At 44.5% G+C, this 57,183-nt stretch overlaps 2 protein-coding genes across 3 annotated transcripts; one reads left to right on the top strand and one right to left on the bottom strand.

The window, feature by feature from the left end:
- Positions 1-3,698: 3,698 nt before the first annotated feature.
- On the top strand, positions 3,699-21,553 carry PCNX4 (pecanex 4). 2 transcript variants are annotated; one of them, XM_054027267.1, is made up of 12 exons: positions 3,699-3,836; positions 5,055-5,173; positions 9,548-10,274; positions 10,945-11,124; positions 11,217-11,725; positions 12,594-12,694; positions 12,838-12,960; positions 13,209-13,572; positions 17,328-17,431; positions 18,039-19,090; positions 19,431-19,617; positions 20,157-21,553. In XM_054027267.1, exons 3-12 carry the CDS (start codon positions 9,586-9,588, stop codon positions 20,406-20,408), a joined length of 3,561 nt encoding a protein of 1,186 aa, XP_053883242.1. In that variant the 5' UTR covers positions 3,699-3,836; positions 5,055-5,173; positions 9,548-9,585; the 3' UTR covers positions 20,409-21,553. The 2 variants fall into 2 exon arrangements, with proteins under 2 accessions (XP_053883242.1, XP_053883241.1); XM_054027266.1 differs by lacking the exon at positions 3,699-3,836 and adding an exon at positions 3,879-4,142.
- A 288-nt stretch (positions 21,554-21,841) lies between these two features.
- DHRS7 (dehydrogenase/reductase 7) lies at positions 21,842-56,277 on the bottom strand. Its single transcript, XM_054027268.1, has 7 exons — positions 56,101-56,277; positions 38,771-38,923; positions 33,651-33,757; positions 32,315-32,554; positions 24,602-24,724; positions 22,750-22,965; positions 21,842-22,075 (listed from the first exon to the last, which is right to left on the bottom strand). Exons 1-7 carry the CDS (start codon positions 56,228-56,230, stop codon positions 22,037-22,039), a joined length of 1,008 nt encoding a protein of 335 aa, XP_053883243.1. The 5' UTR covers positions 56,231-56,277; the 3' UTR covers positions 21,842-22,036.
- Positions 56,278-57,183: the final 906 nt, after the last annotated feature.

The raw sequence follows: 57,183 nt of genomic DNA, 5'->3' as shown, positions 1-57,183 counted from the left end.
ATAAATTATTATTTACGTATTTATCATTCCTTTACAAGGTGATCAGATATTAGGTTATGGGGGCCTAGAAAGAGCTTATTATGTTACATTATTGTTAATTTCTGGGTAAATAAAACCAAACTCCAGGAAGGGGATGGGTTTGGACTCCACTTTCTGTGTGAAGGGTGTCTGAGAGCAGGCTAGGAGAGGAAACAGAGCTTTCTCAGGGGCTGGCCCAAGACTGTGGATGAACTTCCACAGGAAATAAGGAGCACCACAAACCTCCCCACCTTTTGCTCCAAGTGCAAGGTGTATTTCTTTGACCTTGCCTTCTCTAACATAAACATATAGCAGTGGGTGTATATATATATATTTTTTTAAATCCACAAAACACTTCACTGCACACACTTCTCCTCCTGGGGAAGAGGATGAGAGAACAAACACCTGACAAATGTTAGTCACGTTGCTTAATGCTCTAGTGGGAAGCACTCGTCCTAGGGTCATGAGCACAGTACAAGAACCTAGAAAGAACAGAATAGAGGCATTTAAATACAAACTCCTTCCCATTACACAATATTACAACAACTGGCAACTCAGATATTCTCCTCTTTCACAAAAAGGACCCTCTGAATGTAAATCTCTGTTCTAGGACTACTTGTAGATTGATGTTGCTGATAACCCATTTTACCTGATGATGCTGTAGAATTATAATGTTAAGATGTTCCTCATATAATAATTAACAATATATTTGATATTATTATGCTTAGGTCTGTCTGGAATTAATTAGTAACGTTAAATACGTTTTTGTTTTTCTGTTTAATTGGTTAATTTACTGTGTTTAAAAATACATTTAAAAATATTTTAATAAAAAGATGGACCAACATTTACAAATGAAAATCACCTACTAAGGACAACTTGAAATGTGTAGTATACTATGTAAGGCTGACAATAGCTATATTCCTGTATATGTCTGAACACCCATTAACACACCCATACATTGAACATTTTTGTCTAGTCAATAGCAAAATAATCAACACTCCTCTTGTAGTGACACCAAACTCTCATCTTTGTTTCTTTCATACCAAAGCCTGATCCACCTAACCCTTACTCATGGGATAAAAGACAGGCAGGAATCAATTGCTTAAGAAGTCCTGACTATGGCTGTTGACAACTTACATTTAGAAAGGCCAATAACAACGTAAATTTAGAGTAGCCACTAGCCATCTTCTCTTCATCATTTAATTTCATAATGGGCTTAAGAAGTCTGCAGTATACATTTGCAGAATTCTTCAAATTTTAGGAAAACATTGTACCGATGTATGAAGCCAGTTACAAGTATATGATTTGTCAAATGGCTAAAACTGATTTTTTTTTATGTCAATGTTATAATTTCATGATGTGGGCCTAGGAGGTTTGCATACATAGATACATTAGCTCTGTATGTAAAGATACTTGAATTGTGGATGTCACATCAATTAGATTTGTGGTTAGACACTACACTGATAAGTGCCTTACAAAAACCTATGGAGAGATGAACACATGGAGTCTTAATGAAGAATGGAGAATGATGGTCTTTAGTATGCTGCTTGTCTACTAAGAATTTTATACAATATTTGTCATGCGGATGGTAGATAGGCATAAAGAACATTAGAGTCAGCATATCCACTTTGGAGCTGAAAGAAAAGCATTGACAGGTCAAATGAAATTGATTGTTATGGACGGATAACGTTGTTTCAAAGACCCATCTCCATTCCATCTCCCACGAAATTACTGTTAGGACAGAGTTAAAGTTGTTTTGGTGTTGCACAGCCAAAAATGCCCAGTGTATAGATGTGTATTAATCAACAGTGTGTTACAGTTGGGCAAGAGCTATATAATTAACCTTATCTGATGAATTCCAGAGTTTAATATTTGCAGTGATGAATAATATTTGAACTTACAAGTCACAACTTAACTGTTAGCTAACAAATGTTTTCTTTGGGAATGCCTATGTTTTTTGTAGTAGTAACTAATGTATCTGAAAATAGCAACAGTGATTTTTTAAAAATATAAATAACAGGATGGGGTAAGGAGACAGCAGGAGTATGTAGATCAGCAAGATGTCTCATTGGCCTCCCAATCTGTTTGTATCCATCTGTTGTCTTATTTTATTGTATGCACATTGTGGCAGTGACCAACTTTTGTTATGCGGTTTGTACAGTCTTTAATACAGGTCTGCTCAGGCCTAATTTTAAAGCCTGACCCAGCTCCAGAACAGACCTGAGCACAGCTGACCCAAATTTCACCCAAGAATATCAAGTTATTTTCAGATCTGACATGACCCTAACACTTCCCCCCAAACCTACCCCCCATACTCACGATATGTTTCTGGTCACCGCCTGCCCCTGGGGCTGGTGTGACAGCGCCTGCATGGCCCTTCCCTCCCCCCGTTGGCCATTGCTGTCACCTCACTGTGGAATGAGAGATGTTGTGACTCATTGGCAAGCTAACTCCGTAACGCACACAGCGCAGGGGGTGGCTAGCAAGAACAGGGCACGCAATTGCCACCACACCGACCTCCTGGGCAGAAAGAGAAGATCAGAGCCAACCTGAGCCTGAGAGGATTGGGTTGTTTTCAGAGCTGGCCCAATCCCTGTAGTCAGGTTGCAATGCTCTAGTGCAGTGGTTCTCAAACTGTGGGTCAGGACCCCAAAGTGGGTCGCGACCCTGTTTTAATGGGGTTGCCAGGGCTGACTTAGACCCGCTGGAGTCCAGGGCCAAAGCCCAAGCCCCACCACTGAGGTCAAAGCCCAAGGGCTTCAGCCCCAGGCAGCAGCGCTCAGGTTACAGCCCCCCTGACTGGGGCTAAAGCCCTTGGGCTTCAGCTTTGCTCCACCCAACCAGGGGCAGCGAGGCTCAGGCTTCCCCTCACCCCAGCGTAGCTTGGCTCGGGCAGGCTGAGGCTTCGGTCCCCCTTCCTGGGGTCATGCGGTAATTTTCGTTGTCTGAAGGGGGTCGCCGTGCAATGAAGTTTGAGAACCCCTGATATACAGCCTAGCACAATGTGACCCTAACTCATGAGCGGGGCCCCAAGATGCTACCAGTGGGTCTACCAGTGCCTTAAGTGTGAGGCGGGAACAAACGTATATTTTAACGACGTGTTAAGAGTGACCGGGGCTTGGTTGGGACGCCTACTCTGCGTCTGCAGTGAGCCTCAACGGACATTACGACTTAGGTCGATTTCTACCCGCCGATTCAGGCGGGTAGTGTAGACCCAGCCTCTCGGGGATCGATTTATCGCGGACGCGACAATCCATCCCCGAATCGACGCTCTTACTCCACCAGCGGAGGTGGGAGTAAGCGCCGTCGACGGGAAGCCGCAGAGGTCGATTTTGCCGCCGTCCCTACAGCGGGGTAAGTCGGCTGCGATACGTCGAATTCAGCTATGCTATTCAAGTAGCTGAATTTGCGTATCTTAAATCGACCCCCCCCCCCCGTAGTGTAGATATAGCCTAAATAAGGTGAGGAGAAGGAATGGCAAAGGCAGGGCAGCAGGCAATGCCCACCACCCCCATCAAACGCCCCTCTCAGCCCGCCGGTGTCCTTCGGGGGATCCATCCCCCCGCACGGGGCGAAGGCAGAGTCAGGCCCCTGCCCCTTGTGCCCAACATCAGCAGAGCAGCAGCAGAGCCCCGTGGCGGCCCCACAAACACCGCCCGCGCGCAGGAGCCGCTGTTTGTACAGACCCAGCCGGGAACTAACCCCCGCGGCCGCCAAGGTGCGGCGCGTGCAGCAGGCGGCCCTGGGCCGTTACCCGCGGCAGGCAGGGCCGGTTCCCGGGACCCAGGGCTGCGTCAGGCGGGAAAATGGCGGCGGCTGTGAGTGGTGGCGGCGGGGGGAGGGGGACGCAGCTCCCTCCGTCAGCGCGCGGGGCCGGGCGCCCGGGAGACCCGCAGCCAGCGCTGCCGCCGCCGCGGAGACAGGAGAGCGAGAGCGGCCCCTGCCGCCGCCGCGTCTGAACCCCGCGCCCCCGCTTCGCTGCAGCGGCCTAGGCGGAGTGGGGGGGATTCCCCCGCCGGGCGGTGCCCGCCTCCGTTAGGTTCCCTGTGGAAACCAACGGGGGGGATTTGGGCCCGCGAGCCGCTGCTGGGGCTGCGACGCCGGGCAGCCCGCGGTGCCCGCAGGTACGCGGCTTCCCAGGGGGCGCTGGTCGGGCTGCGCTGCCCCCAGCCTGCTGCCCTCAGGGCTAAGCCCCTGGTGGAGCGCTCCCCACGCCCGGGGACCCGCAAAGGAGCTGGGCGGGGAGTGAGGGAGGCTCTGAGCAGCTTGGGGTGTCAGGCTCGCCAGCCCCCCGAAGCCGAGCTGGGGTGTCCGGCCTCAATCTCCACTGGGGCCAAGCCCCAGGGCTGATTCCAGCGCCTGAAAGTGCCAGGGTTTGTGGGGGCTGTGTCCCTGGCTGGGTGGCTACTGCAGATCTTGGCAGGGCACCCACTCCTGGATGAGGAGCCTGTTGCGCTAGGTGCTGTACAAACGCAGAACAAAGAGACAGGGCCTTCCCCAAAGGACATTTGGGATGCTGCTGTGGGAGCTGAGAGGGGGGTGTGAACAGGGCCGGCTCCGGGTACCAGCGCAGCAAGCAGGTGCTTGGGGCGGCCAACGAAAGGGGCGGTACGTCCGGCTCTTCGGTGGCAATTCGGAGGCGGGTCCCTCAGTCCCTCTTGGAGAGAAGGACCTGCTGCCGAATTGCCACTGAAGAATGAAGCGGCGGCGGTAGGGCTGCTGCCGAAGTGCCACCTATTGCAGATTTCTTTTTTCCGCCGCTTGGGGTAGCAAAAGCACTGGAGCCGGCCCTGGATGTGAATGCTGGCCCTAGGACTAAGGTGTTGATGTACCCCAGGCCTTGCACTTCAACTAAAACAAACTTGTCCTTATCTTTCTTAGTTTTTAGTACAAAGGCTGTGTAATTTGTAGGTGACCCTTGATCTGACACGAGGTTTGTTTGTATGCAGATATGGAGCTGTAGTGTTAGATAACAGTCTTCCAAAATTGTCATGATCAGTTGCTAATCCAAGTACAAAATCTACTTCTGATTTTAGGGTTTTATATTGCCACCCCCTCATCATGATAGCTGAGCACCTTCTATGAACATTTCATAGCAGTAATTAAGTCCTTGGTGAACTTCATGAAGTCTCTCAGGATTAAAACTCTGCTTGGGGTAAGGGTGTGCTTATTTTTGAATTTATTTGTTTGTTTATGGTTGGTTGATCTTACTGACTAATAGTTTCATGTGATGAGAGGTGTTGAGTATTGTGGCCTGACTTGTACCAAGCAGATAACTTTTAAATAACCCCAAAGCCTTATATGACATAATTTAAAAAATTAAAATTATACAAATATAATCCTATGTTTTGCTGTGAAATATTAGAAGTAGGCATTCATCCACCTCACCCTTTCAGCCTCTCCAAGAAATTTAAAGCTGCACTTAACGATCTAAGCCCTGTAGAGGAAGGATGGTCTCATACATAGGGCACTAGCTTGGGAGAATAGGGTTCATGTCCTGACTCCACCAATAACTTCCTATGTGACTTTGGTCAAGTCTCTTTGTGCCTCTGTTCTCCATCGGTAAAATAACACAAGGATAACACATATCTACCTCAGGGGGATATTGTGAGGATAAACACGTTAAAAGATTTAATGGTGTTCAGATACTATTGGGTAATGGGGATGATATAAGCAACTGAGAAATATAGGTGAAGAACTACCCTGGTTATGTCCGATTGTTGTTGTTTGTATTGTAGTAGTACCTAGGAGCCCATTATGCTAGTACAAACTGAACAAAAAGCTGCAACCCCCCCCAAGATCTTACAATCAAAGTATAAGACAAGGGACAACAGATGGATATAGGTTGGGGGAGTACAAGGAAACATTGAGACAATATTGATGAGTATGATAGGCAGTGGTATTAGCACTTCAGTGGCCTACCTATTGTCAGTGTTTTTGTAGGCATCCCAGCAAAGGACACTAATGAGGTAGCTTTGCAGCTATTTTGTGGGATGCTTCTCCCAGATGAGGGACAGCATGGAAGAAAACACAATGGTGCTTGTTTGACAGTTTAACAAATTACATCATGGGCTGATCAGAGGTGGAAGTTGATGCTTCAATAATGAAAGAGAGAAAATAGGTAGGTTGGAGTTAGGCCATGAAGGGCTTTGAAAGTGAAGAAAGGTAGCTTATGTTTGATGTGACTGTTGTCACCCAGGCCAGCGGGGTAACCAGGCAATGTGGTCAGCCTAGAACTGTCCACATACTTTAGAAATGCAAACTAAGGGTAGATCCTGCGAACAGTTACTTTTGCTGGGACTTGTGCAGAGGTAACTATATGTACGTAACCTCCTGTTTGAAGATTTGGCACCAACATATTTATCAATTCAGAGGTGATAGATATTTAAGATTACATGGTTTCCCATATTTGTTGGGCTTAAGTCTCTGATTTCTCTTATAAATTTGTTTATTGTTTTTTTATAGTGCCTTACAATGTTTCTGTTTTGCATTGCACTCAGGTAGGAGGACTGTGTTGTTTATACACATAGATTTTAAATTTTATGCAAGTATGTCTATTATTTATGCAGACCTTGTAGTGGAAATAAGTTTATTTAACAAATAAAACACTGTTAAATATGTTTTATTGGTTAATATTTTGTTTATGTTTTAGCAAATATATACTTAGAAACAAGAATGCAGAATAAACTTGAAAAAAATAATAACACTGTGGGAAAATAGTAAAATCACAGCTGCCAGGGAAACTTTATTTAAAAAAAAAAAAAGTAAAACTTTACCTTTGATTTATGTTTCCTTTAAAACTGAATTTCTCTCCTTTACATGCCCCCACAATTTTTCAGATATCAAACTCTTTTTAACCTGGCACTGTTGACACACAGCTTTAAAACATGCTATTTAATTTTATTTATAAAGTTCCAGTGATTTCTGAGCAAGCTTAGGATGTCCTTTTTTTTTTAATGTACTTTTTGAACCTTTTTACTAGGGTGTGTCCATATTGCATTTACAAACTGTAGAACTGTTTGTAATGAATGCCCTATCCAATATCTGTATGATTGGCAGTATTTTCACATTACATTTTAGTTGCTTTCAGGCATGATTGCTGTTTTCACCTCAGTTGCAAGAGAATGCAAGTAACACCACAACATGCAAAGTTACAACAGAAGAAAGAAATGTACAGTACTATGTAGAGAGTGCTCTGTGTTATAAGGGCAGCAGATCAACAGTACCTCATGGCTCTACATTTTATTACTGAGTATTATGTCTTGATTTAGCCTAATATCTTTTAGAGAAAATGCCAATTATTGGCCAGTAACACCAATTTAGAGTATCTTGGTGCCTCTCATTTCCATTATTTCTGACGGAATGTTGTGATACCCAGTGTAGGCTTGCAGACCATGTGACTGTTTCCTTGGTGAATGTAAACTGTACATTGTTCACTAAAGCACTTACAAGTACTAAATATAGTAATGAGAGGATACATGTCAGTGGCCTTAGCACATTTGTTTCTCACTACACCTGTAGTGCTGTTAAAAATGGGGTGCAGTTTACTTGTCAGATAGAAGGTAACTAGTATAAAACGCTTTCTGCATTAAATCGTCTAGCTACATCCACAGGTACTTTATTTAAAACAAAACTAGTGAGTCGCTACACAGTAGTTTTTTCTGAGTCCTGTTCTCTATCCAGGCCCTCAGACTGAGTACTCCCATCTGTTGCCTCTAGATCCTTGCTTCTGTGATCAGAAAGAGAGCAAAACATACATTTATATCATTATGTTTGTAGAGTACAAAGATACTCTCCATTAAGTTTCCCTACCCCTTGAGTAATCATTCCTTTTGGAGGTCTACCTACATTCACAGTTGGCCCTGAAAAAATCCAAATGGAAGCAACAACCCTGTAAATGGTTTGCTGGACTTGCTCATTCATATAATTAACAAACATATGCTGAATACATGTTGTGCCTGTTACAATTAGGTCTTCAATTTTTTTCTCCCGCATTGCAGATGGGGACGTGGGTATGTCAGCCAATAGCATTCATTGTCTACTTATTAAATTTTCAAACAAGCACCTTGTGCATTCTCCCATGCTGTCCCTCTCTGTTGCATGGAGCGCCCCATAAACATCTACAAAGCTACCTCATTGTACTCCTTAAAACTCTTGTTGTCAGTGTTTTTGTAGGGATGGCAAACAATTAGGCTAGTGGTGTGCTGAGGCCACTGTCCATCATGCTGACCAATTTTGTCGCATTGTTTACTTGTACTTCCCCATCTGTCTCTTATCTTATACTTTGATTGCAGGCTCTTCGGGCAAGAGCCATCTTTTTGTTCTATGTTTATGAAGTGCTGAGCACAACTGGGTCCTGGTCAATGAGTAGGGCTCCTAAGTATCAGGGTAACTGAAAAGGGCTTTGATGTCTGTCTGTCTCTCTCTCTCTCTCTCTCTCTCTCTCATATATACATATACATATACATATATATATATATATATACACAGTTAAGATGTTATATGTTTGATCTAGACCAGGGGTCTCGGCAACCTGCGGCACGCGTGCCAAAGGCGGCACGCGGGCTGATTTTTAGTGGCACGCTGCTGGCAGCCAGGGTTCTGGCCGCCGGCCCCACTAAGCCCGCTACCGGCTTGGATTATGGAACCCCAGACCAGCAGCGGGATGAGCCTCTCAGCCCACTGCCCTCTGGGGTCCTGGCCACAAGCCCCTTGCCAGCTGGGGTCCCAGCCGCTGGCCCTCCTCAGCCCGCTGCTGGCCTGGATGGACAGAACCCGAGCTGGCAGCGGGTTGAGCAGAGCCGGCAGCCAGGACCCTGTGGCGGACAGAACCCCAGACCGGCAGCAGGATGAGCGGCCCAGCCCGCTGCCGGTCTGGGGTTCCATCTGCCGCCCGCGCTGCCGGTCTGGCATGCGAAACCTTAAACTGGCAAGCGAAACCTTAAATTAATGAAGACTTTGCACACCACTTCCCAAAGGTTGCCGACCCCTGATCTAGACAGCCCTAATTTTACAAGGAACTCGATGTGGAACCTCTGTACGCGTGTGGGTCCTCACTGAAATCGATGGGGTTCCTCCTGGACGTGGGTGGCCTCCAAGTTGGAAGTCCTTGGGGGATCGAGGCTTAAATCATAAGTTGGAATGGGGCTAGATGTAAATTTCAATTCTAGACAAGTGCTCTGTCGTGAGGGTAAACAATTCATTTTATTAACTCCAAAGAGTAGAGGCCATGTTAAATTAGCCCTATAATTCTTCACATAAGTTCTGCAATGGTCAGTATATTCTGTATTTTAAAATATGTTGTAAATTTTTTCCCATTTTAACAGTTTACTTATAGTCCTTAAAGTTCAGTGCATTCTGCAAGTAGGATAGAAGATGTCTACTGAAATTAACAACATGAGAATTCCATATGATTTTACAAATGAAAACAGGACAAAACAATTATCTTTATTGCCTACTTGTGAAGTTTTGAATGTGGCATTTAGTAACACTACCTTATTTTTCTTTATCTGCTGTTGTTGTGCTACAGGGAAGATGGGACTCATCCAAGTTTCCTGAGTAATAAGAATGGGTCCAGATGTACCTCTCCTGAATGATTACAAACAGGAGTTCTTCTTGAAGCGCTTTCCACAGACTGTTTTGGGTGGTCCCCGATTTAAATTGGGCTATTGTGCGCCTCCTTACATATATGTGAATCAGATCATTCTTTTCCTGACACCATGGGTTTTGGGAGGAGTAGGAACACTTTTGTATCAGTTAGACATTATGAAAGACTATTACACTGCAGCACTTTCAGGAGGACTGATGCTTGTTACAGCACTTATTCTCCAGATGACAAATCTGTATGCAAGACAGAAAACAGTGACAGTAGAAAGAATGCAAATTCAGAATACCCTAAGGGATGAAGATGAGTATGAATTTTCCAGCTGTGTGGGTTCAGAGACAGTTAAATTTATTATTCCAGGCAAGAAATATATAGTCAACACTGTTTTTCATTCCTTTCTTGCTGGGGTAATGTGTGGGTTGGGAACTTGGTATTTGCTGCCAAACAGAATAACCTTGCTGTATAGTAACATTGGAGGAACTGTTGTGATCTTTGTGTTTGGATGGGTAACTATTTGTATAGGAGAATATTCTTTAATCATAAACACAGCTACAGAGACAGCTACTTTTCAAGCACTGGATACTTATGAAATTACTGCTCTGATGAGACCGTTCTATATTTTTGTCTTTATTGCAGTGGATCTTGCACACAGGTAAACTTCTATAATGTTTATATAACTGTAATGTTGGCTTATGTATGCAGTTTGTTGGTAGATGCTATGAAATAACTTTCCTGAAAGATTTGTATTAGAGATGTCAGTCAGTTGGAAAAATATACAATAGAACTTAATGCTTTTATTTTGCCTTTATAGAAAATTAAGAACTTAATAGCTTTCAAGAAAAGTTAGGTGGGAGACTGAGAAGTTATAAGGTTAGCATAGTTGGTCACCCTCAGTCTTAAATTCAGTACTATTGGAAGTAACTGTTTGCCTCACTGTCCTTTTAAGGATCAGTTATCAAGCAATATATTTTTACAGCTTTTAAATGTCTTAAAATAATTTATACCAAATACAGTACTTTTAAATTAGAGATAGGCCTGATTTGAAATTATAGATCCGAACACTGAACTTCAGAAACATTTAGATCTGGATTCAATCTTTGGGCTTCTAGTTGTTGTCAGTCTGATAATGTCCAGGCATTAATTTAAGTATATTTAAAAAAACCAAACATACAAAAATAAAGTCTGACTATATTCTGACATTTGAATATGGGATACAGAACTTTTATACTTCTGGATTTATCGTGTGTGTTAAACTTGAACTGCATCTATACATACGGTATCTTCCTTTCATAGGAGTCAAATACATTTCCTTTTTCATCCAGGTTTACTGTTAACATACCAGTTTTAGAACAGACAAACCAGATTTTGCACATCATATTTCTGTTTTTGCCATTTTTATGGGCATTGGGGATTCTGCCCCCACTTGATGCACTTTTTCTATGGGGAATGGAACAAGTGTTGGAGTTTGGCCTAGGAGGTTCACCCATGTCAAGTAATACAAGGTAAATTTTATTGACATAATGATCAAATATAACATTGTAGTTTATAACCTATTTTCTTTTCATTCAAATCTTTTTTTTTTTTTCCTTTTCAGGTTGTTAGTAATGTTTCTCATTTCTGCTGGAACAGCTATAGCGTCATATTTCATTCCCAGCACTGTTGGTGTGGTCCTCTTCATGACTGGATTTGGGTTCATACTCAGTCTTAACCTAAGTGAGATTGGTCTAGCCTTCAAGCACACCATGATCAGCCATTTAGCTTCCAACAAGTCTAAGTCCAGTGGTCCTAGGATACACTTTGTGTGGAGGGAATTCTTTTTCTATTTGACTGTCTTGACATTGGCTCTCATAGAAGCTAGCTTGCTGCATCACTTTGCTGGTTTTTCAGCATTTTCCAAAGCCAGTCCCCAGGCTATCGTGAGTTACATTCTGATCATATTACTTATAGTTCTGTGGATTCTTAGAGAGATTCAGGGAGTGTACTTGTTTGGAATCTTCCGAAACCCTTTTTATCCAAAGGATGTCAGGACTGTGACGGTGTTCATGGAGACGCAAAGAAGGCTTATGAAAATTGGTGTTGTCAGAAGGATTTTACTAACACTAGGTAGGAATTCCTTCTATATACTATATGTAAGAGGATTAAAACATGGCAATAACATTTCTCTATGCAAGTTAAAATGTATGTGCTAAGAAGATTTAAATGGCTTAAAGTTTTCATTGAAGTTTTACTTTTAGCCTTGTATGCACAATTAATGGATTCAGATTTTCAGAAGTGACTAGTGATCTAGGGTGCATGAATTTTAGGATGCTCAATTTGAGGGACTGACTTTCAGAGTGTGGGTGCTCCATGCTTTCTGAAAACCAGCCCCTTTTAAGGAGTGTAGGTTTGGAACCCAAAAATCACTGGTCACTTTTTTGAAAATCTTTGCTGTAACTTTGATAAAATAGTTCTAAAAGAAAACTGTTTTGACCCTGGAAGTCAGTCAAAATATTTGTTACTTGCAACTTCCTAATTAAAGGTCTAATCCTACTTCCATTGAAGTCAATAGCACATTTTCCACTCTCTTCTATGGAACCAAAATTTGGCCCAGATTGAGTTTGTTTGTGTTGATCTACCAGTTTTGGGACATCATCCTGCAGTGTTTATTCACACGTTTCACTCATTTGAGTATTCCCATTAACTTCAGAGAGACTAATCACAAGTTAAGCATGGGCGTAAGTGCTTGCAGGAATGGGCCCTTTGTGTTAAAATGCCACCTAATTCTAACCTTTTTTTTTTTTTTTTGAGGGGGATAGGGAAGTTCACGAAAAAAATTACTGGTTTAGTAGTGGCAATTCCCAGTCACAAACTAAGATTTCCATTCTGCAGTGAGCTCACTGCAGGATCTGGAGCCAATTTATGGACTTTGGTAGACATTGCAAAGAAAAAACATTGATGTTTCTCTCGTGTTTTCTTTTTTTTTTAATTGCAGTGTCTCCATTTGCTATGATAGCATTTCTTTCATTAGACAGTTCCCTACAAAGTCTTCATTCAGTATCTATTTGCATTGGATTCACAAGAACCTTTAGAATGGTAATTTTTAATTTTTTCTAATTTATTACCTTGTAGAAATTTTTCCAAAAGAAATAAGAAGTGACTTGGAAGAAATACTCCAGGTCAAGAAGAGGGAGAAGGGGCAGATGCTTGGTACAACAAATAATCAGTCTCTGTTTTAGGTTTGGCAAAATACAGAGAATGCCCTGTTGGAGATGGTGATTGTATCGATAGTGCAGATGTTGCTATTTAATACAGATGTGTGGTGGAACAGAAGCCTTGATACAGGAATCAGACTCTTACTGGTAATCCTAATTTTAATTAAGCAGCTAGATATTGCATCCTATTCTTTTCTTGCCCACTTCTTCCAAAATTAGGGCTCAGGGCTTATGGCTATGGAGACGGAAACTCTGTAGACATGGATTTTCTCTTGGTTTAATAATTAATGTTAAGTGTACTAAATAAAACTATGTAAACCTGAAAGAGCTCTAGCAATGCTGAATGTGACCAGATACCTAAGAAAAATATTTGATTATTGTATGTATCTCAACAGGCTGGTGTCATTCGGGATCGATTACTTCAGTTGATCTCAAAACTGCAGTTTGCTGTAGCTGTTCTCGTGACATCATGGACAGAGAAAAAGCAACGTCGGAAATCTACTGCCACCTTAATAACACTCAACATTGTTTTCTTCCCAATTGTATTGGCCTTCATAGCTGTCTCTGCACTACTTTCTTCCCCCATGCTGCCGCTCTTCACTCTACCAATATTTTTGATTGGGTTTCCTAGACCTATCCGAAGCTGGCCTGGACCTGTGGGTGCAACAGCATGCGTTTGTTCAGATACCATGTACTACCAGCAGGTGGTTCCAAGTTTGGCTGCTGCACTGCAGTCTGCACTAGCATCTGGTAGTCTAGGTAGGTAAACTGTAGCTGTATAAAATAATTTGCAGCTAATATAGTTAAATTCTTTAATCTGTGTAGCCTCTATTGGAGAACATTGTGATTTGCAACCTCTACGTTAAATAAATGCGCTTACTACCTAGATTAAAACTTACAGTGCAGTGTTTCAGGGCTTATTCAGCTAAGAAAAAAATGGGTGGTTTCTGACCTTGCTGTATTCTCTTAATAGAGAATGCTATGATTTAATACAATGACACAGTGGTGGCAAAACTATGTTGCACTTGGCATTCCTTATATTGAACAAGAGAGGATGTCTTTCTAAAAGATCTACCTAGGCTTAACTGAAATCTGTGGGCTTAATATATGAACCACTAGGTAAAATTCTGTGGCCTATGTTATGTAGGAATGAGGCTAGAGGATCATAACGGTCCCTTCTGGCCTTACAATTTTACCAACGATTGTGGCATGTATTTATTTATACTAAAAGAAAACAAAAACCACGATTTTTTTCTCCGCCAAACGTAATTGCTGAAATTGCAAGAAATTTTGAGAAACACTTGGCACACATAACCAGAATAATCAAGAGCATGTTGCCCCACTGATAAGTTATTAGTATTTACTTTTGCTGTCTTACACTAATGGCTAGTAAGGGAGGCATCTTAACACTCAAAGGTAATTGAATCTAACTTCATTCACTCTTTCTCGGATGAAGAGATAAATGCAGAAACTTTTGTCAACGGCCCTATGCGATGGTTTTGGTACGAGGGCTGAAGAGACTTAAAGTAATTATCGGAAGCTTCCCCACAAAAGGAGAATCCCCTCTCGCAGTTCACTCAGCCAGTAAATAAGAGAACATCTTCCTTATTGCTACTACGAAAGTGCAGTGTTGTGGCACTCATGCCTCAGATTCAATATTTTTTTAAAAATAGAAAAAATTACATGCTTTTTAAAGGGATAATCTTTGAATGGACATCTCCAGGCAAGAGATCATGTCAGGATCTCAGATCATTTAAACATGAAGCGACAATGCTTCTATTGCCACTATTTTAATTTAAAATAAAAGTCTAAACTACAGAGAGGATTTTTAGTAGCTTTGACAGCCCAAATTTTAAAATAATCTTTGCAAAAATGGTAGCAAGAAAGTGCACTTTATTAGCACAGTAGAATATAAGGTTATTTTTAATTTTAACTATAACCTAATGGCTGGTTTTACTGATTTGTATTTTACAACATTCTGAAACTAAAATTCACTGTACGAGTCAAAGATGATTTGAACGGGAGTGAGGATGCAAATGAGCAATGTACTGGCAGCAAACAAGCATTGTCCAGTTTTGGAATATCACAGATGTGTTGGAGAAGTGACAGCTGACTGTAATCTAAGGCCTGAATTAAGGAAATCAGTTAGATAGCAAGTTTACCATCATCCTCTTAGATCTAAACAGAGAGTAGAGGAAAGCAATGTGATGTTTCTGTGGGAGGGAGAGCAATCTACTGGCTAAAGCAGTGAGCTTGACTTCAGGATTTTTAAGAGCTAGCATTGCCACTAACTTGACATGTGCAAGTCATTTATGCCTTAATTTTCAAATGCCTACTAATTTTGGTTGCCTCGGGTTTTTTTGAGGTACCCAGTTTGATATCTAGGGCCTGATTTTTCTTCCTAGTGGTGCTGAGGAACAGCAGATTCCATTGGAGCTGTGGGTGCTTAGTACCTCTGAAAATTAGTCTGTTAGAGTTTCATGTGGGACATCCAAAAATGGGTACACTTGCAAAATTTAGGCCTTAACATCTGCTTAAGCATCTGTAAAGCAGGCATGATAATACCTCACAGGTGGATTGAGGTTTAATTGATATTTATAAAGCATTTTGAGATCCTTAAATAAAAATGCCATAGAATCACAGCTTATTATTATTAAAACTATAATAAATCAGTGCTTGGGGACTGTGGTGACAGGCACTTTAGAAAAGTCTTAAATAGATAAAGGATGACTTAAGCATTCCCAAACTCTCTTACGAATCAGGTAATTTAGACAAAAATGCAATTGTCTTGCAGAAGTTTTTCCCTTCCAATTAGTAAGTAATGATCAGCTATGGAGGTGGTGTATTACAAAAGCATGTCTTAATGGTTCTTGGATGCACGTTTATTAATTTAGAAATTGGGAGCCCATGTATGAAGTCTTACTCGGTTATTGTTCTCTTCTTCACTCTCCGCTAACAAAAATATGATGTACGACAGTGATTAGAGACTCATAGCGATGAGGGCTAATATGGGGTCTGTTGGCTGGAAGACTGTTCTTTTTTAACATTTTAATTCCGCAGTCATACACGTGTGGAACTCCGGTTGATATCCGTGGGCGTGCTATGCAGGGAACGACTGCCAAAAAGAACTCTTTTAAATGTTTAGTTATTCTGTTGAACAGTGCTCCTTGAATTACACAATTTAGTTTCTTCCTCCTCCTCTTCCCTGCAGCCTGACCCTCTGCTGCTGGGGGAGTCTCTGAATTCCCTTTTGTGTACAAACTGATTTTTCACAAAAGCAAGAAATCATAGGAGCTTTCTATTGGCTGAGAAATGCTGGATATGACTCCTTCCAGAACTCATTGCTGCTGCAAAAAAACATTGTGAATTAATGAAAAAAGTTGCAAGGCATGCCTTCCTCTGTCTAATCTTCAGGATACAGGGAGTAATAGAAGAAACATGATCCTACATTTTAAGAAGTCTGCCCCCTTTCCTGTATTTCTCTCTCATCCCATTCCCACCTTCCTTTTGGAGTATTTTAAGTACCTTGCACTCCTTTGCTGTTTCTCACTTATTTTATCTGTGGCTCCCTCTGTCTTCATGCCCCACAGTTCTGTTTCTTGCTCTGCCCGAGACTCAACTGTGTGATCTTGGACCAAGCCACTTACTTCATTTGCCTGTTGTAAAGAGGTTAACATCTCATAAGGTTGTCATGACGCTGAATTAATGTTTGGAAAGCACTTTGAGATGCTCTGCTGAACGGTTCTATAGATGTGCATTGTAGTAGTATTATACAGCTTATGTATATAGGTAACCCTGTAGGCAAGAAAATTAACTTCGTTTCCACTAAGTTTTCCCAGCTTGCCCTTATCATTTCTGTTTACACTACCTAAGTGTTTCAGAATGTACTGTTGTCATTGTTCTGGACACAGTATTTGGATCCAGATTTGCACCTTACTTGCTTTGGTTTCTATTCTTGACCTGACACAAGGTAGTTTAATATAAGCAGCAGTCCATAATCTAAGTAAAGTTGTGGACGCTAATGCACAAAGGCTCAATCTATACCGAAGAAAGTATGGCAAAAAGCAGTGCTTGGCAAGCTCTCTGTGTACACAAATTCACCAAATATTTCAAGATGTTTTACAAGTTCTGGTTGTAACATCGAGGAATAGGTCTCCAGCTCAAACAGTGTAGTCTACAGTAGTTCCTTCATATTGCAAGAGGAAACCACAAGCATTGCAGCTGCCTTAGTTCTGCTGGCCATTCTAACCCCATTCACAAGGCAATGCCTCATACTGGCAAATTGCCCCCAAGCTCCAGCTAGTAACGGTTGCGGGCATTATGGGATATGTACATCAAGAAGCCAGGAATTCACTGAAGCAACACCTGTGCTGTGCTTGGCCAACCCAGACTGGTTCTGGCAGGATCATTGTTGCTGTGTAAATGTGCTTGGCTGTTGCAAGGACATCGCAGGCCACAAACTATTTCATACAGAATCCAACAGTAAAAGTTAACTTTTTCTGCATCTTTTTTAGGTCTGTCTTTACCTGGATCACACTACTTGTGCCGTTTTCAGGACAGACTGATGTGGATATTAGTACTAGAAAGAGGCTTCACATACTGCTGTGTTAATATTAAGGTGAATATTTACTGAAAACTTACCTAGTCATGTTTTGGGGAAACACACATTTGTTTTTGTGTAACTTCCTGTAATAGCACAAATAACACATTACATAAGGTTAATATATTCTGTGTGTGTAGCTAATTTAGTTTTGCAACTGATAGGATCTTTTGTGTTGCACCATTAAGTCCGTAATAATACATTTGAAACAATCTGAAGCACATAAGCAAGTTATGACTTAAAAGAAGTTGGGGGATGGGGGGGCTACTAGATTAGCAAGTACAGAAGTACTGTGTCACTCGTCCTGTGGCTCAAGACATTTTTTGTAAAAACAACCGTATACGGTTGATCTGTAAGGGGCAAAGGTAACATGGCAAATAAAATGCAAGGTTCTAAAGAAAGTTCAGATTTATCGTGTCTGTATTTAATGTCTGTAGTCCATCTTAGATTGTATGATGGGTGCTATATAAAAAAAAAACCCTTAGCTTCATTGATGCCAGAAATATTAGGAATGGAAGTGTGTCTTCAATTGCTGGGAATAATTTTTAATACAAGAAAATAGCATTTGTTAGCATTACTTATTCGGCCAAAGAGCAAAGATGACTTGTTTCCATTTGTGCTATAGGGGCTAGAATTGCAGGAAACTTCCTGCCACACTGCTGAAGCACACAGAGTGGATGAAGTTTTTGAAATGGCCTTTGAACACCAGGAGCATGCAGAGACTTTCTCTCTCAATCATCATTTTGGAAATATTTTAACCCCTTGTACTGCTCTACCTGTGAGACTGTATTCTGATGCCAGGAATGTCTTGTCTGGAATCATTGATTCACATGAGAACTTAAAGCAACTGAAAGATGATTTCCTTAAAGTGCTTGTATGGATACTTGTCCAGTATTGCTATAAAAAATCAAAAATGTGCGAGAAGCTGGACAAAACAACCAAGAACAAAGAAGGGTCATTTCCATTAACCCAGCCCAAAGCATTTGACAATGCAGTAGAAAAACCCAGGCCCATAAAGGATGAAGATAGCTTTAGTGTAGATACAATTGCGGATTGGACCGATGATAGTGATCTTTTTGATCTTGACCCCAGCAAAACAAGAGAAAGAAAAGAAACCAAGCCATTGGAAGCTGCACAAAGAACACTTTTGTCTGTTCCAGGGTCAGTAGAAATGGAGAGTGCAGTTGGTGCTCTGCAAGAGACCGCACCTGAAGATAAACTCTACAAAGCTGTTGTGCTTGGACTCCCTGCTGTAGACAAAGGAAAGAAGCAGGAAGTTGTACGCTTACCTTTAGTTGAATTTAGCTGCTCCTACTCTGAGTTGCTAAGCATACCTGAAGAGTGGAGAACTGCACCCATACCTACTTCCAAACTCAATGAGATGAGGCAGAGGTTTCCAGAAGACTGGTACCATTTTGTTTTGAGTCAACTGGATTTTTTTCATTTGAAAGAAAAACCTTCCAATTTACTTGAAGACATTACTAAAGACAAAGCTTTGAAAGAGTTGTACGTCCATGGTGTATTGTCTTGTTGCTTTGGTTTGTTTGGACTAGACAATACAGTTCCTGCTCCTAGTCATGTATTTAGAGCGTACACTGGTGGCATTCCCTGGTGTGTTGGTTTGGATTGGCTAACTGGAAAACCAGAGCTGTTCCAACTAGCACTGAAAGCATTCAGGTAAAAAGCCATGCGTATTATAAAACATAGCATAACGCTGTCGGAAGAGAGCATTTGTGCTTTCAGAGTTGGCTTTAAACTATATGTAGTGAAGAGATATTTGCTATCTAAATGACAGTAAGTCACCATATTCATTGCCAAATAGTATAGCAAATTAGTTCTGAAATTAAATATTTTGCATTTTCCATGATCAGTCCATAGTGCCAATGTTTGAGCTAACTGAAACAACTATATAACAACCTGTAAGTGGGTTATCATAGCTACATTGCTATTGATAAGTGCTTTGTCCCTCTCTCTGAAGTGTATACTTACTCTAGGCATTCTGTTATGCATCTTTCAGATATACGTTTAAGCTCATGGTTGACAAAGCAAGCCTGGGTCCAGTAGAGAACTTCAAAGAGCTGATTAACTATCTGGAAGAATATGAAAGTGACTGGTACATTGGTTTAGTATCAGATATTGAGTGGCAACAAGCAGTTTTACAGGAAAAGCCGTATCTTTTTTCTTTGGGACATGATCCTAACATGGTAAGGGGAGGAAAAAAAATGCAACATTAATGTATTTTTTTCCACTGCTCATTATTTTAATGTGTGTCTTACTTCCAAGACTTTACAGAGAACTTTACAAAGAACAAGTGAATGCTTGACAAAATTTGGCATTAGTACTGCTGGAAATTGCTAGACAGCTGTTCTGCAAATGCAGCAGCATTTGTTAACTATGACATGGGATATTCAAGCATTCAGCCATCAAAGATTCAACAGTTCTAGTTAATTATATGCAACAGCATAGTCTAGAGGCCTATACGCCTTTCATCTTACACTAAATATTGGGAAGGGACCAGTGCATGTGACATTATTTGGTTCAAGGAACTGCAGTGTTGAAAGTCTCACTTGTTAAATTGCAGTCTCCACAGTTTCACCTGTTGAAATTATGGAAGAGGCAGTTTTAAAAAGACAGTACCCAGAATGATGCTAACTATTCCCTTTCTGCTCTGTAACTGAAACATTTATATTTGTCTGATTCTATTAGATAGTGTACTGAAAATTAAATGTTTTTTCTTTCAAAGGGAGTTTACACTGGCAGAGTGCTTACCCTTCAGGAATTGTTAGTGCAGGTTGGGAAGCTCAACAACGAAGCTGTCCGAGGTCAATGGGCAAATCTTTCATGGGAGCTGCTGTATGCTACCAATGATGATGAAGAACGCTACAGTATACAAGCTCACCCAGTCCTTCTGAGAAACCTTACTGTTCAAGCAGCAGACCCACCGCTTGGCTACCCTGTTTATTCATCTGCATCTCTCCATGTGCCTTTGTTGTAAGGTGTTTCTTTTTGTATTTCCTATCTGTAAGTAGGAAACCAAGCACTAATGCTGCATTTGTCTAACTAGAAATATGAAGATCTCATTGAGTGGCATTGGATGGCAGTTGCCAAACCAAGGAAACCTAATTTGCACAGAAAGGGTGCTAGCTGGAGGCAAGAACTTTAGAATCTGTTTTTTCACTGCTGGAACTACCCAAACCCCTTTCCCTGTGTGGCTGCCACACATGTCTTGATCTCCACTTCAGAGAAGAGAGACTTAGCTCTGGCCACTAACTGTTGTTGGTGCTTTTTTTTTTTAAATAGCTTGACAGGTGACTTGCATTCGTGGGCAGGTCACAGCTCATTGTAGTATAGTGAACTGTAGAATTGGTAACCAAAGTGTACATATGAATATTTATATGAAATTTTTATTCTGATCATTTTATATATTGATGTATTTTGATTTTTTTAGAACTTGTTATAATGTATAACTTCAAATCATTTTATTTAATGTGTATTACCAGCTGCCCTTTCACAAAGGAAGCCTTGGAGTGTTTCTATAGAAGTGCACACTAGCTATTCCAGGCTTTCCCCTCCTCCAGTGTAAACAAACCATTATAGAGGCTGTATGTAGGCAGGGGGGTACTTCAGGATGCAGGTGGGCTCCCCCTTGCAGTCTTCCCGCAGCTCCCTCCCAATTCCACCCCCAGCTTTTGCCCCGTGGAGGGCAACAGGGCACTGGACTTCAGCTGGACAATCTAGGTGTGTAAAGCTATTACACTTGAACTTGTTTGACTGCCCAAGCCCTTCAGCAGGGCAGTCAGACTCCTCCACTTTCCTATGTACTAATAGGAAGGAGATCTTCTAGCAGGAGTTAGTCCTTGCTGACTTGGTGTCCAAGACAGCTGAGACATTTAGAACTATTGACCCTGACTACCTGAGCAGAACTCTACTAAAAAGAGAGAGGGCTCAGTTGACAACTACTTCTCCCCTATGTAGAGAGGGGAAGTGCCTTCCCCTAAACAATGCAGGGCTAACGGGAAAGCCACAAGCCTGCTGCATCCCCTCCCATCCAAACTGATTAGATGTGTGCACAAGTTATCCAGCCCCAGTGCTGCCCTTCTCGAGTAGCCCTCACAAGCAATAAACACTATTTTCCCCCTTCGTAGCTTGGTTGATATTGGTCCTGAATGTCAGCCCAGGGTGCAACCAGCTTATGGGGCATGGGGCTTTCAGGCTCCAGGAAGGGAAGAATCTGGGCTGGTGGGTGGGGTCTGTAAGGTGTGAGAATGGTGGAAATAGGATCAAGTAGTTTATGATTCGTAGCTACCCTCCAAATACAGGGTAAACTCATGGCAGCAGAAAGATCACGATAGGGTTCCTGTCCTCCTACCATTGTTTTTATAAACCTAAAGAATGAATTTATAGAAGGCCCTGCAACAGTAAAGCAGATCTGTTTAGAGACATGCTTTTATTCAAAAATGTTCTTACAATCACATTAAGTTGCATTTGTCCGGTTACATGATAGCAAAAAAGTAAGGAATTAAAAAAATAAAGGCCTTAACTTGCAAAGATTAACAGAGGACAGAACACGTCTCCTGCTACAGCTACTACTCTGCTTTAGTGGGGTTTTGTGCAGGTTTCTCTTCAAGCTTTCTTCTTTTGAGAGTAGGAGATATCAGCATCCTGTAATAATGAGAACACAACACCTTTTAAGCAATGTTTTCCTCCATTTTCTATTCATTTAGCTTTGGAAATCCTTCACACAAGATGGAGTTAAAAAAAAAATCTCATTCTACTTGTATTTGTATTGTCAGCATCTGATCCCATAGTGTTGTGCAGGAGGACAGCTTTAAGTGTGCACATGAAACTTTTGCTGCTTGATTTTAGAGTGCTTAACCTTTTGCATAATATAGGTTTTTCTACCTAAAATGAGGCTTTTGTCTCAGACACAGCTCTAAGTATGTGACATAAGCAATACTTGCAAGGAAGTGAGAGATTCTCAGCCTGTCTGAATTCCAAATCTATTGCTCAAGTCACTTGAAATATTATAGTAGTGACAGAGCATAGTGCAGGCCAGGTCTATAGCAGCTGCTCAGTATCCAGCTCTGACCCTACGTTTGTGCACTGCAGACTAGATATATTTGAGGTGAAATGTTTTGTCATAAGCTTACTCACGTCACTGTTCTGCTTGAACAGCAATAGCCCATGGGGCTGTATATGCTTGTGTAGTGTCCAAATGTGGTACCAAGCAGGGAGGAAGATGAACAGCAGACCCAGAATGCAGCCTACATTGAGAGCTAAAGTCTCTACTAAGAGATGAAAGGATCTACAGAAACACCCTGTTAGGTATGGCTTACCACTCCACTCTTGAAGTTTTGTATTCGTATTTTGCCCATCTTGTTCATAAGCCACCATGCCCAGGTGGGTGCATATTGCCAAAGGTAGCAGACTGCTAGATATGGGTGATCACTGATCCAGGCTTCTTTCAGATCATTTACCATGCTGACCAATGTAAGCCGAACGCAGCGATCAGTTGGCATTTTGTGGGACTGATCACCGGTGTTATCTAGTGACTGGGAAAAAAAGAGGAATGACGAAATGCTACAGAACTTTTGCTTGGAGAAAAATCTACTTCATTCCCCCATCTTTGGCTTTCCTGTGTACCCATCATCAGAGCATTTAGCGCATACATAATTCAAAACAAAATGTCTTCCCCAATACCGTTCTCCCTTCTTCCCTCATTTATGCTGCATCCTTAAGGGGGAGTTATACTTTGTTTTTAAATGGATCACAGCTCATTGCATTATGTATCCCTAATAATAAAATACAGGTCTCTTGTGGCTTCTGGCAAAGTAGGCCTGCCAGAGGACTGGTCTCTATTTATTTTATATGAACAGTGTAGGACTTGGGGTAAATGAAGCCTATATAATACACCTGAGCCCAAAGCCCCACCCAAGCAACTAGATTTGTGTGCTAAGGAGAAGTCATTTTCCTCCAAAGGCTACAGCAGCTCTAGGCAGGCTACTGGGTAGGCTGCTAAGGAAAACATTCCCTGATTGATTGGTTGTGGAAAGAGGCAGGACCAGACTTTTTATCCCCAGGAGCCTGAGAAATTTTTTATTTTTAAAGAATCAAACGAAGATGCTGATCTCCAGTGTTTTGCTCTCAGCAGGGTTTTAATAGAACAGATAACTTTAGACACCATGTTTTATTTTTTGTGAAAGTACAGTTACAGAAGCACCTACCAGAACCTGGCTCGAATGTACAGGAGAGGTGGCCTGTTCCCCACATGGCATGGAATTATCCTAGGTATTATGTTTGCTGGGTAGTTTGTAGACATCCTCCCTCCCCCCCAAAAAAATTATTCACCAATTTCAATTATGAGGGGTTTTTCACAGGATAGTTTAGCTGAAACAGTTTTGGAACTTGAGAGATTTTCCTTGGCTTTCCAAGAATGCATGCTTTGAAGTTGACGACAGTAGGAGCTTTGCCAATGATTGCACCATCGAGTCAACAGAATAGGGAACTTTGTGAGTTGAGCAGACAGAAGTTGCCTAGATGGTAGCTAATGTATTCTGCATTTCAAAGTTCTGTGGGACGAATCCAGACCCTTTCCTTGCAGCTGCAAAATGGCTTCTATGCAGCAGAACAGGGTGATTCTGTGAGTAAAAGCTGACTGTACAGGGAGTTTGCAACCACTGGTTGGCTGCATAGTGGCAGGTTCCAGGTTGCCCGGAATGGGAGGGTGTACACCAAATCAATCACCTACAAAGGGATTAACACACCTGTGCACGTAGGAAAGGGAAGGTACACCATTTGCAAAGGTGAGTAAGGGTGTGATTCTATATGAAGTTAGGGACGAAGGCCCAGATTTTTAAAAGTATTTAGATGTGGTGCTCAGTGTTGCAATGACTAACTGATTTATGTGCCTAAATCACTTCTGAAAAATGAGATTTTAGACTCCTAAATCAGTTAGGCATTGCAACACTGAGCACTACAATGCCTAAATACCTTTAAAAATCTGGGCCTATATAATGTTCCTTTATTACACTGTAGGGTATTCATCTCCTGACTGCTGGAAGCTTAGTGTTTGCTAACACGGAGGAGCTCAGTTCTACATTGGAAAATATTATGAAAGTTTTACTGTGCTTGTAACAGAATTAGCTTCTACTGTAGCAGAGTTTCAGCAGGGAAATATCTGCTCCTTACCTTTGAGAGGTCTTCAGTAAAGACATTGTGTATAATTTTGGATTGGACGGGCCCTGGACAGATGGTGGTAATGATTATCTCCGGGTATTCACCAAGTTCAGGCCGAAGAGAATTAAAGAAACCCTAGAAAAAAGGAAGTTATGTTATTGCCCCATGCTTCAGTTTCCCTAGTCACAGAATGAGGATAATGTTTATGTAGTTCACTGTGGTATTGTGAGGTTTAACTTATTTAATGAGTATTAAACTATAACTCTGCTGTAGAAGTTCCAGGTATTGTACTAAATGCGATCACCACCACCAGTCTTCAATCTTTCATGTTGAGTGACCACTTTGAAAGCTTACTCCTAGTTCAGTCTACAGCTAAAGGGCCAGGATAGTAAGAGATTGGCTGCAGTCACTGATGCCTCTTTCCATCAGCTCTCAGAAGCACAAGGATCTCTATACCAGAATCTTTCCCCACTCTTGCAGTTCTCAGGTCTGCACAACGCCCACCAACAAAGTATTATGGGGCCTGAATTTTAGAGGTACTGAGCATCTCTAGCACCAAGTGACATTAATGGCTCTGCATAGTGCTCAGCCCCTCAGAGAATCAAGGCCCCTGGTGTTTTGTCAAAGGGAGTTGTGCAGGAGTAAGAATGGCAGGAGCATGGAAAGGAGTAGACCATTGCAAGCAAATGCCTATCGCTTCTCCCAACTCTTCATGCAGAGAGTAAAACATGATAGAAATTATTCTTTAAGGGACAAGGATTGTGTGTCACATGAAGGAGGGTGTGAAAGGTTGGACCCCCCCCCATCTGGGATGCCACTTGATGTGCTGGTGTCTCACTGTGTCTGGGTTTGCTCCTCGCTCTGAGTCCCAGCCCCTCTCAACCCCTGTGGCTTTATCATCTTCTTCGCCCTTGGGTAGGGTTACCCTCGGTCCTTAGACGCTGGGGGAGGGAGTCTTCCCTCCTGGGCAGGCAATGGAGGAGAGTCTGGATTGTCTTGCTTCCCAGCCTTAAATAGAATTTACATAAGGTGGGAAGCCTTTGTTTCCAGTGGAAAAGTACCAGCAGTGTCCAAGGTGGTATTTTGTACCCCGTGACATTAGCACATGACCTTGCAGAGTCAGGGCAACTATGAGACAATGTTTATTTGCAAGGTCCACAGGAAGGAATTCCTAGAAGGTAGGTAGGTAGGGGTGTGTGTGTGTGTGGGGGGGGGGGGGGTTCCTACATCTTTGAACACTCATTGTCTTTTCCTAATGGCTCATTAAGGCTGATTACTTACTTTCTGGTGGGTGTTTCCCAAGTACATAGACAATATTCCTAACTTTAGATACAGAAATGATACATGCATACAAATGAGATAAATACATTCAGTAAATCATAACCTTTTCACTGATACCTCACATGACCCATCTTGCATAAGACATAGAATATGGCACAACTAAGATCATATTTCTATGAAGAATATGGGGTATAACATCTGCACTGGGCTCTGACTTGAACACACTGCAGAAAAAGGCAAGAGTGAAACTGAGCTTTATTTACAAACACGAGAGGTATGTCTACATTGTAATCAAGTGTGATGGCAGCATGTGTAGCAAGATCTAGCTGGTTACTCATGCTAGCTTTGAACAATAGTAGTGAAACTGCAGCAGAATGGGTGCTAGCCATTCAAAGCACCTACCCTGGCTCCTGAGTGGATGGGGCTACCCTGTGCTGCCAAAACTTCACTGCTACCTGAGCTAGCTTTGAGCTAAACTAGCTTGGGTAGGTCTATGCTTGCTCCAATCACCCCTCCCACGTGCAGTGTAGACACACCCCATTTATCTTTAAGGGGTAAGAGTGCAGTCTTTCCTAGGCTCTGTAGCTATTAACATTTGTCCAGTAGCTGCTTTGGGGAACATGTGATTCAAAGACGTGTTTTGCATGGAGTTCATGGTTGAACATTAGTTGATTTATGGCCTGGTAACCAGAATCAGGAATAAACTCTCCTGGGAGAAGTATCCTGCAGTTCCAGGGTAGGGAATAAACAGGCCAAAATAACATCCCACAACATACTGCATGTTTATTATTAGATTACTGCATTAAGAGACTCCTAGCTTAGAAATCATAACAAAGAGAACAGGAGTACTTGTGGCACCTTAGAGACTAACAAATTTATTAACGAGTTTTTTCATGAGGTTGATGGATTTCCACTCCATACGGCTAAATGCAGTGCCTTGCATAATGACAGGTTTCAGAATAGAAGCCGTGTTAGTCTGTATCCGCAAAAAGAACAGGAGTACTTGTGGCACCTTAGAGACTAACAAATGTTCTTTTTGCGGATATAGACTAACACGGCTTCTACTCTGAAACATAACAAAGAGAGAAGTAGAAGGAGCTGGTTACTTAACTGCATCAAGAAGCTTCTTAACTAAAGTGAAAATGTAGGTGTGTCCAATAAGAGAGATGCTGTACACAGAGTATTACATTGTGTTACTTGAGACAGTCACCTATTTTTTTCTTCCACATCAGTTAGGTTCTCCCCCTTAACGCTGTTTGAAATGCTGTTCTACTATGAAGAGCAACAATGTAAAAAAGGCAGATTCTTACTCAGAACTGCCACTTAAGTATTCCAAGTCACATTTATGTAATTAAACATTTTGTTCCCTTTTTTCTGTTAGCTCTGCAGAGCCAACAGCTTCAGGAAGTGAGCTGGAGTCTATTCTGGCTCATAACAGAATTTTTAACTACAGTCTTTGTCTACAGTGTGCCTAATGCCTACACTGCATAAAAAAACCCTGGCACAGAATCTCAGACTCACTGCTGTGGTTATTTTCTTTGTTTGTTTGGATGAGGTGGGTTCAGTGTCTGAGAGCACAGATCAGTGATTTTATAATATTATTGCTATTAAGAGACAAGCACTGTCAAAAAGTTAGATATTAGGATAGGCCACCCACCAACCCTAACTCTGGCCGTGGTGACACCCTCGCTGGAGTGCATTTGGGGAGGGGACAGTGTTAGAACAGAAAGTGTTATCCATCCATCCATACGCACTTTCAACTCCATGACCACAAACATTAACATGTTCTGCTCCTAATTGCACTGCTATTGTGCAAGAACTAGCAGCCTTTATGTCTAGTAAAGACACCTACTTTAGAAATTTCTGATTAGGTAGCAAGCTAAGACATCATAGATCATTCTTCAGTGCAACTCCATGTGGCACCAATACTACAAATTCCTAATTAGGATGAATACTGAAGGCTGCCATTGCCCCATTGAGCCACCATGTGCTACCAATTATCAAATTAGGAATTTGTATGAAGAGCATACTGAAGTCCATCATTCTGCATGCTTCATTAAGACTCCCTGTGTCACCAATTAAGAATCAACAAATAAACAATTACATGTAGACAAAATTCCTAGACCCAAATCATGGAATTAAAACCACTTCAAAAACCTAAGAAGAAAGGTGATGTGAGGCTTGTTTTGCTATACATTAAGGCTGTTGGAGTGGTTTAATTGTTCATTTCCATACTTTCAAATGTTAGATTAAGATAAGATTAACTTTCAGTGTCCTGGGGCTCTCTTTTTTTTTTTTTTTAAATAAATAGCCCACCCTTAATACCACTTAGCAAAGTGCTCTACATCTAGGGATTTACAGAGCCTTGTGTGTGCAGATGGTGATGTACAATGGGTGAATTGTGTTTAGACAAAAAAAGCATTCAGAATTGAGTTTACAGTCAGAAACAAGACTACAGAAGTGACCCTGGGGGAGGGTGTTCACGTTTACATGCCTTTTCTCTCAAGGACTTCCAGATCAGTTCTCAGTGTAGAAGTCAAAAGCTGACTTTTTAAGGGAGAGCTCAAACCGCCACCTATGATTTCAGCAGTCAGAGTTTTCAGTAACAGCTGACAACGGTCTTGTGCCTCCTCAACAGAATTGGGCTCATTCTTTCATATCTTATTGCCTGGCTTATTATGCCAGCCCTTTGCTTTACAAAATGTTGTTTCAGTAAACTAAGCAAATATCTGCTGTGTGCACCTTCAAGGCAGGTGTTGAGTAAGAAGGTGCCATTTTACAAAGTCACTGACTGTAACAGTCACTGCAGTTTAAGCTGACAACAAATCACACTTTAGCAAAATAAAAATATATGGAGATATACCTATCTCATAGAGCTGGAAGGAACCCTGAAAGGTCAAGTCCAGCCCCCTGCTTTCACTAGCAGGACCAAGTACTGATTTTGCCCCAGATTCCCAAGTGGCCCCCTCAAGGATTGAACTCACAACCCTGAGTTTAGCAGGCCAATGCTCAAATCACTGAGCTATCCCTCCCTAACAGTCCACTGAATAATCTTGAAGGCAGATCATATCTAACCCCATAAAGTTATACACATTCATATGCAACCCTTACAGCCATTTTGTTTCCTGCTCTATTGCTCTGAGAGCCTTCTGCACTGGTGAAGATAAACATACACATCCCCAATTTGTTGCAAGAAATGGTGAGAATAAAGGGCAGGATGCTGAAAGATACCAGGTACTCCACAAGGGGCCATGAGCCACTGATTCTTTGAAAGTCATGAAAGTGCTCAAAATTCAAAGGACTAGGCCCAGAATTCCCTCAGTTATTCCAGCCCATGAACATGAATTTCAATTCCCTTCTTCACAAGGAGTTCCCATTACCACTCATGGCTTTCTCCTTCAGAAATGCGTATTTCAGCTAGTAAGGCTATAGGTTTCATATGGGATTATTTCTATTTCAAAATATAAATAAGGAAACCCCCATACCAAAATGAACACAGTTTATAGTAGACCCTCAGCATAACAAACACCTTGGGAATGGAGGTTGTTCATAACTCTTATACTTACACCAAGCCTTACAAGGAAACAGGGCTGTAATAAAGTATGTCCGACAGCAACTGTTCCTGGTTTTTTGATGATTTCACTGTGCCCCTTGACATACAGCATTGCCAAATCCTATGATTTTATTGAGTCTGGTAGTTTTTGGAGTCTTCCTTGAAGCCCCAGCTGCTAGAGTCAAGTGACTTCTTATCAAACTGTCTGTACTGGGCTAGCTTGATTATCACTTCAAAAGTTTTTTTTCTCTTAATTAATTGGCCTCTCAGAGTTGGTAAGACAACTCCCACCTGTTTATGCTCTCTGTATGTGTGTATATATATCTCCTCAATATATGTTCCATTCTATATGCATCCGAAGAAGTGGGCTGTAGTCCACGAAAGCTTATGCTCTAATAAATTTGTTAGTCTCTAAGGTGCCACAAGTACTCCTGTTCTTCTTTTTAAGTGATTATTAGACACTCAGCTTTCAGTGAAGGAGAAATAAATAGTTCTCTGAAACCATAAGGGCCAGGAAAGCTTGAAAGGGGGCACCCTAAAGGCTCCAAAGCCAGAAGGCAAAGAATTAAATTAAAAAAAAAAAAAAAAAAAAACCTCCTCCCCCCAAGTTCTTGTGATGTTTAGACCACTTATGATTTTGTGCATAGGTGCTGACTTTTGTTTTTGCCATTGAGTGCTTCTGAAAGGGGAGGGGAGAGACGAGAGAGAGGGGGCACTCTGCCAGTGTTAGGGGGAAGGCTATTTTCAGCATATTTTAAATACTTCTTTCATATTCTAGTTATTGAATGCGTCTACCGTTGGTATCTTTACTATTTTAATAATTAAGTTATGAACTACATAATTATATAATGAATTACAGTATATTAAAATCATTGCAATCACCTACAAGCTGTCTTCACTAATGTCACAGTTTAAAGACATTATGTCTCACTGTAGCTTTCTGGATGAAACGGTTAGCAATCTTATTTACATCTAGTTCCCTGGTATGGTCTTGATGCACGTTAAGGAGAGCTACATTTAGTTGCATCTGTCCCAGTGATGACTGGAGATCATTAAGTCTTTTGAACCTGGAGAATGAGTGTTCTGCAGTTCAGGATGATACAGGCACAGTGAGAAGGATTCTTATACATTTGAAGTACTCTGCTTCCAGACTACTGCAAATGACTCCACAATCTCTTTCTTGAAGGATAACAGCCAATTTAGGCCCCATCATTTTGTATATATAGTTGGGATTATATTTTGCCATGTGCATTACTTTGTATTTAACATTGAATTTCATCTGTCATTTTGTTGCCAAGTCACCCAGTTTTGTGAGATCACTTTGTAACTCTGCAGTATGCTTTGTACTTTACAAAATTACTCAAGATAGTTATCACCTGCAAATTTAGCCACGTCACTGTTTACCCCTTTTTGCAGATCATTTATAAATACAGTAAACTCCTCACTTAACGTTGTAGTTACGTTCCTGAAAAATGCAACTTTAAGTGAAACAATGTTAAACGAATCCAGTTGTCCCATAAGATTTAATGTAAATGCGGGGGGTTAGGTTCCAAGGAAATTGGGGGGGGGGGGAGCAGACAAAAAGCATTATACTGCATAGTACTGTACTGTGGTTGGGAAGTGCCCCTGGCTTACCCCACACAGGCACAGCCCGCTGCAGGCAAGGACACTAGGAAGCACCTTTGCGGCAGCGGCAGCTTCCCCGGAGAACAGGCTCGGATTTTGCCGGGAATGCTCCAGGCCCACCTCTTCCCACCCCCACTGCACCTCCTCTCCGGAGCACACCACATCCCTCACCCCCACCCCGCCCCCAAAGTCCTAAGTGTTGCCAAACAGCTGTTGGGGGGGGGAGCGCTGGGAGGAAGGGGGAGGAGGTGGAGAAGCGGAACTTGTGCAATGCTCCCTTGTAAAGTCGCTGCTCTCCCACAGAATCTTACAAGCAGGCAGCCAAACGATGTTATAAGGGAGCATTGCACAACTTTAAACGAGCATGTTCCCTAATTGAGCAGGGACATAACATTGAAACAACGTTAAGTGGGACAACCTTAAAAGAGGAGTTACTGTATGTTGAACAGCACTGGTCCCAGTCCAAGCTCTTGGGGGACACCACTATTTACTTCTCTTCATTCTGAAAATAGACCATTTATTCCCACCCTTTGTTTCTTACCCTTTAACAAGAGCACCTGGCAATGCTTTCAGGATCATCTTAGGATTCTTAATTTAATGACAAGCCTTTTGTTATCTTCATCACCCTACCTCTGTTTACAAGTCTCCCTATCCCAAGAGCAGAAGTTGTTAGCAGCATGGAACTCATCATATTCCGCACTCAAGCTTTGGCTCATGGGTGCTGAGCGCCCATTCCTCCCCCTCCCCCCATTGAGTGCTTGAGCCCCAGAGCACCCACAGAGTCAGCACCTATGATTTTGGGGGGCCTAACTCGTGGTCTTTGGATCCAAATCCCACCATACTATTTTGCCTAACAAGCCTGGGAAGTCAGCCAGGCAAAAAATGGTGATCTTATTTCAGTTGTAAATCTGTTAGCCCTACCTGAGGCCCCTGCAGTCCCCCACTGTGAGTTGTTTGCTATCCGAAAAGGAAAAGATGGATGGATAGGAGACACTTTTTCCTGTCACCAATTGTGCCCAGGTTTGGGAGGGGAGTGTCATCCATAGCCAGACCCTTCTGTTAATTCTGAGGAGCTTTAAAATATTTGGGCAGGGAACCCACAATAAGCCTACACTTCTTCAGCCAAGTCTCTCTCCTTGCCGGATGTTGGTTAGAATAAAAGCTTCTGCAAGGACTAGCTGCTATAACAATAGTGCTTCCTAGAGACAGAAGGTGACTGTGTTCCAAGACTGCTAGTTTAGCAAGCCAGATGGAATTTAGCTTACCTGGAGGGCATGCTTGCTGGCACAATATCCCGTGGCAAGGGGGGCTCCCATGATGCCCATTACACTGCTCATAGTTACAATCTTCCCTTTCTCCCTTTGGACCATGTGATTCAGGACATGTTTAGTTAAGGAGACTGTACCCAGGTAATTAAGTTCCATTATGGCAGCATAGACTTCCACCTTCGTATCCACAAACAGGGAGCGCTGGGAACGTCCACCATTGTTCACCAAAACGTCAATCTTCAGAAAACAAACAAATTAATACACGTCTTAACCACCAACATTTTTTTTTTTTGAGGAAGCACAAGTTTTGCCCAGCTTTTCCTCTACCTCAAATCTTCTAGCTTTTGTAGCATTGGGCCACTATTAGCTGCTGCAGGAGATGTTTTAGTCACTCTAGCGGTAGAAACCCACAACAATTAAGTCTAAATTGAGGGTTGGCTAATTTTGGTGCTGGGTTAGCAAAAAGCTGACAAAAATAGCTCAATGTAGCTATGCTGAGCAGTAGCCAAGGTCTGTTAGAGCAGTGGTCTCCAAACTTTTTTGATTGTGCACCCCTATCAGTAAAAAAAATTTTGAGCATGCACCCCCTGCCACGCTGGCTCTACCATTTTTGCCAAAGCAAAAAAAAAAGATGGTCCACATGGGCTGACTCTTAGGTCTGCCCAGAGCTCCACTGGAGGAGACAGCAATGAGAGAGAGACAATTACAAAAACAGGACTGTAAAAGCATAAAGTGTATCTAAAACTTCCCACTTTATTACACTGCCTGGATTTCAGATTATGTTTGAAGTTAAAAGGGACAACAGCAGAGCCAGGCATTTGGAGCAAAACACCTACGCACAGGAAAATATTTGATTCTCCCCCCCCCCCCCCCTTGATATGAACCATCAGCTTTTGAGTTATGTACATTTCTGTTGTGCATGGTAGCTAACACAACCAGATATTACTAACACTGCAACACAAAGCTCTCTGAATTTGCTTTCTTCTGTTCAACTTTCAGACCAACACCCACAGTTATGGTTATTCCATTTTCAGTATGGGTCTAGAAATGAGGTTCTACAACCACAGATTAGGAACAATCAAATTAGATTCTTAGATCCTTACTCAAGTTATTTGCTCATTGTTGCACCCGTGCAGAACCCCACTGACGTCAATGGCATGCCCACAAGCAAACAATTATAGGATCAAGGACTTGATATCCACACAAACTTGCGCGCGCACACACACACAAAATGGGTAACCAACTTCGCTGAATTACTGGAAATTCAAACAAAACCAAAGAATAAAGGTGGCAGGATGGGGGTGGGAAGGCCTCAGCCCAAAATTCAACTCACTCTGCCAAAATGCTGAAGAACGGTTTTAGTTGCAGCTTCATGGGAGCTTCTATCAGTCAAATCAAGGGGCAAAACAAGGATATCTTTACTGCTCAAGTTGGAGATCTCTAAAGTAAAAGAAAGTGTTTAAAAGGAGCATTCCAGACAAAACACCAATAAGGCACATTTAATTCCTGATATTTTAAAATAAGTAAATCCAACAGCCTCACCACCAACACAGCTTCCAAAAAGGAAATTCCATTAAGTGTGAAGGGAACAGATTTTGTTTTCGCAAACACTGAATCAGCTAATGGAATGCTGTCATAACAGTTCCAACACAAAGTACTATCTTATTAAATGAAATGGGTTTGTGTATCTTGAACACCACCAACACACTCCAGTCTACAAGGAATTTACACATACCTTATAACCACTGCAATATGTTTTTTTAAATTAAGATTTTAACAAAGGCCTTCAGAAGCACAGAGTATCATGATCCTTCACATTTTGCCTGTTGGTTAAACTGTTCAGTTGAGTGCATTCCCGAGAGCATGCGGGGTATTGTCCTCTCCAAGAGGGCCAGGGGGAGGTAATGGCCAACCTACATACACAATACCTGAGCCGGAGGCTGAAGAACCTTGAATATGGTTATTGCTATATGACTTTCAAGGCAGAAAGGATTAAAATAAAGTCTGTATTAGGGAATAAGCTCGTTTAAAGTTATGCAATACTCCCGTATGTCGTTTGGCAGCTGTCGGCCTTGTCCACTGCTTGCAGGATTCTCCGGAAGAGCAGCCCCTCCTTGTGGGGGATTAGAACCCCCCCTCCCCCCAATCAGCTCCCCTAAATTCCCTATAAGGCATGTGGCTCGGCAACTGCTCAGCAGCAGTTGAGCTGTCCCTCCCCCCACTGCTGTGCTGCTCTTGACCTGCCCTCTTCCTTGGAGCTGCTCCCGGGAGCTTCTTGCTTGCTGGGGGGGGGGGGGGGGGGCGGGGGAAGAGGAGGGTGCAGATATCAGGATGTCCCCCCACTCTGTATGCCTCTCCACAAAGCAGAGGAGAGGGATGGAAAGGAGGGAGCTGGCTAGAAGCTGTTGCTTCCTGTCTGATTGGGTTAAAGTAGGGTTACCATACGCCCGTTTTTTCCCGGACATGTCCAGCTTTTCGGCACTCAAACCCCCGTCCGGAGGGAATTGCCAAAAAGCCAAACATGTCCGGGAAAATGCCGGCCAGGCACTTCCCCTCCCGTGGCAGCTCTGTTCCTCCCCCGACTCTTCGGCTCTGTTTAAGAGCCAAGCGCTACGGGCTTCAGGCAGCCCCCATGCCTCCGGACCCTGCGCCGCCGGAGCCCGGGAGGGGAAGTGCCGGGCCGGGGGCGCAGGGTCCGGAGGCAAGGGGGCTGCCCGAAGCCCAAGCGCTACCGGCTTCACGGTTTGCCGGGCAGCCTCCAGACCCTGCACCCCCAGCTGGGCACTTCCCCTCCCGGGCTCCAGCTGCACTGGAGAAGCGCCGGCCAGGGGCGCAGGGTCTGGGGGCTGCCCGGCAAACCGTGAAGCCGGTAGCGCTCGGGCAGCCCTTTCTGCGTGGCTGGGAGTGGGAGGGAGGAGGGGGCGGAGTTAGGGCGGGGTTGGGGCGGGAAGGGGCGGAGTTGGGGCGGGGCTGGGGGTGGGGAAATGGGCAGGGCCAGGGCCCCATGGAGGGTCCTCTTTTTTTGTCAAATATGGTAACCCTAGTTAAAAGAGCAACAAACTTGAAGTGGAGTCAGCGTACTTAAAGGGGCAATGCACGTCTCTCTCTCTCTCCAAAGTTCTGGGGGGTGCGTGCATGAGAGAGAAAGTCAGCACCTGTGCATGTGCTGTCAGGAGGAGGGAGTGGTGCGCTCCAGCTGAACAGTGTGGGTTCATCATCATGTTCAGTTTTTGCAGGGAAGTGTTTGCAGCTACTGCCCTGCATCTATTGGGTTTCCTTCCTCCTGCCTCAGTCCATGCTGCCTTGCAGAGTGTGAGGCTACATTAACAACAGCTTATTAACCCTTGAGGGCTCAGCTGAGTGCTGGTTCATCATTTAGCAGCAAGGCATTCCCTGGGAAATATTCCACCCTCTTAATCCACCATCTCAGCCAAGCTTCACAGTCATTCATTGCTGCATACAATATTAAACTTCGTTTAAAACTTACACCATATATAATGTCTTTTGTCTGGCAAAAAAAAAAAGTTTCCCTGGAACCTAACCCTCCCTCCCCATTTACATGAATTCTTATGGGGAAATTGGATTTGCTTAACATCATTTTACATAAAGTCACATTTTTCAGGAACATAACTACAACATTAAGTGAGGAGTTACTATATAGCAAGGGTCTCAAACACGCAGGCCACATTTCCTTCGGCCACCAAGCTCCCCTCACCCATCACCCTCCCCTCCAGCACACTGTGTCCCCGCTCCTCTGCCTACCTCCAGGTGCTTCCTGCCACCGAACAGCTATTTAGTAGCGCTTAGCGCTTTCCAGGAGGGAGGAGGAGGAGGCGGAGAAGAGGCAGGAATTTGGGGAAGGGGGTGGAATAGAGGCAGGGAGGGGGTGGGGTTGGGGTGGGGACTTTGGGGAAGGGGTTGGAAGAGGCGGAGTGGGGGCAGGGCTTTTGTACGTTTATATGAAAAGGTGTCAGTGATGTGGCCCTCAGGCCAATGTACTAGCCCTCGTGTGGTCCTCATGGTGATTGGAGTTTGAGATCCCTCCTGTATATAGTCATGAAAAATAGGGCACAGTGGAAAATTCACAAACGTAACCACTAGAGCTCATGAGCTCCATAGGGAGTAAGGCCTCATTCACATGGCAAGCTGGTGCACAGTAGATTCACACCTGGGCTTGCCACACATTAATTTGACATCTGGGCAAGCCCTCAGATATTAAGCGTTACTTTGAAGTTTTACAAAGCAAGAGAGAGACAGACACAGACACAAAACCAACATTAAGGTCACTTGAGATCAAATCCCAGTAAACTTGTAAGGCTAACTGACAAGAACTAGAGAGTCAGGGAAGGTTGAGGTGACTTCAGTGGCTTTTTTAATGCCCTCTGCCTGGGAAACACATGAATGATCTGAAGTACTTCCCACAAGAATAAGAAAAGCATCAAAAGGCCATTCAGTGTTCCAAGGCATCCTATCACTAATGAACCACATATGCTGGCCTTATTGCGAGGCCGTTCAGACAGTATATTTTCAGAAGACCAGTTCTTTTCCTTTCAATAGGAGAGAAAGGAAGCATGTAAACACAACTCCCACCCCCCAACTATTTTTGTAAGAGTTTTAGTTGGCAAACCAAGTACTAAGCAAATGGCAAAGATGTTCAATAATTTAAACTGGCTTCCCTCTTATACATTAAGATGTGGTTCCATCCTCAAAAGTGGGTTTCTCTGTCTCAGTTTCCACATCAAGTGCGCTCGGATTATATGGCTTAAAATGTGTGCTGACAACTTTCTGCTTCTAATTAAGCACCAGAAAGATTTAGTGTAAAGCTAGCCCGAGTTTGTTCCATGCCAATCACAGATCCCAAAACATCTAAGCCAGTCCTGCCATTCTGAGCAGTTTCATCAGCTTGAGCCAGTGAATCCACACACTTCGGGAGAGGGCAGGGGATGGACTCTATACACACCACCTCTCCTGGACCAACCCCCAGTCCCTCACTGTCAAGCTGCCATTTCTTTTGTTAATAGTACTTTATGGTAAAGCAGAACACTTGTGTTTGCTAATTTCTTTTTGTTATGAAGAAGGATTTGAGGAGGCTTAAATGCAGCTCATAAGATATCTTCACTATTGCATCACATGTCTGTTTATTACATTGAGTGCTCTTTAGGATGCTTTCAGGCTGATGAATACGTTAGCAAAGCCAAGTGCCATCAATTCCAAGTCTTCATGCTGAATGCGTCCGCTTTTCTATTTATTTTGAACAACTGACCTTTCTCACCCTTGCACTGAGCTTGCTTCCTAAATAGTGGCTTGGGAGTCTTCTTCACACACCAAAGGCAACAAAATTATTCCCCTTCCCCACATCTTAATGGCTATTTTTGTGAGTTTTAAGTGTTTTTAATTAGACTCCACCTGGTAACTAATTCTCTTTCATCTTGGATGGTTTCTGGGCCATAACTACATTTATCTTTCTCCCTCCCTCATCTGCACACTATCGGGAAAGTAGAGGGCTGCAGCACGATTTGTTAATGATTACATTTATAGCAATCCAATATATGCAGGCTAGACTGAATCTTCTTTCCACAATGCAGGGCAAATACTGTGTTGGACCTTGTCCCTGCTTCCAACAAGTGTTTTTTCATTAGAGACATAACCTTTGCCACAAATGCGGAGTCCCTATTTGTGCACCTGGATGCAGTAACCCCATTTTGTTGAGACTGAAGCCACCGCTGTTGGCATTTCATTCATCAACACCAGTCAAATATTCTGCAGGGTAAACGATTTCCTCAGGGACACCTGTGCAATCTTGCCATTACCCTTTTCAAACATGTTGAAGGCAGACTGGACACCTGAATGTTTCTGTTGTTTAGTGAGGCCATGTCTATACAACAGCATAGCCTCATACCCATTTGTAACAGGGAGTAGGAGCTAGTTACAGCTACCAAGACGTTTAGGTGCTATAAGATAGTGCTGAAGATCACAAACTGCCACAAAGGCAAGTTTAGCTGCACATCTTGGACAGCTCAAATATTGCGTAACTTTTACACAAAGAGCCTGCCAGAATTTCCACATGACCCCACCCTGCTGGCACAGCGCCCTTGTGTTCCTTTTGAAAACAGCCTCTTATTTTCAAGAGAAAAAAAGGCCCAGACTGCCTAGTTGCTTAAAACTGCAGATAAGTGTTTTTGACAATCCCACTAGGTACCTACGCATCTGCAACTTTAGCACAAACATTTTTCATTTACTGCTCCTGTAATATTGCATCCTTCAGTTGGAGCTTTCTAAAATACATCTTCTAAGAATACACAACTCAAAGGAAAGCATCTAGGTTATAATAGTGTAAGTTCATAACTACTTTTAATTATGAATGTATTCCTGTTGTATGGACTAAGTTATTTTACAACACCTCTATCATGGCAAAAGCCAGATCAATAATATGGAAGTTACTTTTTTACTTACCAAGACACTTCTGTTTCACCCTTTCCAATTCATTCTCTCTTCTTGCGGAAAGCACAACTAGAGCCCCTATCTTTGCTAGCTGGTAAGCTAACTCTTCTCCAATTCCACTTGAGGCTCCTGTCACCCAGACGACCTTGTCAGGCAGTTCATTTTCTGTTGAAATGACCAAGTAAACAGTTTATGGATCACTGCCAACAGTGATTCAAATTTGCACAATTTATACAGAAACATGGAATCTCACAATAGCATTATTATAAAGTCACTTATCCATGTAAACTTAATAGCTGGTTATACACTGAAAAGTGCTCAGAATGTCAAGAAGTTCCAGAGTTAAGAGCATATGCAACCTTAATTTTGCCCTTTTGCACATTACAGTGCAGTCATAGAGTCATTGATTGTGTCACTTAAAAAGTCTTACTGTTTTTATACATAATTTTTCCCCTATAGTTTAGCCCAAACTCTGATTTTGTTAGCCATCTCGAGGATACACACACACACACCCCCTTCCTCCACCCATCCCCCCCCAAAAAATCTACATAATTAAACAATATTTGTTGAACCACCGAAGATATTGCATGTGTCCTCTTAGCATAGACACACTTTTGTCCCCTCTTCCCTTTGATGTTGAAAACTAATCTCCTCTTGCCTACTGGTCAGATTTCTCATCCTCCAGCTATTTAGGACTGATTCACTGCCACTGATTCGCATAAGGCAATTAACCTTGGAAAGGTTCATAGGTAGCTTACTACAAACTTCAAAGAGAAATAAAGACAATGATATTATTGCACGAACAGTTTCATCTAAATGTTAATATCCCTTTTGATCTCTGAATTAATAGAATATAGTAATGAAACATTACAAACAGGAACAGAAGTTTAGCATCTAAAAGTTAATTAGATCCCATTGTTATACTTCTAATAGATCTAGGTAAACACAAATACAATTAGTATCCTCTTCTAATTCTCCAACAACACAGAACTCATCTATTTAATATGGCTTTGATAACCATCTACAAGGAATGGCCCTGGTTACCACTTCAATACTTTTCTAATATGTGCTAAAGGTTGATTTTGGGTCACGTGGCCTGCTGGCTGCTTAACCTTCATTGGCTCAGTGTCACAATAGTATTGCACCTTAGCAAGTACATTAGGATCAATTTGGGTGTTGCTCTTCTGTGAAGAACTTGGAATAGAATACTGTTAGAGACCAGTCATAGAACTGGTTTGTTCCAGTATGTGTTTTTGTTGAGACGACCTTTTAATGGTTCACTTTTAAATGAGTGTTTTAAAATAAAAATAGAATCACAACAGAATGGTGCTAATGGTTAACTAGTGTGCTCAGATACACAACATACATGAGAGGTTGTGCAGCATAGCAGTATGTGCCAGCCAGCTAAGAAATTCAGATTCTTCTCTGGTGCAGTTTGGATTTTTACCTGGAGTTTCATAGCTCCTGTATAAACAGAAGGCCTCTATTTCATTTCACTAGTGAGAGAGGAGGAGATGGGAGAAATGTAGAAATATGAACCACCACAGTTTAAGAGAGAGTCCACCCTTCCCAGGGTAGGTTAGTCAGATGGGATTGTTCTTCACATTTAGACCAAGTGCAACAGTCACCTTAAACTGGCTATGCTCTCCTCAGAGTGGGTAAGTACATTTCCCAATCCATGTTCATTTTCTAGAACCAGCGCCATCAAGCATCCAGGTACATACGTGGGTGACAAACAAATGCCTACAATCTGAGACAAACTCCCCTCATCTGCCAATGATAGAACTTACAGCCTGACTCCAGATGTAATGTATACCACGGAACCTTATATTAACTGTTTTACAGCTATTAGCCGGCCTTCCCCATTCTTACATATATTGTGTATACCCCTCAGATTGCAATCTGTGTTTATTACAAGCAGCAGCAGCATCACTTGGGCCAGGTTCTGCAACCCTTACTCAGAGTGTATATCTACGTAGCAGTTGGGAGGCATGATTCCCAGCTCAAGTAGAAGTATATACCTTAGTTCTGATGGGGCTAATGCCTAAAAATAGCACTGTAGCTGTTGCCTCTGCTGCTGCAGCTGAGACTGAGGCCTTGGCTACACTGGCGCTGTATAGCGCTGCAACTTGCTGCGCTCAGGGGTGTGAAAACGCCCCCCCCCGAGCGCAGCAAGTACAGCGCTGTAAAGTACGCTCACTCGCAGCGCTGCAAGCTATTCCCCTCGGAGAGGTGGAGCTCTCGCAGCGCTGGCGGCGCAACTACACTTGCGCTTCACAGCTCTGCTGCAGCAGTGCTGTGAATTCTCAAGTGTAGCCAAGGCCAGACTGAGTATAGCCAAGGACTGACTTGATATCCCCCTGTGCATATCAAGGGGATCAGGCAGGACTTTACTCAGGCGGCTAGCCTGAGAAACTGTGGACAAACTGCTGTTTTTAGACACTAGCTCAAGCAGAATTAGCATGCGTCCATCTACTTGAGATGGAAATCATACCTCCTAGTGGCTATGTAGATTACCCAGACTGAGTAGTACCTTCATCTGTAACTACTGAAATCCATGCTATTAAGTGAGAGAAGCTATCACTCAGCATGAAAATGGGTAGCAGAATCTAGAGACTTTAATCCCAGATGTTAGCCACTTTGTACAGTGCACACCCCTCCTCCCAAAACCACTGCAAAGCGCGAGATGTTTAAAAAGTGTCTGTTTAGTTGGTAATAAAGCAGGATTGACAAGACTTTGTGATTCCTCTTTGAGCCCCTACACCCCACGATCACATCTTTTCAGAAGCACAGTGGCCACCAGAAGGTGATTTTAAATAAGTTTCAGTTATAGATTTCAAATGTGATCAAAATTTAGTTTAGAAAGCACTCATTGCTACATAGGCACCAAACTGCTGTGCTGAGAAAATTGACCATAGCTTCCACTTAGAAGGCCACCAGTTTCTAATCCACTGGGATACTATTCCCATTAAGATTTACAACAAGGCTCAGTGATTCCATTTTACTTTGAGAGATCCTTAGCTAAGGTAGTAGTCATCATCAATGCTCCTTTCCCACATTTACATTCTGCTTAAGTCAAAGAAGATACCTTTGATGCATTATAAGAAGTTCTACTCAGTCATAATTATCTTTTCCCCCGGTTTGGGGAAAACTCTCCTAGTTTGTTTCAATAGATGAGAAGCACCCCAAGGATACACTGATCTTGCTCTCGTCACATTTATAGCACAGAAAGTTGTTCGACCCTAACTCCTTGGTTTCGATTGCATCCTCAGAATATTGTTATATCCGCTAAAGCATGGTCCAATTTTGAGAAACCTGGGATCCTTTTAAGTAAGCTTTAGTGAAACTGAAGACTACACTCAAAGAGATATTAAGAAAGTCTGAGAACTCTTCTTATTCCTCCCTTACATAAATGATCTCCATTATATTTGTGTTGTATAGCACACACAGGTATGCTATGGACAAAGTTCAACACACTTTGTCCTGGGACAGGAGGTGGAAATCTATGTTTGAGTTGGTAGGCTTATCTTGTGTTTTTCTATCACTTGTATTCTCTGATCTTTGGTTCAGGTTTTATTTTGTTTTTGTTTTTTTAACGTAACTTGAGAAATGTTTGCTTAATTGATAAAATTGTGACGTGCAGTATTTTTAGACACGTGTCTGATAAAGGTAATCTGTAAGGATAAGGCCTTTGTCTGCAGCCAGATTCAAAGAGCGGCCAAGCAGCAGCCGTTAGCTGAAAAGCACATTCTCACATTCCATCTAAATTACATTAAAACAATGTAATATCAGGCTGTTAAGAAGGAGACCCCGTCCTAATGGCACCCACTATCACCAGAAAAAGAAACAGATCTTAAGATGGTTAAAGAAAACTTCGTTTGATAGCATCTTGTCTGTTAAGAAATCACTTATCAGCAGTTGTGGTTGTGAAATCCTCATTTCTTTATTGTTTTATCATTATGGTCCCCACTTCCCTATTGTTTATCTGTATAATCTCTGTCTGGTCCTTTAATTGTTTGTCTGATACACCTAGCAAAATTAATTATGTAAGTTAACTAAGGTGGTGGGATAGGATTGATTAGAGAATTTTGTTATACTATGTTAGGATTGGTTAGATAGATTTCAGTAAAATGATTGGTTGAGGTACAGCTAAGCAGAACTCAAATTTCACTATATAAACTGGGGTCCAAAAGGAAGTTCTTTGGGAACCAACTCCAGGACACAGCCCAAAGATCAGAGCTGCCAGACCTCAACACTCTGCCAACGACACCGTGCAGAAACTGGAGTCCCCCAGATGACCTGATCCTGACTGGCCATCAAGGAAAGTTCATGTCTTATTGGGAGGGGTGAGCACTGTATGTGTAGCACATGCAGTATGTTTTTGGTGATTGTTAATAAATAGAGGTTATGTAGTATATTACTGTGTAAGGCTCTTTCACTGGTAAAAGACCCTGTAAACCCCAAAAGATTAAGCCCTGAGTCCACATGGAAAGGGTGTTTGCCCAAAGTCCACGGAGGAGTAGAGCCCAGAGCCCACAGAGGAGTAAAGTTAGGTGCTTTTCGCCTGGAGCCCTAGGAACTGAGAAAGGGTGGGGGTGCCTAAATTAAGAGGGTTACGCCTTGAGCCCTAGGAACTGGGTAAAGGTGGGTGCCCTTGAGTGTGTGAGTAACAGAGAATTTTGTGCAGGTAATACATCCTACAAACAGCAAATACATCTAAACGATTTTGTTTTCTTGCAGTAAGAACACATGATAGGGCAGCATGACACAGATGTTGCCCTGCAATTGGGGGTAAAGTTACCCCAGAATTTGATCAAGCTAATTGCAATCATTGTGTGCATTCAGCCACCAGGAATTAACAAAACAGAACACCACATGGGTAAGGGTTCATTTGAATAAGCAGGGCTTCTGGAGGCAAGGTCAAATGCTGGCTGCAGGCTTGCGGTTTCTGCTAATCAGAAAGAGAGGAGGAGAGAAGAGAGTTAATAAATTGAGACAAAAAGTAAGTGGCTGGAGATCTTGAGTTTGGGCGCCTTTGATATAGAAGCTGCTTATGACTAAGGCGAGGTCTACACTGCACTCCTTGCAGTGGCAGAGCTGTGCCGCTACAGCAGATCCGCTGTAAGGCACACAGTGTAGCTGCTCCTTGTGCCAGCAAAATAAAGCCACTCCCAACAAGGGGGCAGGAGAGCATCTTCTGCCAACAAAGCACTGTCCACACCAGTGCTCTTTGTCAGTAAAACTTTTTTTGGTCAGGGAGGTGGTGTTTTTTTTCCCCACACCCTTGACCAACAAAAGTTTTACTGATAAAAGTGCAGTGTAGACATAGCCTCAGGCCTTGGCTACACTTGAGAATTCACAGCGCTGCCGCAGCAGTGCTGTGAAGCGCGAGTGTAGTCGCGCCGCCAGCGCTGCGAGAGCTCCACCTCTCCGAGGGGAATAGCTTGCAGCGCTGCGAGCGAGCGTGCAGTGCTGCTAGGCGCTGATTACACTGGCGCTGTACTCGCTGCGCTCGGGGGGGGCGTTTTCACACCCCTGAGCGCAGCAAGTTGCAGCGCTATACAGCGCCAGCGTAGCCAAGGCCTAAGATTGTTAGGAATGTTTTGTTGGTCAATAGTTTAGTGAAGTTAGAAGAGGTGATGACCCAGTATGAGCTCTGTATTTTGTAAAAGTTAGTTATAAAAAGACCAGATAATAGTGTGCTTTGGAGCAGTTCTCTGATGCTATCCTGAGAGACTTTTTTCTGACACCATACTCCATGGCAGGGAAGTGACAGGCCGTTGCTGACCTGCTGCTAATTACTCAATATCATCTCAGATTCTAGGTAATTATTTGGGATGTTCTAAACGTATTGCTTCTGTCTGTGTGTGCTTAAATCTAATAAACAGTAGTTTTATATAAGAGCTACTCCTGGGGGAATTTTGCGCCACAGCACATGCACAGAATTCACGTCCCCCACAGATTTTTTTTTTTTTTTTGCTTTCCCATACTAAAAATGACCGACAGGGAATTAAAGGGAAGCTGCAAAAGCAGTCATGCACCACTCCCCAGCTGCGCAGGTACATTGTTTCAGGTACCCAGAGCAGCCATCAAAGAGGTAAATCACCATGGCTCCTACCCTGATCAGCTGCTAGTCCCAGCTGGGCTGGAAGCAGGAGAGGACGGGACTTCCTCTTCTCCTGCAAGGAGTGACTGGAGCTGTGTCAGACCCACCCTCAGCTGCAGGAAGCTCCGCATCCTCCCCTGCTTCCTCCCCACATTGCTCATCAGCTGTGGGGGGAGGGGTCACTGTACAGGGAGCTGCTCCTCCATCCACCCAACCCCTGTACATCTGGACCTCCCATACCCAGACACCCCTGCCAACCCTCACCTGGTACATCCAGAACCCCCCTAGCCCTCCATACCCAAACCCCACCCCACGGAACCTCAACCCCTGCATCTGGAGCCCCCCTGTACCCAGACCCCCTACCTCCTTACCCCATCCCTGCACCCAGACCACCCCGAGCCCCCACATCCAGACCCCCCTCACCACTGACCTCCAATTAACTGCACCCAGACCCCACCAAGCCCCACTTCCCCAGCACCCAGACCCCCCTGCTGAGACCCCCACACCAAGACCCCTCTGCTGAGCCCCAACCACTTTCACCTGGAAGCCCCTGCACAGTCCAATTGCCACTGCACCTGGAACCCCGCACCACACACACACACAGCGCCTCTGTGCATCCAGATCCCCCCATCCCTAGACCCCCCCACTGAGCTGACTGCACCTAGATTGTCCCACACAGAATCCTCTCACCCCACACCTGGATCCCTCCACATTGAGCCCCTCCACATTTGGATCCTGACTGGTTAAGCCTGCCTGCCCCACCCCTAGTGTGCCTGGCGCAGAGAGGCAGGGCTAGGGTTACCATACATCCAGATTTTCCCAGACATGTCCGGCTTTTTGGGCCTCAAATCCCCGTCCGGGGGGAAATCCCAAAAAGCCGGACATGTCTGGGAAAATAGGGAGGGAGAGCCCGGCGGTGTGGGGCCGGAGGCTGGCGTGGTGCTCGGCAGGGGCTGGGGCGGTGGGTGCGTGGCCGGGGGCCGGCGGCGCGGGCGCTCGGCCGGGGGCCGGGCCCCAGGGCCCGAGCCGGGCAGGAGACGCCAGGGCCAGAGCCTCTTGGCCTGGGCCGGCCGGCCGCCGAAGAGAGCCGCTCGGCCAGGGGGGCTGGACTGGGCTGCACTGCACCCCGCCCCAGCCCCAGCTTACCTGCTGCCTCCCTGTTTCAGGCTTCCCGCGAACATTTGATTTGCAGGAAGCAGGGGACTGGGAGGGGCAGGGGGCAGAGTTGGGGCGGGGCGGGGAAGGGGCGGAGTTGGGGCGGGGCCAGGGCCCCATGGAGTGTCCTCCTTTTTAAAAATTAAAAATATGGTAACCCTAGGCAGGGCCCTGCGGTGTTTCTGGGGCAGGCTCAGGCCTTGTGCTGTGTCAGGATCAGGTGCAGCCTCACCACCAAGTCTGTGTCCCGAGGCTGGGAGGACTGCAGGGTCATCTCCCATCTTTGTGCAGCCAGTGGCCTGTGCTCCCCACTGCCATGCTGGAGCCTCTGCATTTATTTATTGACAAATAAAACTTGCAGAATTTAAAACTTCTGCGCACAATATTTTAAATTTTTGGCACAGAATTTTTAGGCACAGAATGCCCTCGGGTGTAAAGAGCACACTTACTTGCATCAATTTTTCATCAGCCAGAAGCACTGTTTCCACTGATTTATTCCTGACACCACCTGGTTAAATTACCACTGCTTTGGTTTCTGAAAATCCTGGGTAACACAGGCAGCAGATAACTAACAGATGTTTATGATGGCGCTGATAGGCATGCTTCCATCACATAGATGGAACAAACACATGGAAAGACACTTTGGAATTGGCTTCCACCCATATTTGTACGGCCCTACCAATTTCACTGCAGTGAAAAACGCATCATGGACCATGAAATAAGCCCTTCCCTGTGAAATCCCATCTCCCCTGGTGCTAGGAGTGCCCCAGCCAGGGGGCTCCTAGGTCCGGCTAGGCTGGGGAGGGACAGGACTTGTCCATCCCCCGCATAGCTGCTCTCAGGGAGAGCTCAGACCCACCTCCAGGTGCCTCCCCCTGCTGCAGGATGCCCTGGGATTAGGCAGCAGCCCCAGACGTTCTTGCAGTTGGAGGAAGCTTGTGGAGTTGGGTCTGATCTTCCCTGTGCTGCTGGAAGTGCCCCAGCACGGGGCTCCTAGCTGCTAGACCAGGCAGAACTGGGGCAGGACAGAACTTGCTCTTTCCCTGCAGGGCTGCTCTTAGATATGATGCAGCTAGTTCCACACCCCTCCTCCCCACTCATTTGTCCCCCTCCCTTTGCAGCTGCCTGGGAGGGAACATTGTACAGGCAACTGCCCCCCCATTCCAGATGCAATTATTCGCTTATTTAAAAAAAAAAAAAAATAGAAAGAAAGGTGAAGCACTTGACAGAATTTTTTGATTGACACTTTAGAGCAGCAAATTACACTCAGGGCTCAACTCACTGACTGATAGATATAGACATTGGGGAGGTTTTGTAGTGTAGTGATCTCAATTGATTGCCTACCAGAAGACACCTGCAATTACTGTAAAATGATTGTCCAAAGTAAATCAAAAATCTCAAAAATAATTACTGCAGCAGATCGCGTGAAACAATTTGGAAGCCAAGTTCTACATGCAAATGGTGACAAACTATTTTGTAGAAGCTGTAATGTTTCATTGCATCACATACAGTTCAGCACCACTTAGACTCAGAAATCCATCAAAGCAGAAAGAAGGCTGTAGATATGCATTGCTGGTAAACAAAACGTTTAAAATCAAAAAGCAAAAATAATTTCTTCTCTTTCTTAGAAGATGACAGAGCTCTTGTACCCATCATGTAGCTATAATGGAACTTGTGGTGACATCTGCAAGTGCTTATATACTGTTGGAAAAACTTTATGACCCAAAGCTGCGTGAGTTCATTCAACGGTACGTACAACATGTCGGTTGCTTACCAAGTGCAAATAAGCTATGACAGGATTATCATCAAAAGGTTTTCGCTACACATTTTGAGGAGATGAAGTCTCAAAATTAACTCATGTGAGTCTTCTGCAATTATTTCAGATGAGTCCACAGATGAGCAAGAAAACTATGCACTGCATGTTCGGTTTGATTTTATTTCTGACCAGGCCGAAGATGTACAGACAGGAAAGCTAACAGTGCTCGTCAACTACATTTACTTGAATGCTGTTAACTCCATTACAATTTGTCAAGCGATAATTAATACCATTTCAAAATACGGTGCAAAGTTTGTCGAAGTATCTACTTTCACAAGTGACGATGCAACTTACATGACAAAATCTTTCAGCAAGATAGCTACCGTGCATTAGTTATCCCGCACTTAACTATCAATTTCCCCCCAGCCCCCTTTTAAAACAGAACCTCTGACTCACTAGCCAAGATGATCAGAGGGGGAAACATTTCCTTCTAGAAAGGAAAGGAATGTTTTGCTTTCTGCTGCTCTCTATTCAGGTGCCTGGTTGACAATAGCCCAGAGCTGGAATTGCAGGGCAAGTCCTACTCAGCCCCATGCTGGTGTATGCCCAGTAAAAATGGAATTGTCTTCAAATTTAGCACTAAAATGCCTGAAGTCTCTCTTGAGTATATGCAAAATGTGTTGTTGTTTTTAAATTATAACTTGGCTAAATGTTGGGAAATTTTCATGGGGACCACAAAAGACACATCCTTTTGGCACACCTATTTCCAGTCCCTGCTCCAAAGATAGAATATCAGGGTTGGAAGGGACCTCAGGAGGTCATCTAGTCTAACCCCCTGCTCAAAGTAGGTCCAATCCCCAGACAGATTTTTGCCCTAGCTCCCTAAATGGCCCCCTCAAGGATTGGCCTCACAACCCTGGGTTTAGCAGGCCAATGCTCAAACCACTGAGCTATCTCCTACTTCAAAGGAACATATGCAAAGTGCTGTATTTTTCCATAGCTTGGTTGTCTGAAACGGCTGAAGAATTTGGTCTGAAGTTTTCCAAAACAATTCAGCCTGAGGCGGATATCCAGCATGGAAAATTTCTGCCCAGATAGTTATAAGCAGCTGAAAACAGGGTCTTCTAATGGGAAGTGTTGGGAAACCTTATTTACAGCCAGTGCTAACATTCCTGCCTAATTAAGCCAATGGTAGAAGACAGCATGGTCTGCATATTGTTGTTGCCATGTGAGACAACACCCCACCCTCTCTCTCTCTCTCTCTCTCTCACACACACACTTGGCTCAGATGCTGAGAATGTCTATACTGCAGTCCAAGTAGACATACCCAAGCTAGCTTTAATCTAGCTAACTTGGGTACCAAGGAAGTGAAGCTGCAGCAGTACAAGCCTTCCTCAAACCCTGGGAATTTTAGCCTGTGTTGAAGCCTTCTGTGACTGGCAAGAAAGTTGCAGCATCTACTTTCAGCTAACGGCCAGACCAGCGTGAGCCTCATCTACATGACCTTTAGAATGGATTATTGCAACTCCCCACACTTGGGAATGAGGGCACAAACCTTTTTTCAAAGGTCCCAAACCCATCGGCCTGCCTCTTGAGCAACATGAGGTGCACAAAGGGCTTACAGTTGTTTCACTCTGTACACTGGCTCCCCACAGGTTAATTTCAAAATAGAGATTATCATTGTAGGTAACTTGAAAGACCTCAAATGACCATCTCTCACTGAGGGAGATTTCTCACTCCTCTGACAGTTACACTCCTGAGAAGTGTAACAATCACTCTCAAGGGTCAAACTCCTGAAAGCAGGGATAACACTTTCCCATCAACTGGTGCAAGACTATGGAATACTCTTCTGGAAGAGGTATGAATGACCACAAACCTCACTGTCTTTTAAAAGGTGTGCAAGACTTATCTCTTTAGCCTTCCCCCAATATCTGCAACCAACCACTAAAGAGACTGAAATGGGTAAAGAGAGGCAGGCGTGCGCGTATGTACAGACACACCCAAACACACCGTGCTACCTAGTAATCACTTAGGGAGGCAGAAGAAAGTCAGCTTGTTGGACCCTTCCTTGCCTTGGTCCTTTTTGCAAGGCATCCAGATACTATCAGCCAACCATCACCATAAGAACCTGTTGCTGGCACAGAGGCCCGAGGACAGCAACAGTGGGGTTCGTTGCCCGGTGTGCTTCGTGCCAATAAACATATCGGGGTGGAGAAACAATCAAAGTTTATTTGAGATCTCAAAGTGGTGCAAGGAGACACGCAAGTCTCAAATCAAGCACACTAGCAAAAACAGTTTCTCTCTTCTTATACATTTTACAACTAAGCCTCCCCTCTCTCCCACCCCCCCACCCCTCTCTACCACCCCCACCTCTATCTCTCCCTCTACTCCCCCTCCCCTCCCCTCCCTACCAAAGGCATGTTTATACATTTAAGCAATTAAATCATTCTAGGGCTATAAATCTAGCTTGTTAGTAACACTCCTCTAAACAGTTATTTGATCCTGTTTACCTTTAGTTTATTACCCCTTCTCCAGCTAGAAAGATACAAACCTCATCATTATTGCTTGGTACGAGCAAGGTCGTAATTGCTAACTGGCTGTTTACACATTCCAATTTCTGTCCTTGGCTTTTGAGGCCAATTAGAGTTAAACATGGAAGGATAGAGTTTAAACATGGAAGAACTTTGGTTCACATAGGCCTAATGACGTCAACAAACCCATCCAGGGAGAGAGAATTTGAAGCTCTGATTGTGGAGCAAAAGCATGTTTAAATTTCACAACCTGCAGCTACTTGGCTCAACACCTTTGGAACAGCTTGTCCTATACACAATAGGGCATTCCACATGAGGCAAGCCCTCTTGCAAACTTTTAAGGAGCTGTGCAGTTCCTAACATGCTTCAGAGAACAGCTCCCACACACATCTTAAAAGCCATGCTGCAGTCCTCCTTTAATCCTCTGACACCACAGGAGGGTTGAGCGAAGGAATCAAGCCAAGGAATCCTATGGAGATCTTGCCTCTGCCAAACTGCACTGCACATACTAGGTACGTCTAAACTGCAACAAAAGACCTGCAGCATAGCCACAGATAGCCCGCAGCAGACTTGGGCTCAGGGGACTCGAGCTGCAGGGCTATAAAATTGAAGGGTAGACACTTAGGCTGAAGCCCTGGCTCTGAGATCTTCCCCTCCTTGTGGGATCTGGGCTTCCGCCGGAGTGTCTACACTGCTATTTTTAGCTCCACAGCCCAAGCCAAAGTCAGCTGACCTGGCCTCTGAGATTCAATGCCACTGTTTTTTTTTTTTTTTTTTTTTTTTTAATTGCAGTGTAAACATACCCTTAATGTTAAAGTCTGCAGCTTCAGCACAGCCTTCCTTAGCTAGACACAGTGGTTTTCAACCTTTTTAGGGGTCTGCAAATGAAAAAAAATATTCAGATAGATGTACAGATCCCTTTGGCAATCTTGGACAGTCTGCAGACCCCCAGGTTGAAAACCATTGTCAGCTTAGTGAAAGAGGTAGGCATAACATACTGCACTTGAGCAAACTCTGATTTTCAAAGGCTCACAGTTAAGAACCAGTTTTTACTAGAACACCCAGAGTAATCGCTCAGTCTGTGGCAGAACTGGGAAGAAATGCCCTGGTCTTATAATTTCAAGTCCAATGTCTTAACCCTAAGACTACCTTCCTCTTTATATTACAGGTGCTAATCTTTTGGCCAGAGTTTAATTAAGATGTTGTAATCAACTTTCAGAATGCTGCACTGAGCAGAATAGGAGGAAGGGACCTCAAGACATCAAATAGATTTCCTGGTGGTGCTTAAATAGGGCCTCCCTTTATCCTCAAAGCAGGATTTTAATAGCAGTCTCAGTGGAACTGAAGTCATAAGCAGATTTCACAAAGCTGCCTGTACTTCTATGGCCAGATCATCATTTTGACCTTTCTATTTGCATCTTGTACCCTTACTCTTTCTTTGGCCCCAATCCTGCAAACCACTAGGCAAGCTGGACCCTCCGTCCATGTGGCGCCCCACAGGCATAGGGTTTGACCACACAAAGCAACCTGCAGTATCAAGCCATAGGTTGTCAGCTCTTGGGAGTCAGCGACCATGCCTCCTTTATGTTTATATAATGCCTAATATTTTGTGAGCCTTACCAATAATAAACAAACCACAAGGCATCCATTTCTGTGGTATCAACATTGCTTTCTACAAAGGCCTGCAAAACTGGCTAGCACACTGGCTGCATCTGCACCTCAAAAGAGGTCACATGTAACTACTGAAAAATATGGGAACCAAAACAGGAACCGGGAAAAAAAAAAAAAAAAAAAGTGGGAGAGGGACTGATTAACAGCAGGGCCAGTGCAGCCACTAGGCGAACACCAAGTGGTTGGGGGTGCCAAAAAGCAGTGCCCTGGCTCGGCAGGGAGGAGTCGCCTTCCAGAGGCACGGGAGAGCCAGAGCATCAGCTTGTGGTGGCAGCAAGCCCCAGCCATGGAGGAGCCGGCACAGCACAGGTGGGCAGCAGCCCTGCAAAGGCGGCGGCGCTACTAGCGGGGAGTAGCCGCACCCCTCCCCCGCCTCTCCTGCCCAGGCTGCAGCCAGGCGTCCCCCCCGGTGGCTCCTGCAGGCTGCAGCAGATGCATGTGGGCCATGGTCCCCATGCGCCCCCCGGCTCCTCCCTCACCATGCTCAGGCTCTGCGGCTCCCGGGCATGTGAGCCACCACCGCCGCTGGGGTACGGGGCCCTGAGCCTGTTCTGGGAGGGACAGCGGCGGCTCACACGCCCTGGAGCCGCAGAGCCCGAGAGCACACGGGGGCTGCCGCCCGCAGCCAGGGCAGGCATGCCCCCCCGGTTCTCCCCTCACCACACTCAGGTTCTGTGGCTCCAGGGAGTGTGAGCCGCCGCTGTCCCTTCCAGAGCTCCCCACTCCCGCTGCCTCAGCACTTTGTGGGGGAGAAGCTGTGCGCACGGCAGCCCGTTTTGCCTCCACATGGAGCCAGCATCTGACTGGCATAGAATACCAGGGTTGAAAGGGACCTCAGGAGGTCATCTAGTCCAACCCCCTGCTCAAAGCAGGGCCAATCCCCAGACACATTTTTGCCCCAAATCCCTAAATGGCCCCCTCAAGGATTGAACTCACAACCCTGGCTTTGGCAGGCCAATGCTCAAACTACTGAGTTATCCCTCCCCTTCAGGCATTGTAAGGGGAATCCCAGGGGGCAGTCAGGGAGCAGGGGTTGGATGGGTCTGGAGTTCGGGGGGGGGGGCCCTGTTAGGGGGCAGGGATGTGGAGAGGGATCGGAGCAGTCAGGGGACAGGGAGCAGGGTAGGTCAGGAGTTCTGGGGGGTCCTGTCAGGGGGCAGGGGTGTGGATAAGGGTTGGGGCAGTCAGGGGGTGGGAAGTGGGAGGGAGTGGATGGGGCAGGGGCAGGGCTTGGGTGGGGCTCTTCCCCCCCATCCGCTTTTTTGATTGTTGAAATTTGGTAACCCTAGGTGAGGGGGGAGCCGGGGGGCACATGAGAGCTGGCGTCTGCATGCATCCGCTGCAGCCTGCAGGAGCTCCCAGGGGGGGGGGGAGGGTGTGCCAGGCCACAGCCTGGGCAGGAGGGGCGGGGAGCATGGCTGCTCTCCGTTAGCAGCGCCTCTGCAGGGCTGCTACCCCCCTGCGCCGCGCCAGCTCCTCCATGGCTGGGGCTCGCCGCTGCCGCAAGCGAGACGCTCTGGCTTTCCGCTGCCTCCGGAAGGCAGCTCCTCCCTGCCGAGCTGCTGCAGTGGCCCAAGCCTAGCAAAGCCAGTGAGTGGACTTGGGGCGGTGGCCGCTGGGGTGGGGTGGGGAGGGGAGGGCTCGGCTCGCAGGGGGGCTGTGTACCCTCCAGGGGAGTTCAGGAGGCAGGGAGGGGTGAACCTGGTCGGGGAGCAGCCCCCGGGGCCTATAAAAGCTCGTTGGGATTTGCCCCTCAATGAATCAATGTGTGCGTGGGGTGTTGTGCAAGGTGGAAGTTTTGCCTAGGGCACAAAATATCCTTGCAGCGGCCCTGATGAACAGCTATAAAACAACCTGACAGCACTGAAACAAGCAAAACGTAAAACCAAGAAAACTTTATTAGAAAGATCCATCAGATACTTATAACTGCTATTCAACATTTAATTTTTAACATTGATGCACATGGCACTGTACGAGACCTGTTTATCTACCCTATCAAACTTAAAATCAAAAGGCACAGATTATGAAATCCTTCTTAAGTCAGGAAATAGTAAGGAAAAAACACTCGGGAGGACATTATACAGAGAGCTTGAAAACACACAATTTGTTTATGTTGTGTGCTTAATTTCCTTACTGGCTTTTTAATTAACGGTTTTTATGAGAGTGGAACCTTAGAGCCTGGGCTGAATTTAACTGACAAAGTAAGACAGTCAGTTTTGAAGAGGGATTTGAAGAGGGGAAGCTAGCCTGACACATGCAGAGAAGAAAACTTACAGAAGGCCTAAGCAGCTTGTAAATTCAGGAGCAGGAGGAGACAGTGGGAACAGTAACACTTTCTTGTAAACTGTCGCAATCCTTGTCCTATCTCACCCGCATCCCCTCATTTTATTTGTTACCCTTATTCATTCTGTTTTCTAAATAGTGCAGTCTTATTTGTTCTGTAGAATACCTAGCAAGCTTGTGATGCTATAAAAGTAACAAATTAGATATCATACTAGAATAAATCTAGAAAAAGAATTATTAGCACTGTATTAGTGAACATGTATTTAAAATAGACTAAAAACTAGATTGAAACCTCTTACAGAAGTTTCCATATCTCCATTAGCTCTTCAGGTGTCCACCAATGAGAGCTCAGAGATGGACAAGTCTTGCTGATTAACTTTTCTGCCCTAATGTCAAAATGTTTAAATAGCTGGCCTTTTTCAAAAAGGTATGAGTGTACATTTTTTATTTCCTGCACATTTGTGAAGCATCTAGCAGTTGGATGGCACTAATAAGGAATATAGAAATGTTTTCGAAGGACCTCTTCCCTGTTTTTTCCCCAGCTGTGCAGGGTCCAAACATCAGCATTATCTGGTCAGAGGCAGGTTATTTCCAGCCTACAGTTTCTTTCAAAAGATAGTATAAATAGGGACGTGGCAGAGACTCCTAAATACCCCATCCCATTCTAGATCCTTCCCCTCCCCCACATATACTTTCCTGTGATTATCCCACAGAGACCCCCTTGGGACTGCCACCTGATGTACTGAGACTACATCGGAGCCCATTTTCCCTGGCAGCTTGGGTCTTCAGTAGCCTGTCTTGTTGAGCCAGACACGCTAGCCTGCTACAAACACAGACCCAGGTTAGACTGACTTAACATTTGGTAAGCAACCCACATCCTTTCATGTATTTATACCTGCTCCTAGATCTTTTACTTCATACATCTGATGAAGTGGGTTCTAGCCCACAAAAGCTTACGCCCAAATAAATGTGTTAGTCTCTAAAAGTGCCACAAGGACTCCTTGTTGTTTTTTTGTTTTGTTTTGTTTTTTAAGCTGATACACACTAACATGGCTACTACTGAAACCAGACCCAGGTCTGGTTCACATCCCCTACACCACACTTACACCATGGCTTTGCCTTGCCACCTCTACACAGGACCCCCTCCTCCTCCCCTGGCTTCTACACCATGACCACACCCCTGTGACTATCCCAGCACTCTTCCCATAGCCTTACCCTCCCCTCCATACACATACATACACACACACACACACACACTCCCCCTGATCCCCACACTCCCTTTAGTCTACCCCAGAGCTTGTCTACACAGAAAGAACAGGAGTACTTGTGGCACCTTAGCAACTAACATTTATTTGAGCATAAGCTTTCAAAACTTATGCTCAAATAAATTTGTTAGTCTCTAAGGTGCCACAAGTATTCCTGTTCTTTTTGTGGATACAAACTAATACAGCTGCTACTCTGAAACCTGTCTACACTGGGGCACTCAGGAAAACAATCCACATTAACTACAAGGTGTGTGTCCAAAGTGGATTAGTTAAACTGCATTAAACCCCCGTGTGAATGCTCTCATTCAGCATCAAAGTGGCCTCAATTCTGTTTAGTTGAATCCAGCCACGTGAATACTGAATATTGAGTCCACACCGGGGTTTAAGGTAGTTTAACTAATCCACCCCTTTAATTAAATCGGATTAAAATGCGTGTCCCGGGCACAAAAGCCCCAGTGAGGCACCTGCTGGCTCTACCCCACCCCTGCAGCTGCTGCCACCCCGCTGGCTCTTGCCCCCGCGTTGGAGGGGCAGGGCTCGCCCCCTGGCACCGCACTACCCGGGAGGGGGGTTACCTGGCCTCTTGCCCCGCCACTCCGCCCACAGCAGGGTGAGGTCGCCGTCCAGGCCGAGCAGCCAGCGGCCCAGCAGGTAGAGCAGCGCGCAGAGCGCCAGCGCGAGCAGGAGGAGCGCAGCCCCCTCCATGGCCGGAGCGCAGCGCACTGGCGGGGCCCGCTCCGCCCCGGGGATTTATGATGGGCCAGAGGCAGCCCCACCCTGGGCGAGCGCCCCCCCGCCATGCCCTGCTCCCGCCGCGGCGCACAGCCCGCCCCCGCCGGGGAGTGGCCGCCGCTGGCCTGGCGGGCAGCCAGGGACAGGCGCCTGGAACGGGCCTGCTGCCCGCGCACGTCGCAGCGGGGGAGGCCCGGGGAGCCCACCCCAGCGACAAGAGGCGGGGAGCTGGGGCAGCGCCTCTGAGGCGTCCCAGAGACCCGAACCCCCGGTTGTGTCCCCCCCCACCCCGCGGGAGTTGCCCGACTCCCCCCAGGGGAGCCCCTCCCCGACTCCCCTCCCTCACTCCGCAGCGCCCCACCTCCCCCTGGGCTCCTCCCGTCCCTTGCTCACGCCCTAGTCCCTCACTTGATCCTAATTCCAGGATCTGCATTTCCTCCCCCTCAGTAACTCTCTAGTCTCCTCTGGAGCCTTTCCACAGCAACCCCCGCCTCAGGGCTCGGCTTCCAGCCAGATCCAGGCTGAGCAAGCTGATAAAGTGGGTGAGAGGTCAGCCCCATGATACAGGACTAGGATCCTTAAACACGAGCCCTGTCCCTGGTGTTAACTTTCCTCTGCCTTGAAGGTTTGCCATAGTGGTAAGTGGGAGGGGTCATTTCTATTGTGGGAGAAGGGGCATTTGATTTATATCATTTACTTGTTCCATAAACAGAAACAACCTTTGAAACCCACAAAGCATGCTGCCGCCTTCCCTCCTTGCTCCTGCTCCACACCTGGAAGAGTAAAGGCGCATACCAGCTTCCATTTGTTGTCTTTTAAAAAGTAAAATAGCCTTGCACCTGCACACTGAGCACTAGGGTTGGCGAGCTGGCAGTATGTTTTCCTGAAGATCACAGGTTATTCACAGTCCTATTACAGACACCTAA

Source organism: Malaclemys terrapin, chromosome 4, assembly GCF_027887155.1.
Source record: "Malaclemys terrapin pileata isolate rMalTer1 chromosome 4, rMalTer1.hap1, whole genome shotgun sequence".
NCBI classification, from domain to species: domain Eukaryota; kingdom Metazoa; phylum Chordata; order Testudines; family Emydidae; genus Malaclemys; species Malaclemys terrapin.
Note: the sequence above shows the minus strand (reverse complement) of the source record. Positions and strands in the feature narration are given on the sequence as shown.

Excerpts from the sequence above, each read along its gene's own strand:
- PCNX4 (XM_054027267.1), top strand. The coding sequence starts at position 9,586 with ATGGGTCCAGATGTACCTCTCCTGAATGATTACAAACAGGAGTTCTTC. Across the intron at positions 11,726-12,593 it reads AAGGATTTTACTAACACTAG|TGTCTCCATTTGCTATGATA; the intron begins GTAGGAATTCCT and ends TTTTAATTGCAG. Across the intron at positions 13,573-17,327 it reads ACTAGCATCTGGTAGTCTAG|GTCTGTCTTTACCTGGATCA; the intron begins GTAGGTAAACTG and ends CATCTTTTTTAG.
- DHRS7 (XM_054027268.1), bottom strand. The coding sequence starts at position 56,230 with ATGGAGGGGGCTGCGCTCCTCCTGCTCGCGCTGGCGCTCTGCGCGCTG. Across the intron at positions 38,924-56,100 it reads GTGGCGGGGCAAGAGGCCAG|AAAATGAACTGCCTGACAAG; the intron begins GTAACCCCCCTC and ends TCATTTCAACAG. Across the intron at positions 22,076-22,749 it reads AAAACTTCAAGAGTGGAGTG|GATGCTGATATCTCCTACTC; the intron begins GTAAGCCATACC and ends TCATTATTACAG.